This window comes from Muscardinus avellanarius, assembly GCF_963383645.1.
Source record: "Muscardinus avellanarius genome assembly, chromosome: 1".
Lineage (NCBI taxonomy): Eukaryota > Metazoa > Chordata > Mammalia > Rodentia > Gliridae > Muscardinus > Muscardinus avellanarius.
The window spans coordinates 60,013,634-60,074,581 of NC_137786.1; the positions used below are offsets into that span (position 1 = coordinate 60,013,634).

Sequence of the window (60,948 nt, forward strand, 5' to 3'; positions counted from 1 at the left end):
TTTTTACTGTTATTCTTAGTGGCAAAAAAGTAGAAGGAAGCTACTAGGCATGGTGGCTCACCCTTGTAATCCCAGCATTCAGGAAGCTGAGACAGGAGGATTGCTGTTTGCAGCCAATCTCAGCTACTTAGTGAAGCCCTTTGCAACTCAATAAAACCCTGTTTCAAAAATAAAGAATAAAAAATAGGGCTGGGGGTGTAGCTCAGAGGTAGAATGACCCTGGGTTCCATTCTTAGTACCTAAAAAAATATAGTAGAAGCAGACTAGAAGCCATAAAAAAAAGTGGACAAATTATGCTCTATTAAAAGGCAAGTTAAATCATATCTTGGCCTGAAATAATGGTCATGCAATATGTGTAAAATAAAAGTTGTTTCATTAATATTAGTGTGGTATGGAGGATGATTTCAAAAAGACTATAGTATTAATAGAGAATAGAGGGCATAGGATTCACATCAAACACCTAGAACTTTCATAGAAGTAAACTTGGCATGAGTATGAAATTAATTTTCCTTATACAACCATGCTGTTTTATTATAAAATTTTAATTCTAGCCGGGCGTGGTGGTTCATGCTTGTAATCCCTGTGCTTGGGAGGCTGAGACAGGAGGATCACACAGGTTTGAAGCCAGCCTCAGCTACTGAGTGAGGCTCTCAGCAACTTAGTGAGACCCTGTTTCCAAATAAAGTATAAAAATAATAGGTCTGGGAGTATAGCTCGGAGGTAGAAAAGCTCCTGGGTTCCACCCCCAGTAACACACACACACACACACACACACATACACACACAGAGTAATTCTAATTTTTAAAGGCTTTTTAAATTAAAAGTGATAGAAGAGGAGATCTAGTGATATAAATTCTCCTAGGAGCCGGGCATAGTGGCACACACTTGTAATCCCATTACTTGGGAGGCTGAGACAGGAGGATCTGGGTTTGTGGGCAGCCTCAGCTACTTAGTGATGCCTTCTGCAAATTAGTGAGACCCTGTTTCAAAATAAAGAATAAAAAATTGGGCTAAGGGTATAGCTCAAAGGTAGAATGCCCTTGGGTTCAATCCCCAGCACCACCAAAAAGAAAAAAATTTTCTCCTAGGGCTTACTTGGGGGTGTGTTGGTGACAGAATGGGCACAGAGACCTCTTACCATTGGTTAAAGATCTTGAGCTCTGGGTGCTGAGCACACAGGTACATTCACTTTGTAAAAATCTATCTCATTCTATGCTTATAATTTGTACACATTTGTATCTATTATTTATAGACACAAATGTAGAAATAACTAATACAATGAAATAATTGTGTTTATTGAGATATTTTTATTATATTAAAGTCAAGTAAGAAATGCAACCCATTATTTTAAGGTGTGCATAAAAACATGGAGGCTAGAATAAAAGCACACTACAGTATCAATAGATACTATGTATAGATGAGGCTTACATTTATTTGTTTTGGTTTTTGTTTTTGTGTAAGAATAGTTTATTTGGTTGGGTTGTTTAGGAAGTCAATAGATGGAGGTAAGCCAAGTCAGATTATATAATATTTAGCAGAAAATAAAAAGTGAAGAAAAGAGGAAAAGGGGTTTACAAAAAAACTATGTAAGGTCAGGGATTTTTTAACCTCTCTTTAGAAGGACTTTTACTAACGAGCTATGAAACAAGCCATCATGTAGTAGTAGAATCAGATTAAAATCCTGTCTTTTATCAAGTTCAGTTTGGCTTTTGAAAATCCATTCTTGCCAGGGGTGGTGGTGCACGCTTGTAACGGAGGCTGAGACAAGAGAATTACAGGTTAAAGGACAGCCTCTGCAAGTAATGGAACTTTCATCAACCTAGGGAGACACTATTTCAAAAAAAAAAAAAAAAAATAGGGCTAGGGGTATAGCTCAGAGTAGAGTTCAATCCCCAGTACCAAAATAGTAATAATAATCTATGCTTGGAACTTGTTTATTGTGTTTGAGCATTTGGTTTTAATGAAGCTGTCAATATAATAGTTTCGATTGGCTGTGGCAGGTGGAATTTGCAGTTGCTTAAGAAACCCATATTCTAGTTCCAGTCTTCACTGAGTATTTGTAGTAATTTGTTCAGACCTTTACTCTGCCTTAGTTGTCATATGAGGCAAAAATAATAGTACGTTGTAGTGAGAGTCAAATGAGAAAATATGTGTGTGTAGGTCCTGTCTGAAAACAGACTCAAACAGTAGTCAATTTTAAAATTATTTTTTCTGTTTTTCCTTTAGCTCAAAGTCCTTAGTTGTGGAATGTAGTTATTTCCTAGTTGAATTTATTTCACTGAGTTCAAAAGTTGAAGTTTATGATAGATTGCCATTTTTTATTTTTATTTTTTATTTTTTATTTTTTTTGGTGGTGCTGGGGGTGGACCCAGGGGCTTTTCTACCTCCGCGCTATACTCCCAGCCCTATTTTATACCTTATTTGGAAACAGGGTCTCACTAAGTTGCTGAAAGCCTCATTAGGAAGCTGAAGCTGGCTTCGAACCTGTGTGATCCTCCTGTCTCAGCCTCCCAAGCGCTGGGATTACCAACGTGCCACCACACCCGGCAGAATGCAATTTTTAAACCAAGTTCTGCAAAGATTGTATTTGATGTTTGTGGGTTGTGACTGCAATGCATCATTAGCTTGCATTGTTATTACTATTTTATATAAGAAAAATGAAAACACTTTTATTCTCACCAATTAATTGGGTTGTCAGGGGAATTATCAGGCTCCCCCCCCCATTCCAATAGTAACCCAAGTCAGATTTCTTGAGGTGTTTCGAAGGGGCTCTGATAAAGACTTGGCTTTTAATGACCCTTAAGTCAGTAGTAATCTTGTGGCCTAAAGGAGTCGGGTTGGCGAGAACTGCGGGCACTAGGACCCAGGGGGCTCCCGGGAGCGGATCTTGGGGCCAGATTGCAAATTCGCGGTGACTCAGTCTGGTCGGCTTCTTGCGCTCGGCGGCCGCGGCGGCAGCAGCAGACGTCGGCGTCCGGGCTGCTGCGAGCAGTTCCGCCGGGCTTCACCGTCGGAGACGAACTTGGGGGCGCGCGGGCAGGTGCGGGGCGCCCGGGGGGCGCCGGTGGCGGCGGCGGGGAGCAGGGCAGCTCGGCGCGGGAAGCCCGCGGGCCTGTGCACGGGAGTAACATTCGCTCCGTCTCTTCCTGTGTCTGGCTTTATTTGCAGCAAACCAAGATGGAGTATGAGTGGAAACCTGACGAGCAAGGGCTTCAGCAAATCCTGCAGCTGCTGAAGGAGTCCCAGTCCCCAGACACCACCATCCAGAGGACCGTGCAACAAGTATCCTTTCCGAGGCCTGGCCCCGCCGCCCGCCCGGCCCGCGCACGCGGCCCTCCGCCCGCCGCCGCCGCCGCCGCCGCGTGGGGCTCGCCGCCTTCCGGGCCGCCGCCCGAGACCGCGACATGTGCGCGGCCGCCAGGTCCCCGCCGCCGCGGTGGGGGGCGCCGCGCGGGCCCACACAATGCCCGCCGGCGGGGGCGGGGGCGGGGGCGGCGGGCCCGGGCCGAGGGCGCCTGCGAGCCGGGCCGCCGGGCTCCGCGGCCGCGGGCCTGGGTGGAGCTGCGCGGGGTTGGAGCCGCCGCGGCGCGGGCGGGGGCAGGGCTGCACACCCACAGGTGGGAAAGGGGTCTCCGTGGGGCTCACCTGGGCTGCGGGTGTTGGCACCTGTTGCAAACTCCTCTGCTCTCAGATGAGATGTTCTTTTTAAAGCTTCGGCCCAACCTGACCGCGCGTGGTTACCGAGTGTGCTCGTGTAGCTGTCCTATTCCTAGTTTCAGAGTCAAAAAAGGTAGAGAAGCAGGACATCTGCCGGGTCTGCGTTCTGTAGTGCCCCAAACTGCACTCCAGACAGAGAGCTCTTATTGTATCCAGTAGAGGAAACAGATTGACCCACCAGAGCATAAGTAACCCAACCCATGTTCTGTTAGGCCCAAAGAAGTTAATACTTAAAAATACTTGTGTGCTGGTTTCTGCAGAAAAGCCCCTTAATTTTTATTGCCAATAAACAGCAAAGATTATTAATTTGGAATTTGGTAAAGATGATCTTCTGATGTTGCTTATTCTGAAGGTTTGAAGGAGAACTGCGTTGCTGTAATCTTAAAACCTTCAATAGATGACTGAATAAGTACTCAGCTCCTTAGTTAATATTAATACTGCCCGTCTAAAAATGGAAGGGATAATGACTTAGATCTGCTTGGATTGTTTTTAAAGCCATGTTGTTCGAATACTACTAGACCCGAGGAAAGAACAGCAGTTGGGTGTGCATTGGGGCTCTTATTTCAAACTCTGCTGTGGCTCAGTCTTACTTTGTGTTGTCATAACTCTACTAATGATAGTAGTTGACGTAGGTATTGTGTGACACAGTTACTAGATTTTTTAATTAGCTAAGCTCAGACAGACTTCCGTTGTACTTTTTCCTTGGGCTAATCTCTAGTATAACTGATTTCCAGTTTATTCTGCATACCCAAAGCAAGAACAAGTATTTGTATGTCCTTTGAGTAGAACAAGTTAAATTGCTGTTACTAAAAGGAAAACACTTTTAATTAAAAATACTCACTGCTTTTTACTTGGATAGTGCTAATAATGACCTTGTTTTTTGGTGTCTCTTAAGGATGGTGTTTAATTATTGTTTTGTATGGAATCAGGAACTTTTTGAAGGACTGTTAGAATAATATATAGTTCAAGTTATAATAAAGTAAGCCTTATCAGGAAATAGAAAATTTTATTTGCATATCAATGCACTATTCTTGACCACTCACTAAAGCAAGTAACCCTGGCCTGGGTTTTCCTTGGAGAAATTAGTTACACTTTGGAATTTGACTTTAGAGAGTATGTTTTACTAGAATTTATATCCTGACCTGTGAAAATTTTGAGAGTATGTGGATATGGAATACGTAGCTAATACAGTGTTTCTAGCATTTGTGTCACAGATTTAATTAGGTCTGTTGAATAAAAAATACTTTAATATTTTTGTGTAGGAAACAGTGAACATATTAGGGATTGAGGGTCACGGCTTGAAGAAAGCATTGTGTCACCATTATCTGCTAAACTCAATGAAAGACCTACATGTTTGTATTAACTTGTTAGATTTTTGAAGGGAATTATAGAACTGTCATATATATTACTGACTATATTGTAGATTTGGCTTGTAGTCTTGGGCAAAATGGTATTTTATCTTACTTTTTTTGGATTCTAAAGAACAAATGAGTTAGCTAGGCATGGTGGAAGCATGCTTTTAATCCCAGCATTTGGGAGACTGAGACAGGAGGATCACCATTCATTCACTGTCTCAGCTACTTAGTGAGGCCCTTTGTAACTCAGTAAGACCCTATTTCAAAATAAAGAATAAAAAAATAGGGCTAGGGGTGTAGCTCAGAGGTAGAATGCCCCAGGATTCCATCCCCAGTACCTCAAAAAGAACAAATGAGTTAATAAAAACTTTCTCTGTTAAAAAGACATTTTTATTAATTTTTCTAATGCCCTTCACTTCTAAAAACTTTTATTTCTTTGAAATGCTTTTCATTTTTCTCATACTGAAATACATTTTTGGGTTTAGATATGTTAAACTTGATAAGTTTCACATTTCTTGAAAAATATTTTTGCTATGTTGAGCATGCTGAAGCTGGAACTTGGTTGTGTCATATTGAATATAATTGATCTATTTCAGACATAAAGCACCTCAGGTTTAACAAGCACTAGTGTATTTTTAGAATAACATGTCAATAGTTAGATTTAATAAGATAACTTTATTCTTAGTAAAACAAGTATCACAGGCTTAAAATGCTTAATTTCTTCCTTAGATTATGCAGAGAAATTTCCTTAACTACTGTTTGTTCTAGAAACTGGAACAACTCAATCAGTACCCAGATTTTAACAACTACTTGATTTTTGTTCTAACAAAATTAAAATCTGAAGGTAAGTAGAGTCTGTGTTACTGTTTGTTTTTAAGCAATAGTAAGATATACTGGGAATTAAAGGATTTCATTCTGAAGTAAACACATGCTTAATGTATGTGGGATGTACATTCTTAGAGTTATTACCAGTCTAAGCATTTAAATGCTTAATAAAAAAGTTGTTTGTTAATAGAGTGTTTATATTCCCCCATTCTTTGCAAGTGATAAATGTGTTACGAAGTCTTTTGGTGTTTTGCTTCATTGCTTATGTATGAATATAATAAAGATTATTTTAATACACAAATTGAATGCAGGATTTAATGATTAACTGAGTATGTATATTCATTATACAAAACAATTGAAAAGTTTTATCGCCAAAATGAAAGATGATTTATCACCCAGAGATGATTATTGGTGATCTTTTGAATTATATATTTCTCTACTATATTAGATGATTATATACTGTTTTTAAATTATTTAACATTTGTAATCCCAGCTACTTGGGAGGCTGAGATAGGAGTATCACAAGTTCCAGGCCATTTGGGCCAGTCTAGGCAACTTATCAAGACCCTATCTCAAAAGTAAAAAAGGGGCTAGGTGTGGTGGCACACACCTATAATCCTAGTACTTGTGAGGCTAAGACAGGAGGATCACAGGTTTAAGACTTGCCTCAGCAGCTTAGACTTTGAGCAACCTAGCAAGACCCTGTTTGAAAAATAAAAAGGTCTAGGGATTGTAGCTTGAGGTAGAATATCACTGGACTCAATCCCCAGTACCACAAAGCAATATAGATTTTAAAAAAGGATGTACATGGAGGCCGTAGCTCAATGGTAGAGAACTTGCCTGGCATCCTCAAGAACCTGGGTTCAATCACTAGTACTGCCAAAAAAATAAAATCTTGGGTTTTTTTTATATGTAAACCTTTGTGTCTTTTTAAAAACCTTAACAGCATATATGGAGCTTCATCAACTCTTACAGTTTTAAATGTACTTTTATGACAATTTAAAGTCTGTCTCCTATGATTTTTTTAAATGATACGATCATTTGATTGTTTCTAATATGTCCACTTGACTTTATTTCACACATATTTATTGAGCATCTCTGAGGGGCAGTTTGCAGAATCATGGAAAATAAATGAACTAATCTCTGTTCTCAAGGAACTTATAGTGAGAAGTGTTCATCATGATACTGAGTATTTAATATGTTATTTAGAATATTGTCAGATGCTGTCTTAGTTAACATTCTTACTGCTATATTCCAAAAGACCTGGCCAAATAATTTAGAGAAAGGAAGATTTATTTGCTCACAGGCTTTTTTAGCGATTCTGGATTCAGTCCATGTGAAGCCAGTGTCTGTGCATCCTGGCATGGCAGTGGGAAGGAGAGAGGAGAGAGCATGTAGAGTTCCACTCTCACATCTTGTAGGCCAGAAGCAGAAAGACCCAACAAGGGGATTGGAGACCATATGCAATCCCCAGGGACCCACCTCCAGTCACGTCCTACCTGCCTAGGTTACCACCCAGTTGATCCATTACAGTGGCTTTATTACTGATGAGATTACAGTCCTCGTGGCTTAGCTGTATCAACACTGAGCTCTTCTGTGAACATTCTGTATCTGACCATAACAGAAACATAGAAGACACCCAATATTTATTGAAATCAAAGAAATCAATATAATGTGTATGAATTATCAAAATCTAAATACAAGATTTGCAGGATTTTACTAAACACTTAGGGCCATTAACCTGCTAGAGGTTGGACCTGAAATCTTATGGATGGTCTGGTTGTTTAACATAGAGGAAAAAAGCAAGGAGTTAAATGACAAAATTTATTTCATAACTCCAAGTGCAGATTTTTTACCATAGGTTCTAAAACACTAGTCACCAAATGGTCTTTTCTTTCATTTAGAGGCCAGTTACTTGCCAATAAATATTGGGTGTCTTCTATGTTTCTGAGGCTGTGCGCAAACCCTGATCCTCCATTCTCAGCCTCCAGAATAATGCTGGGATTACAAGTGTGCACCACCACGCCCGGCTATTACTTTTTATTTATTTATTTTTAATTTAATTTAATTTTATTTTTTGGTGGTACTGGAGTTCCTGGGAGCCCTTCTACCTCCGGGCTACACTCCCACACCTATTTTATACTTTTTTAAAATTTGGAAATACGGGGTCTCTTAAGCCAGCACAGCTAGCTTCGAACCTGCGCAATCCTCCTGTCTCCGCCTCCCAAGTGTGGGGATTACAAGCGTGCACCCCACCACGCCCGGCTATTCCATTAATTTTTAAAGAGGAAAGCTAGATATGGCAGATGTATGTCCCAGTCTTCTGGAGAAAATAAATGGGTCGTGTTTTACAACTAACTGGCAGTTGAAAACTCTATCTTGTGACTTTTTAATGAAAACAACGTAGTCTTTCTTGTAAACAAATATGCATGTCACTTAATTACATAGCAAAGTTATTTGAACTATTTTAGTAGCACAAATTTATTGCTTGAGGAAGTTGAATATTATTTCACAGCAGTTTTAAACTTAGGAGAATTTAGAAGTGTTTTGTGTTTCCTCATAAGTTTCTCATTGAAATAAGTTGTAATTGAAAATGGAAAGAAGGTTTTTAGAGGATGACATAAAAACTCCTCTTAGGTTATGTTGCTGTGATGACTTGAATAGGGCTTTCTTTGCAGAGGAACATTGTTCTTTTTTGACTCTGCAAGTGCTTTACCCTTAAAGATTCAGAATTTGGGAGCATTGTAATAATAGAACAAGATCAAGGTATTTACTTTTTTAAACAATGAGTAAAAGTCTGTTCACATTTTATTTATTTATTTATATTTGTGGTACTGGGGTTCCTGGAAACCCTTCTACCTCCAGATCTATTTTATATATTTTATTTTATTTGGAAACAGGGATTCTTAAGCCAGCACAGCCAGCTTTGAACCTGCACGATCCTCCTGTCTCTGCCTCCCAAGCGCGGGGATTACAAGTGTGTGCCACCACGCCCTGCTGTTCAACACATTTTATACTAGCTCTTAGAGCCCTTTGAGAGGAGGGTAGTACTATAGAGTGGTATAAAATGTATACTCAGAAGCTTGACTCCTGAGGTTGATAATTTTCTTCACCTTGTGTGACTTTTGCACAAGTCTCAGTTTCTTTGTTTGTGAGTGGGGTTAATAAGTCCTGACTTATGAGGTTGTAAGAATTAAATGCAGTAATAATTGGAAAGCTCTTGGGAGTTTTCAGTATATAAGAAGCATTTAGAAGATGTGAAATATCAGTGGGTTAAACTTTTTTTTGTTTTGTTTTTTGTTTGGGGTGGTACTGGGGATAGAACCCAGGAGCATTCTACCTGAGTTATACCCCCAGCCCTATTTTTTAATCATTATTTTGAAGCAGGGTCTCATGGAGTTGCAAAGGGCTTCATTAAGTAAAAGTAAATTATATTTAAAATGTTTCTGGGGGGTGGTAGAGGGTTTTTTTGCCTTTTTTTTTTTTCTTAAACTCTTAGACTAAGTTAAAAGCATAATATAAATGATTGGCAGTTATCTTTGTTATATGAAAATGATCCTGTATCTTCTGTTCTTTATCTTATTTTAATTGGATATTTTTAGTAAGTAATATTTATATAAGATAACAATAAGGCTTTAGTATAATTGCCAAATAGCAGTTAAATTAGTGCTTCTCAACAAGGAGGAAACACTCCTAATCCCTAACATGTGACATTAACTGGAAATATTTTTGGTGGTCAGAACTTGGGAAGATGGGTAGTATTGTCATTTATGCCTAGTGATGCCACTGAACATCTTAATAGATCAAGCAGTACTCTACAACAAAGAATTGTCCTTAAAAATGTGAGTAGTGCCATCAAACTTTGACCTAAAATTGTAGAGCTAATTTTTAAAAATCATTTATGTTTTGAGTTATAGTAGAATAAATTGGAATGTTGGAATCAGCCTTTGAATATAAATATTTTTAAGGTAACTGCTCTTGGCACATTTTGAAATGAAAACTACTTTAAAACTCAACACTGTTGTTACTTGATTACAGATGAACCCACAAGATCATTGAGTGGCCTCATTTTGAAGAATAACGTGAAAGCACATTTTCAGAACTTCCCAAATGGTGTAACAGACTTTATTAAAAGTGAATGTTTAAATAATATTGGTGATTCCTCTCCTCTTATCAGAGCCACCGTAGGTAAGTTATATCACAAAAAAGTTATTATTTTATTTGTAATTAAGATTGTTTTTAAAGATGGCAAATCACTTTAATAGGAATTTTGGTTATCCATTTCATGGTAAGTTGTGATGGGAACATTTTCGTTGATACTTAAATGCTTTTGAAACAATGTTAGCGAATACAATAAATGTTCTCTTACCCATTGAAAATAGCCACTGCTCGTTGCTTAATCAAATTTGGTTCAAGTGGAACATCCTAGAACCGCTGCTTTTCTTTTTTTCTTCAGAAAAAGAATAGTTTTTTGCCGGGCGTGGTGGCACATGCTTGTAATCCCCGCGCTTGGGAGGCAGAGACAGGAGGATCACGCAGGTTCGAAGCCAGCCGCGCTGGCATAAGAGACCCTGTTTAAAAAAAAAAAAAATAGGTCTGGGAGTGTAGCCCGGAGGTAGAAGGGCTTCCAGGAACCCCAGTACCACCCCCCCAAAAAAAAAGAAGAAGAAAGAAAAAGAATAGTTTTTTGTCCATTTTTTACTGCTAAATTAAATGTCTTATTTACAGTAACTGGTATGAACTGGTTTGGGAGCACATGCAGCTGGCTCTTGGTAAGCATCCATATCAGTAGGTAGCAGCAAAAATGGGAAAAACTCCAAAGTAGTCATCTTTGGGCAGTGTTGAGTATGCCAGGGGCTTATACAGCTATATTTTATAAGGATCTAGAAAGCTTCTATAATATCTTTAGCAGTTTGGTTAACTGGAAGTCAGTAGTTTTATATATTTGATTTTTTAGGCTTAAAAAATACAATTGTCTTTTATAAAGGAGAGGCTCTGTGATTTCTTTACATTCTCTCTTTTTTTTTTTCCTAATTTTATTTTGTGATGCCGGGGATTGAACCCAGCAGCATTCTACCTTTGAGCTACACCCCTAGTCCTATTTTATTCTTTATTTTGAAGCAGGGTTCTCACTTAAGTAGCTGAGGCTGATCACTAACCTGTGATCCTTCTGTCTCAGCCTCCCAAGTACTGGGATTATAAGTGTGCACCACCAGGCCTCCCTGACATTCTCATATTAAAGAGTGCTGTTAGAAGCTGGGCATGGTGGTACACACGTGTATACTGTTTCAAAATAAAGAATTAAAAAGGGCAAAGGGTGCAGGTGTGGTGGTGCACGCTTGTAATCCCCACGCTTGGGAGGCAGAGACAGGAAAATTGCACAGGTTCGAAGCCAGCCTCGCTGGTGTAAGAGACCTGTTTCCAAATAAAAATAGGTCTGGGAGTGTAGCCCGGAGGTAGAAGGGTTTCCAGGAACCCCAGTACCACCCCCCCCCAAAAAAAGGCAAAGGGTATAGCTTGGAGGTTGAATGCCTCAGGTTCCATCCCCAGGCTTGCAAAAAAAAAAACAAAAAAAACAAAAAAAAAAAAAACGGTGGAGGGGAGTGCTGTTAGTAACACTGATTTCAAATCGATGGCTAGAGGTGATTTGCAGTTTATAAAAAAGGGAATCCCATGGTTATTCTCATATATTCTCATGTGTCCTCTTAAAGTTTTATCAACTCTTGCCCCTTGTAAAAATAATGGTGAGAGCCAGGTGTGGTGCACACTTGTAATCTCAGGTGGTGGTGCACACTTGTAATCTCGGCATTTGGGAGGCTGAGACAGGAAGATGGTAGTTTGCAAACAGCCTACTATTTAGTGGGGCCCTTGCAACACAGACCCTGTTTCAAAGTAAAAAATAAAAGTCGGGCAGGGGTGTAGCTCGGAGGTAGAATGCCCTTAGGTTCCATCCCTAGTGCCACCTAAATAAATAAACAAACACATACAAACAAACAAATAAAATCTAGGAGAAAAATCCCCAGAGATATAGTCGACGGGATTTTGAAAGAAGTAAGTTTATTGTGGCCAGGCTTGGAATCCCAGTATTTGGGAAGCTGAGATAAGAGGATCGCGGTTTCTTGGCCAACCTCGATAACTTAGTGAGGCCCTTCGCCACTTACTGAGACCCTGTTTCAAAATAAAGAGTAAAATAGGGCTAAGAGTATAGCTAGGAGGTAGAATGCTGCTGCTCTTGGGTTCAATCCCTAGTACCACCAAGAAAAGAAAAAAAATACGCATCCTCAGATAGAAGGCAATTCAGCTGAGGGGAAAGGAGAGGTTATGATGCAGATTAAATATGAGATTGTTTTCTCTCTAAACTGTATTTCATTATAAACCTATCTCTACGTACCATCCAAACTGTTCAGTACTTTGTGTCTTAAATAGGAAAGGGTTAGAAGTAATAATGCTGAGAGAAAAATTGGTTTTATTTTCCAGTGAGTGTTAGACTTCTTTTACTTTCAGTGAAGATTTTTTAATATGGTTGGAACTGGGTTTATCTTGGGAATTTTTTTCTTTTTCTTTTTACTTGGGATCAGATGGTCTTATTCACACTGCCACTGATCTACATCACCAGACCAGATTTAAGCACTTAAAAGTATCTTCTAGCATTTTGTTTGTTTGTTTGTTTGTTTATTTATTTATTTATTTATTTATTTATTTATTTATTTTGGTGGTACTGGGGTTCCTGGAAGCCCTTCTACCTCCGGGCTACACTCCCAACCTATTTTTTATATTTTTTTATTTTATTTGGAAACGGGGTCTCTTAAGCCAACGAGGCTGGCTCCGAACCAGCGCGATCCTCCTGTCTCTGCCTCCCAAGCACGGGGATTACAAGTGTGCGCCACCACGCCCGGCTTGGCATCTTATTTTAAATAACAGAAACAAAATTCACATGCATAAGTATAATTTTATTTTTTGGTACTCATAGAAAGATCCTTATGTTTTAGTTCTAGCTTAAGTTATTTTTATATCCTAATGGTGAGAGGCCACTGAAGTTTTGAATATAGAAACCAATTAGATGGTTTTGTTTTTGTTTTTGTTTTGGTGGTGCTGGGGTTCCTGGAAACCCTTCTACCTCTGGGCTACACTCCCAGACCTATTTTGTTATACTTTTTATTTGGAAACAGGGTCTCTTAAGCCAGCAAGGCTGGCTTCGAACCTGCACAATCCTCCTGTTTCTGTCTCCCAAGCGCGGGGATTACAAACATTCGCCACCATGCCCGGCCTTAGAGTTTTTATTTAGGTACTTGCTTTATTCTCTTTCACTAAAAATAAGTGAAGAGGAAGCCAGGCATGGTGATGCACACTTGTAATCCCAACATTTAGGACGCTGAGACCAGAGGATCACGGTTCGTGGACAACCTCAGCTACTTCGTGAGGCCCTTCGCAACTCAGTGAGACCTTGTTTCAAAAATAAAAAAAGACCAAAAAATAGGGCTGGGAGTGTAGCTCAGAGGTCCAATTTCCCCCCTGGGTTCCATCCCCAGTACCAAAAAACAAATAAAAATAAATGAAGAGATTTCAGGCATAAATATGATTTCCAAATCATGTGTTTCAAATAATCAGGAGTGTGAAGGTGGGGATAGGTAGAAGTATAGATGAAACAACCATTGAACATGTATAAATGGTTATTGTTAAAGCTGGGTAATGAATATATTTAGCTCATTATATTTTTGAAGTTTATATACAGATTTGAGTATTCCTTATCCTAAATGCTTGGGACCAGAAATTTTAGCAGATTTGAGAGGTGTTTTTTAGTTTCAGAATATTTACATATACTTTACAGGGGAACGTCTGTTTTCTGAAGTTTGAACAGCTACAAAATCTGAATCTTTTTGAGCATTCATGAAGTTTTTATTTTTATTTTTAATTTTCATATTAGGGAAGTTCAACTTATAGGCTGAAATTTTCCATTAAAAAAATTCTGTAATAATAGCTGGGTATGGGAGGCTGAGACAGGAGGATCACACAGCCTCAGCAATTTAGTGAGACACTGTTTCCAAATAAAGTATAAAATAGGTCTGGGAGTACCACCAAAAAAAAAAAAAAAAAAAAAAATCTGTAATATTAACTAGATAAAACAAACCTATCAGCTTGAAATAAATCTCTTGGCCAGTTATCTGCTTTGTTCTTCAGTTTTGATGCAGATTAGAGAGGGTGATGGGAAAGTAGGATTGACCTATAGAAAGTCTTCCCAAAGAGGGGAGAAGTTACTTAGGGGTCATAGCCTTGAGGTTCTAAAGTTGGTTGTGTGTGTGTATGTGTGTATGTTTTACTGGGAATTGAACCCAGGGGTATTCTGAGCCAAGCCTCCCAAGTTACTGGGGTTACAAGCATGCACCACCACACCCGGCTTATTATTGCTTTCTACCCACTGGATTCCACTAGCAACCATACCCCCTGTTGTGCTAACCAAAAATGCCTCCAAGGCAGTGCCAAATCATGTAGGGATAGGGACGTGCCTGGCTGAGTTTCCTTAAGGATAAGGACCATGTGTGATTAATTTATTTTTTATTTTTACCATTGAATACAATGCTTGTACCATATTAAAAACTTGGTAAATATTTTTAAAGATTTCTGATTTTAGAAGTAAATTTGCAACTTTGGCTTTTTAATTTTTATATTTCTTTGAGGCAAGATCTTGCTATGTTGTCTAGTTTAGCCTCTAACTTAAGGGCTCAAGTGATCCTCCTGCCTCAGTCTCCTGAGTAGCTGAGATGAGTACACCATTCCTGGCTTTAAAATTTTTGTTTAGTGCTAGAGGATTAAACCCAGAGGATTGAACCTTCTTCAGTCCTCTAGCACTAAACAAACAAAAATTTTATACAAAAGGTATAATTCTTTGTCCTTTTATAAAATAAATTTTTATTTTGGGTCAGGGTCTTGCTCGCTAAGTTTCTTAGGCTGGCCTCAAACCTGTGAGCCTTCTATGTACTGGGATTACAGGTGTGCACCACTACCCAGCTTCAGTTTTGTTTTGTTTTTTAATCTTTGCTAATACATATTGAGAACCTTGTTAAGAAACTGTATTTAGAAGAGACTGTGTTTTAATGAAAATGTGGCAGTCTCTTGGATGAAGATACAGTTGTTTCTCTCATTAAAGATTATGTGTATCCAGGTGTAGTGGTGCATGCTTGTAATCCCAGTATTTGGGAGGCTGAGACAGGAGGATTGCACGGACTGTTTCAGTAAAAAATCCTTTTGTGTGTGCTTATACAGTATTGGAGAAGTTTCCATAGGATTAATTTGTAGAACTGGCATTATTGAGTCAAAGTCTTGTTTAAGCATTTAAGATTTGGATAGGTAATGCCAAGCTGACTTTCATTCCCATATTTGTTCTGAGCACTTGAGACTTACCTATCATTTTTTATGTTTTGCAGTTATGCTAGGTATTAGAAGATTTTTCATGAGTAGAGATATTGGGGTCAGATATGTTTAGAATTTGACAGTCTATCAACATTGTTTAATGCTTTACTGGCAGAAATAATGACTCTCAGCAATATTTTTGTACCAAATTGTGATTGTGTCTATTTTTATTATTTTTTGTTTACAGCCATATTTAATACATGCTTGGTTTCTTCTAAGGCAGATCCATATCTTTTCCCCTTTTGTATGTTTTAAAGTGCTATCAATACATCAGTTCTTAACCATTTAATGTATAAACAACAGCTTCTTTTTTTTTTTTTTTTTTTTTTTTTTGGTGGTGGTGGTGCTGAGGATGGAACCGAGGGGCCCTTCTACCTCTGGGTTACACTCTCAAACCTATTTTATGTTTTATTTGGAAACAGGGTCTCACTAAGTTGCTGAGAGCCTCACTAAGTAGCTAAGGCTGGCTTCGAACCTGTGTAATCTTCCTATCTCAGCCTCCCAAGTACTGGGATTACAAGCATGCCCTACCACGCCTGGCTAAGCAACAGCTTTATTTATACTTTCTTAGTTCTTAATACCCTTTGGAACAACCTTCTCAAAAACTAAAGGCAGAACATTAAAAAAAAACGTATCCACATTGTGGAATTTGCTGTTCATTAATAATATTGAATATTTACTAGATACCAGGTGCTTATGTGTATCCCACTGAATTTTCAAGGTAGTCCTATTAAGAGAATTTTTTCTCCATTTTAACAAATTAGTATGCTTTTCATTTTAAAATATATACAATTTTAATAAGTTAATAAGATATACAATTTTAACAAGTTAATAAGATCCGTAATCACCAAACATATTATATTACTAATGATATATTTACTAAGGCAGAGAAAAATGTTGACAATTTTGTGTTACATTTTGTTTGCATAATTCATTATCACAACACAGCTGTACAACACAGTTGAAATAATCCAGTCAGTCAAAATTACATCAGTTAGTTAGCATGTGCCACCCAAGATCCAAGATTGCCTTTCTGGTGATTCGTTCTTGAGCCAGGAACTGTTAAAAGCGTATGCCCTGTCTACATGGGAGGGTGGTGTTGTAAATTGTGTGAAGAATTGTTCTCAAGTGATGATCATCTACTTTATTTTACCCTATTGTGGTCCTTGGTTGTTGTTTCAGATTAGATCAGAGAGCTATTCTTAGCTTCTTTGGGTATCTTTAATTTGAATCTTACTGACTTAGAAGCTCATCCCCAAGTGTTAAGTGGTACTAATATTTTGGAAAAATTTTTTCTTATTTTTTTATCTCATTTTTATGAAATTGGAGGTAATGTTCATTAGTGAAGCTATCTTTGGTATTATTTGGGGAAGAAAAAAAAAAGCAAGTTTTAGCCGAGCATGGTGGTGCACACTTTTAATCCCAGCATTGGGGAAGCTGAGAGTGGAGGATCACAGTTTCTCGGAAAGCCTCAGCTACTTAATGAGGCCCTTCACAACTCAGTGAGACCCTGTTTCAAAATAAAGATTAAAAAATAGGTCTGGGGGTGTATCTCAGAGGTACAATGCCCTTGGGTTCCATCCCCAGTACTACCAAAAGAAAAAAGGAAAACAAGTTTTAATCCTTTGTATAGACACTTGGTAAATTAAAAAAAAAAAAAACAGGTAAGTATTGGGAACAGATTAGGAATAGATCTGATTTATGCAGTAGCTTTTTCACATATAGGCTGTGGTGATATGTGGGTTGATTGATGTCATTTTTTTATGTTTTGGAAACTTAGGATGATGTGGGACATTTGAAAGTAGTTCAGATGACAGTATTTAACACAGTCCAATCAACTTTCTTTAAAAAATATGTGTTTTTTTTCAAGGTATTTTGATTACAACCATAGCCTCCAAGGGAGAATTGCAGAACTGGCCTGACCTCTTACCAAAACTGTGTAGCCTGTTGGATTCTGAAGATTATAATACCTGTGAAGTAAGAGTATTTGCTTTTTATATTTTTTTCTGTTTTTTTTTTATCTTATTTTATATTTACAATCTTTGGGGAAATATTTTCTCTGAAATGTACATCTTCAGAACTTTAAAGCAGGCTGGGTGTGGTGGAACACACTTGTAATCCCAGTACTTGGGAGGCTGAGACAGGTGTATCACAGGTTCATGGCCAGCCTCAGCTATTTAGGCCCTCCACAATTTAATGTCTGAGACCCTGTTTCAAAATAAAGAATGAAAAATAGGCCTGGGGATATAGCTCAGAAGTAAAATGTCCTTGGGTTCAGTCACCCGTACTGCAAAAACAAAACAACTTTAAAGCCTTAGGTTCTTTTTGCTTTTTATTTGTAATGTATAAGAATACATTATAAAACCTCTGGCTCATGGTGGCACATGCTTGTAATCTTAGCACTGAGACTGAGACAGAAGGATTACTGGTTCATGGCCAGCCTTACAGGTTTATGGCCAGCCTCAGCAACTGAGACTATTTCAAAATAAAAAATTAAATAGGGCTGAAGGTGTAACTCAAAGGTAGAATGCCTTTGGGTTTAAGCCCCAGTACCACAAAAAAGAAACAACCAAAAAAATCTTCACTGTATATTTTATAACGAAATATCTTGTTTTCTATTCTAAAATTATTCTTCAGTATTAGCCTTAAGTAATAAATTTCTGGACATTAATGCTTTTTTAGCTTCTCTAAGCTTTTTATGCTTGTTGCATGATGTGTCCATCTTGTCAAGTTTGAATCATATCTTAAGGCTGATCTCTTTTTGCCACTGATCAATATAGTAGCAACCTTTTTTCTTGGTGAGTTAGAGAAGAAATCTGTATAGATTTTTTTCTCTTACCATTCTCACTGTTAATAAGTACTTTCTAAGTATCTCTTTCATTAGTGGGCTTCAAGTTTGGGCAGAAATCAATTTTAAGTAGTGTTCAGATTCTCTAAAGCAGTGACCCCTCTTTCTTTCAAACAGCAGTGGGGCTTAGAGGCAGAGGATGCACAAAAACAACCTCAAAAGGAATCATGTTTTTATGACTTGGTTATCAGAAAAGGTTGGGAGAGGGAGAGTTTGCAAAGTATATAAGAAATATATAAATTACTCTTCTCCCTCTCAAAAAAAGCCCTCTTAACTGGACCCTGTAGAGCATACCTATAATTCCAGTTCTTGAGGCTTAGACAAAAGATTGCGGGTTCCAGGATAGCCTCGGTGTTTAATGTTAAAACAGTCCATTTGTGGTATATAGGTCAGGTAGAATGCCCCAGAGTTCAATCCCCAGTACCAAAAAATAATAATCTTCGTATATGTGTCTGTATTTTTCATGTACGTGTGTATGTATATATATGAGTATACATATGTATGCATTCATATATATATATATATATATATATATATATTACATATATACACAAAATGTCTTAGAAATACACCGATGAAATTATAGAAAAACTAATACTTATTCATCAGGGAACAGTTGACTCTATGTAAATAGTATTGTGGTATAATGGTAAACATAAAAGATGAAAATAATAAGTACTTTACACAAATAGAAATTTATTTACTTATTTATTTATTTATTTATTTATTTATTTATTTATTTATTTATACTGAGGATTGAATGTTGGAACACTCTATCTTCAAGCTGTACTCCGGCCCTGTATTTTTTATTTTTGAAGCAGGACCTCACTAATTTGCTAAGGCTATCCTCAAACCTGCAGTCTTCCTATCTCAATCTACCAAGTACTGAGATGTAGACTTGCAGGGGCACTTTGAGCCCCAGCCCCCTTTTATTTTGAAACAGGATCTTGCTAAATTGGTGAGTGCAGTTGGCCTTGAAACTGAAATCTTCCTGTCTCAGCATCTCAAGTCCTGGGGCTATAGGTATGTGCTACCATGCCGGGCTAAAAATAAAAACCTTAACATGCACTAATTATGAAATTGTAAAACTGCTACACAGCAGTTGAACTAAAGATGCTTTCCAGATGTTGGTATAGAGTGATTGCTAAATACTTGTTCTTAATTGAAATTTTTTCTTGAGTTTTGTCACCCAGCAAGGTCACCTCTTTTTTTACTTTAAAGGATTTTAGAACTAAAATATCTTTTTTAAAAAACTTAATAGAGCGGAGCAAGGTAGCGCACACTTGTAATCCTTGTAATCCCAGCATTTGGGAGGCTGAGACAGGAGTATCACAGTTCGAAGACAGCTTCAGCTACTTAGTGAGACCCTGTTTCAAAATAAAGAATAAAAAATAGGGCTGGTGGCTGGGCGTGTTGGCGAATGCTTGTAATCCCCGCGCTTGGGAGGCGGAGGTTTGGATTGCGCAGGTTTGAAGCCAGCCGTGCTAGTTTAAGAGACTCTGTTTTCAAATAAAAAAGTATAAAAAAAAGGTCTGGGAGTGTAGCCCAGAGGTAGAAGGGTTTCCAGGAATCCCAGTACCACCAAAAAAAAAAAAAAAAAAATAGGGCAAAGGGTGTGGCTCAGATGTAGAATGTCCCTGAATTTCAACTCCAATACTCGGGGGAGACGGGGGGACCCTTAATAGAGCCAGGTGTGGTGGTGCACCCCAGTACCAGGAAAAAAGAAAGAATAAAAAATTGGAGCTGGGCATGGTGACACTTGTAATCCCAGTGTTTGAGAGGCTGAGATAGGAGAATCAAGGTTTGCAGTTTGCAGCAGCCTCAACTACTTAGTGATGCCCTCTGCAATTTACTGAAACACTGTTTCAAAATAAAGAATAAAAATAGAGCTTGGAGTTCAGGTAGCTCAGAGGAAGAATATCCCTGGGATCCATCCCCAGCCCCCCCCCCCAAAAAAAAAGAATTAAAAATCAGACTGAGAGTGCAGTTTGGAGTTAGAACACCCCTGGGTTCAATCCCCAACACTACAAAAAGAGAAAGATACTTTCTGATGCATACAAACTCCAAAAAGATATTAGGTAATTACCTTAAAAGACCATCCCTTCTATATCAGGTTTCTACTGATGAAATTACAAGCAGTAAAGTAGGTGGTTGAGGTAACTAGTAGATTATATATTGTGTCAGGAATAAAATGGTCATGGGAAATAGTTGCCAGTTTGAATTGTGTGCTCTTTTTATAGATTTCACCATTTAACCATTTGTATGCAAGTAATTTTTAAATGATATTAATGACTTCGTTATGCTTTAAAACAAGTAATGTTATAATGGTTAAGTACATACAAAAGTGTAGTTTTACATTCACTTTAGCATTTAATGTGAAAATTAAAATTGGCAATATTTCAGGGGAGTTAAATTTTTAGAATAGGTGATGTTTATTATGTTCCTGCCAACAAAATAGTTGTGGGGGGGGGCACTGGGGTTCCTGGAAACCCTTCTACCTCAGGGCTACGCTCCCAGACCTATTTTATAATTTTTTTTTTTTTTTTTTTTTTTTTTTTTTTTTTTTTAATTTGGAAACAGGGTCTCTTAAGCCAGAGCGGCTGGCTTCGAACCTGCGCGATCCTCCTGTCTCCGCCTCCCAAGTGCGGGGATTACAAGCGTGTGCCACCACGCCCAGCTAATAGTTTTCAATTCTAAGTAACTTAACACTAAAATTAAAATGTGCCATAAAGCAGGTGTAGAGGCACGCTCCTGTAATCCTAGTACTTGCGAGGTTGGGACATGAGGATCGCCGGTTCCAGGCCAGTTCGTGATAACTTCTAGAGACCTAGTTTCAAGAATTAAAAAAAGAGATGAGAGTGTAGCTCAGTGGTAGAGCAACCCTGGGCTCGTGCACACAAAATGTACTCATTGGTAATTGATTTTAAAATTAAATAACTCATGGGCTTTAGAAAAGGCAGTGTTTATGTGACTGAGAACATTAATGCATAAAATTAATCAGTGGTTTTCAGTTTTCTTTTAAATGTCTTTGATTTATAAATTCTAATAATTTAAATGTTTCTTTTATAGGGAGCATTTGGTGCCCTTCAGAAGATATGTGAAGATTCTGCTGAGATTTTAGATAGTGATGTTTTAGATCGTCCTCTCAACATCATGATTCCCAAATTTTTACAGTTTTTCAAACACAGTAGCCCAAAAATAAGGTATTTATATAGCCAATACTAATTTATAAACTCTGATATAATCCTGACCACTGCCTTATTTTGCATTACCTAATATTTTGTGATTAGCAAAAGTTATTGGAATTGCCACAAAGGGGAACTTATAATTGAAGTTTACTGCTTTATAACATTTCATAAAATGTTAGCTCTTCCTGATGAAATTTCTGTTAATGATGTCGTTCTCTACCTTCTGCACAGTTAATTATATTCGTAATAGGTAATAATCATGAGCTTGTTCTATTGTTGAAGGCAAGATTAGTTGAAGAGGGTTTTTTTGTGTGTGTGGTATGGGGGACTGAATCCAGGGGCATTCTACCCCCAGTACTATTTTACTTTTTATTGCAAAGCAGGGTTTTACTAAGTTGTGGAGAGCTTCCTGTTGTAGAAGCTGGCAATCCCCTTTCTGAGCCTCCCAAGTACTGGGATTACAAGTATGCACCACCACACTTGGCTTTCTTTGAGCTTATAAATATATGCTATGTATGCTTTCTCTTCTACCCCCATTTTCAGGTTCAGTGCTGGCCTCTTCTTTGCTTTTCTTCATCCTTTAATGATTAAACTGAATTTTAATGTTTTCTACCTTGAGAATTTTACATCTCATTATTGGGAGATGGGATTTTGTGCACAAAGGTAGCAGGATTTTTAGTATATCCTGAAGATAACCTTGTCTCCTTTGTTCACCTCTTTATCTGTAGCTCCTAGAAGAGTGTGTGACATATAGTTGTCAAAATATTATATTTAAAATATTAAATTAACTCTTGTTTATTGTCATCAGCTGTCCTATCCAGCTAAAATTATAATATCTTCATTTTGTTGAAGTACATGAGACTATAACTTTACCAAATGATCCCCAGGCTGCTGTACTTGTTGACATTTTTGTTTTTATATTTGTTTTTTGTTTTTGGTATGGCTACATAATTTTTTCTAAGTTGTTTCTGTTTTTTTGTGGGTTTTTGTTTTGTTTTTCTTTGTGGTACTGGGGTTGCTGGAAGCTCTTCTACCTCCAGGCTATGCTCCCAGACATATATATATATATATATATATATATATATATATATATATATTTTTTTTTTTTTTTTTTTTTTTTTTTTTTTTTTGAAACAGGGTCTCTTAAGCCAGCACTGCTGGCTTCGAACCTGCGTGATCCTCCTGTCTCTGCCTCCCAAGCACAGGGATTACAAACATGTGCCACCACGCCCGGCTTCTGGGACACTTTCTTTGTGACCAATTCTCATCAGTTAAAACACTGCCTGTAATCCTGGTACTTGGGAAGGTGAGACAGGAGGCTTGCAAATTCAAAGCCAGCCTCAGCAATTTAGTCCCTATTTCAAAACAAAAAAGAAAAACTGAAAATTCTTTTAAAAACATTTCTGATCATTAAAATACTGTTGCTAGATATCAGGTATTAATAAGTGTTATGTGATCATCTTAATTTTGTAGATGGTCAATACTAGATATTAAATACTAGCATATTAAATACAATATGAGTTCAGCATTGCAGGTAATGTTTCTATTCTGTGAGTGCTCATTTTTACTCAAGATTCTGTTTTATATACTGTTACCATTTTTCTTTTTAATATATATTCGGTTATGCATCTTGCTATGTGTTTTAGCTGTGCACTAAACATAATCATCTTTATGTAAATGTTTTCCACTCTGTTATTATTTTAACATTTTAATGTAGTTTAATTGGTATTTCTTGCATATTTCCTTTTTCACCATGTTTTTGTTTTGTTTTGTTTTTTATGCATGTGGTATTGGGAACTGTGATACTCTGTATATGGTACATGCTATCCTTCTGTCTCAGTCTTCCAAGTACTGGAATTACAGGTGTATGCCACCATGCTTGGCTCTTTGTACTATTGAAAATGTTTCTCCTTCTCCAAATAATTGTTGGAGACATAGAGAATATAGAATGAAGCAATGGCTTCTGTGCTTTTGCTCCTATTAATAATGCACCAATACAAAACTCAAAGAGGCTCTACTAATTCATACTCTTTAAGAAGGTGGATATCTGTGTTCAGCACTAGATATTATCCACATATTTTAAATATTGCTATTCAAATAGATATAATATTTCATTATTGTATTGCTAGTGTACTTTTCTATCACTAAGGATATCAAGTATTGTACTGTATATTATTGGTTATAAAGCATTTTACTGTTGTCCTTTTTTGTATAGTGTTATTCGTGTACCATTGATTTACAGGAATTCTCAACTTGGAGCTTTTTGATTATTAATAGTTTAATATACCTGGTATCTATAGATGTTTGGTGTAAGATGGGGATAACTTTTTTTTTTTTTTTTTTTGAGACAGATTCCTGCTGTCTTGCCTGCCCAGGCTAGGCTCAAATATCCTCTGGCCTTAGTTTCGCATGTACTTGCACCTACATAGGTGTTTGCACTACCTTGCCTGGTCAAGAGATAGGGATAATTTCAGGTTTTTTTTTTTTCCATTTAAATAATTTCTTCCTAGCATATTCATTAAAATAATCTGTCCCCCTGTTTATTTAAAAATCTTATTTGTCATATGTATGTAAAATGCCATATATGTATAGGTATGATTATGGGCCCTTTATGCCATTTGGTATTTCATGATCATAGTTAACTTAATTTTGACATGTTTGGGGGCAAAAGTTTGAGCTTCTAGCAAATTGTGATTATTTTAACAGAGTTTATATAACAAATATTAGTATGAATTGCTACACAGAAAGGGAAGAGTTGACAGGTTAAACAATGATAGCTTGATTTTCATATTTTAAAAGATTATATTTAAAGCCGGGCGTGGTGGCACAGGCTTGTAATCCCAGCATTTGGGAGGCTGAGACTGTAGGATCGCGATTCGCGGAAAGCCTCAGCTACTTAGTGAGGCCCTCTGCAACTTAGATGCTGTTTCAAAATAAAGAATACAAAATAGGGCAGGGGGTGTAGCTCGGAGGTCGAATGCCTCTGGGTTCCATCCCCAGACCGGCAAAAAATTAAATAAATAAATATATTTAAGAGGACAAAATGAACGTACAGTAGAGGGCTAAATGAGATCCATGAAGCTTAAAGAAAGTATTTACCATTTGGCCTTTTTGAAGGAAAGGTTTTATTGGAGCAATCCAAACAAGGTATAAAGTTATCTTATTGTGCCAGGCGTAGTGGCACACGCTTGTAATCCCCGTGCTTGGGAGGCGGAAACAGGAGGATCGCACAGGTTCAAAGCCAGCTACGCTGGCTTAGGAGACCCTGTTTCCAAATTAAAAGTATAAAATAGGTCTGGGAGTGTAGCCCGGAGGTAGAAGGGCTTCCAGGAACCCCAGTACCACCAAAAAAAAAAAAAAAAAAAAAGCAATCTTACTGTGTCTAACAGGTTGTAGTGAGTTTGACACACTAGAATTGAGGAAACCAGTTAAGGACTATTGCAGTAACCTTGCTAAGAGATCATGGCTTGGACTAGGGAAGAAGTTCAAGAGAAATACATTACCTATTATTTAAAAATGTGTAGTGTGTGAAATAAATTGTGCTTATGAAATAGCACTACTCTTTAGAGCTATCTACTATTAAAAATTTACGTATTCTTTAAGATGTTTTTTCATTTACTTTGAAACACTACAACAGCTCTGCATTTTTAATTTTTTTACCTAATATGTTACATTCTTTGTTGATAGAGATTTGGCTCATTCTTTTTAATGGAGATATATATATATATATTATGTGATATTCTTAATGTTAGAATATTTGAGATTGCCAGTCTTTCAACAGAAAAAATCAGCAGTGAGCATATGTTAAACTTTAAACTTTGTTTCCAGGTCTCATGCAGTTGCATGTGTCAATCAGTTTATCATCAGTAGGACTCAAGCTCTGATGTTGCACATTGATTCTTTTATTGAGGTAAGATTTGTTACCACCCTCGTGTTTTTAAAAAGGTTAAATAATACTCTGCATTATAATTTTTTCCTCAATATAATGTTTAGATTGTATGTGTAAATTGAATCTCCCAACTCATGTGTTTTGAGACATGGAAAATTGGTGAGGTTTGATAAAGTTGACTCAGTAAAGAGTCTGAAGATACAGACTAAAAGGGGACAGAACAGCTGGGCATGGTGGCACACGCTTAAAATCCCAGTACTTGAAAGGCTGAGACAGGAGTATTGCAGGTTCAAGACCAGCCTCAGCTATTTAGTGAGACCCTGTTTCAAAATAAAGAATAAAAATTAGGGTTAGGGTTGTAGCTTGGAGGTAGAATGCCTCTGGGTTCCATCCCCAATACCACAGAGGAGGGGGGGGGGGGCAGAACAAATGTGTGCCAACTAATGACCTTTTCAATTGACTGTAGACTCTGTTTATGGTTGTGGTCCCATAAAGCCTCAAAATATGTACGAGGCTATACTATTGATGTTTGTGTGAGTGTACCCTATATTGTTTGCACAGTGATAAAATTGCCTAAGGATGCAGTTCTCAGAGGTATCCTCTGTGTTAAACAGTGCATCACTATATTTGTTTTTTTTTCAATTGTTTTCATTATAAAATTAGAGGTGTCAAGAAAAAAATTCTTAAGCCTTAGCAAGCAAGCATTCCTAAAGACATTTTGAGCTTTTTGATAAAGGCAGAATGACAGGAGTATCATTTTTGGCCACAAACCATCAGCAGTACAGTTTCTTTTCAAAACCTCTCCTGCTTGGTAACATTTGAAGGGATTAAAGTTCTTAAGTATCTTCACTTATTTTCATCAGAAGTTTAATAGTCCATTTCTTTTCAGCTGTTCTTTCTTAAATTATTTTTTAAATAATACAGTTGGGAAATGACAAGAGCAATAATGGGTTTTTTTGTGTCCCCTGCCACCTTCTCACTTAATTGACTGGCTTCTGGGTTTTATTTTTTGTTTCTGTTTTGGCTTTGTGGTTTCATTGTGTTGCTCAGGCTGCTCTCGATCTCCTGGGCTCAAGTGACCCTTCTGTCTCAGTCTCCTGAATAGCTAGGATACTGCCACATATTGCCAAACCCAGCTCTTTCTGAGACTTTTTTTTTTTTAATGTGCCAGAGGAGTAGCCATAAGAAGTTTTAACTATTTATCATTTAAAACCAGAATGTATCTTAAATTAGTTTTACTGAGTACAAACTTGCTTGATGCACGGTGTTTTCAGTCTCCTTTGGAGTAGAGGTGATACAGTGTACCTGGATGGTATTGGAGGCCGTGGAGAAGACTGCCTGGGTTCCAGTGCCTCAGTTTAGTAGCCGTATAACCCTGGGCATTTTATATAAGTTATTTAACTTATATTTTCTGTTTTAGCTTCTATAAGATGAGACTAATAATTGACCTATCCTGTTGTGTTATTATAAAGCTAGTTGCTATAAATAAATTGGAACAGTTCCTGCCACAGAGTAAGCTCCTTATATTATCTAGTATATTTAGAAGTAATAGTGGTTTCTGTTGTGATTATATTGGTGTCCCCTCTTAATATTCTTCTTTCACAGTTTAAGAACAATGATAGACATGCCAGCATCTTGTATACTATATACATACATACATGTGTGTGTGTGTGTGTGTGTGTAATTCTATGGAGATAAAAATTCCTCAGAACTCAATGATTAGGTTCAGTCTGCAACAGATAGGTTACATATGCAGAGCTTAGGGCATGGCAGTGGGAAGCAGAGGGGATAACACTGGCCATATAAAATATCTCTAGTTAAAGAGATAGTGAGAAGTCAGGCCTGGTAGTGCATACCTGTGATCTCAGGAGTGGGAGGCTGAGACAGAACAGTTGCAGGTTCCAGGACAGTCTCAACAACGCAGTGAGGCTCTCAACAATCTAGTAAGACCCTATTTCAAAATAAATGAGGCTGGAGGTGTGGCTCAGAGGTAAGAATGCCCCTAGGTTCAATCCCTAGTACAGATAGATAGAATCGCATTTAGAAAAACCTACATAGTTTTGAGAGTGTCGGACTTAAGGGCAAAACTTGGGGGAATCAGAGTTTAAAAGTATTACAGAAGTACTTCACATTTTATCACTTTTTTTTTTTTTTTTTTTTTTTTTTTTTTTTTTTTTTTTTTTTTTTTTTTGCGTACTGGGAGTGGAATCCAGGGGCATCCTACCTCCGAGGTACACCCCAGCCCCCTTTTTTTTTTTTAAATTCTTTATTTTGAAACAGGGTCTCACTGAGTTGCAAAGGGCCTCACTAAGTAGTAGCTGAGACTGTCCATGAACTGCAATCCTGCTGTCTCAGCCTCCCAAATGCTGGTATTACAAGTGTGTGCCACCATGCCCAGCTCATTTTGTCACTTTTTCGTTGTTGTTGTTTTGTTTTTTTGGTGGTACTGGGGGTAGAACCCAGGGGCTTTCTACCTCTGGGGTATACTCCCAGACCTATTTTATATTTTATTTGGAAAGAGGGTCTCATTAAGTTGCTGAGAGCCTCGCTAAGTAGCTGAGGCTGGCTTCGAACCTGTGCGATCCTCCTGTCTCAGCCTCCCAAGCACTGGGATTACAAGCGTGCGCCACCACGCCCGGCTGTCAAGTTTAAATTTTGAAATCCTTTTGTCTTTTCTGCAATAAGATGTCAGGGTTTTTAAAGACATTTCTATGATTTCCTGAAAAATACATTGGGACACATTGGATTTTACAATTAAAGTAAAACTTGTTGAATGGGGTGAGGAAAGCTTCATTGTTTTTTCTTTTCGCATCCCCACTGCATCCTTTATAAGAAAGGTTTATTTTAGCTGGGCATATTGGCGCACACTTGTAATCCCAGTACTTGAGAGGCTGAGACAGGAGGAATCGCGGGTTTGGGGCCAACCTCAACTTAATGAAGCCCTCCATAACTTAGACCCTGTTTCAAAATAAAGAATAAAAAAATAGGGCTGGATGTATAGCTTGGAGGTAGAGTGCCCCTGGCTTCCATCACCCATTCTTCAAAAAAAAAGTTACTTTTGCTTTTATTGGTTCATGGAAGTAAGAGGGGACTTAAGGTTCCATGGAAGCCAAATTCAGGTCCCCTACTGGCTAGGCTACTTAAGGGCATTTCCTTCAGAGGATCACTGCCTCTTGTAGTACTATCAAGTAGCAAAGAAATCTTAATGTTCTCACCATTTTAACAAAATATTTTAAATTGTTGGGAAATATTCTTGTCCTGCTAAATATAATCCTGGGGAATTTTTTATTTCCAGAGAGAACTTAATTTCTTTTATTCTAAACTATGTTTCTTATCATATGCTGGTATGGCTCTCACTGTTTCCTCCTTCAACTTCTTCTATCTCCTTATCTGTAAAATTAAATCTTAGAATTGTGGAGATTGAGTGAAATAATTTATTTTCCATTCAGATACTCTTTTTTACCTTAAAGAAAAATTAGTAAGGAACAGCACAAGTTTGATTACTGTACCTACTTTATTTTATAATTCTTTTTCTACTAGTTTCCTTGGGAAGTAGCAGCAGTTTAGGGTCTGTTGTCCTCTGCTGCTTTGTGAGCTGTATGCTTGTCCCTGTGTCATTCTAATCATAGGGCTTTGCTTTTTACAAACTAAAATTTAACTCAAAACACAGCTGAGTATATTTTATCAGAATGCTTTTTTGTCACTTATCAAAATCAAAATCTTTGGCATTTATCATTCGACAATTATTTTATAATCTAATTCTATAGACCAATTGATTTCAGTTTTTTTATACTATATCTTCTTAGGGTTTTTTTTTTTTTTTTAAAGACCTTACATTGGAATTTTTAAACTAGGGGAAAAAAATGTGTTTCTTGTACAACAGAATCTCTTTGCATTGGCTGGTGACGAAGAACCAGAGGTACGGAAAAATGTGTGCCGTGCTCTTGTGATGCTGCTGGAAGTTCGGATGGATCGCCTGCTTCCTCACATGCATAATATAGTTGAGGTAACAGGCCGTTTAAAGGTCCTTTCCTCCTTGTTCTCCTAAGAAAAATGTTGGGCACAAAATGTATAACCTGAGACTGTTTTTCTGATTTATATAATATATTCTGGGGGCTGTGAAAATGTTATCTTGAAATTGTAAATTATCTTTATAGCCGGGCGTGGTGGCGCACACTTGTAATCCCCACACTTGGGAGGCAGAGACAGGAGGATGGCGCAGGTTTGAAGCATTCTCTCTGGCCTAAGAGACCCTGTTTCCAAATAAAAATATAAAATAGGTCTGGGAGTGTAGCCCAGAGGTAGAAGAGTTCCATCCCCAGTACCACCAAAAAATAAAATAAATAAAAAATAAATTATCTTTATGATTTTTATGAGATTTGAAGTATTATGAGAAGTTATTTAAAGGGGGTAAAGAGCTTTGATTCAGGTTAACTAGGAAATATTTGTGTTTATTAAACATGTCTTAGGTTAAATTATCAATTAAACTCTGGAAGATTAAGTGGGATATTCTTGAGTTTTTATTTAGAATTGTAGAGTTTGCTATGCTATCTACCCAATACTGATGGAATTCATCTAATCAATTTGTGACTTATGAAAACGATGAGATTTCCAAATAGACATTGATCATTTTTGTTTTGGCAGAGCACTTACATTTTTAAAGGTTCCTTTTAATCCCTATGCAATTAAAATTACTAGGAAATTCTAATTATATCAGTCACAGCTTAACCATTTTTATACGAAAGAGTTATATAATAAAGTTATTAAAAATATTGTTACTTCTAGAGTCAAACTATACTATTTTTATATTGCTGAATATTTGTGCATGAGTATTTTATGGCCTCACAGGTGCTCTAAGTAATGTTACCTCCAGCCTCCTTTTCAGTCCATAGGATCCTTAAGAATTAGTTTAAGATGTGTTAGAAGAAGGCTAGCATCCATGGTGTGCAGCATCTTCTGTTCTCAAATATTAGGAAGGATGATTGTAGAATGAAGGTTATATAGCATCATGATGGTGATAAATGGATGTTTTTCTCTGTGTGAAGAGTCAGGTGGCATTGATTGAAAGTTTAATGAGAGTTTGGAGCTAATCAGAAGAAAATTTTTATCACTTGCTAGGTAACAGCTGTGAGTTTAATTTATAAAGATACAGTTTTTATTCAGTAATGACATGGCATGGCATATGGTAGAGTAAGCTTTTAACCACTGTTTTGTTTCCATATTTTGTTGTGAGGTGTTTGAATCTAGAAAACTGATAGGCACAGGAATTCATCAGTTGATCCCACTTTCATCCCTAAGTACAGGAATTCACATGAGTGAATTTTATGTGCAGAGTACATGCTAAAACTGTTTTGTTGAAAACTGTAGATGGTAGTCATGATAAGAAACAAGACAAATTAGCCAGGTGTGGTGGCACACTCTTGCAATCCTAGTACTTGGAGACTGAAACAGGAGGATTGCAGGTCTAAAGATGGCCTCAACAAGTAGTGAGACTCTCATCAGACCTGTTTCAAAATAAAATAAAGAATAGGACTAGGGTGTACCTCAGAGTAGAATGCCCTAGGACTCAGTCCCAGTACCACCAAAAAAAATTAAGTATAATTTCAGTATATAAATAGCACTTTAAATATATAAAAGTCACTGAGTGTGGTGACATCCTTCGTAATCCTAATACTTGGGAGGCTAATACAGAGTCACAGGTTTAAGGCCAGCCTCAGCAATTTAATGTGAGATCCTGTCTGAAAATAAAAAAGCCAGGCATGGTGGCACACGCTTGTAATTCCAGCACTCAGGAGGGTGAGACAGGAGGATCATGGTTTGCGGACAGCCTCAGCTCTTAGTGAGGCCCTTTGCAACTCAGTGAGACCCTGTTTCAAAATAAAGAATAAAAAAAAAATAGGGCTGGGGGTGCTGCTCGGAGGCATCTGGGTTTCATCCCTAGTACCGGAAAAAAAAAAAAAATAAATAAATAAATAAATAAATAAATAAATAAATAAATATTTTAAAAAATAGGGCTATGGTATAGCTTAAAGGTAGAATGCCCTTGTGTTCAATCCCCGGTACCGAAAGAAAAGAAAGGAGGAATAGAATATGTATGAAAGTCTATCTACATAGCAAGAAAGAACTTCAGTAGTTATGTTATTAAAATTCTGCATTTTCAGAACAGTATAATGGAGTCCTTTATTTATTTTTTGCTTCTGAGAAGCCTTAATATTTTAATAACATTCACATTTCAAAAATAGTGGTTTCATAAAATATATCTGCACAGAAACAGATAAACAGTATGTACAATGAACACTTTTTTCATTGGACAACATTCTAAAACAGTGGTTCTCAAATTTAGTTGCATTTTAGAGTCACCTAAGAAATTTAAAAGTTCACAAGCCTAGTGTGGAAAACTATCATGATAAAGTGCAAAGCCATAGCAGAAGCCTAATACAGGACTGACTTTATATTAATTATATTATTTTAACTGATTAATCTTAAAAATTCTATTTACAGTACATGCTCCAGAGAACCCAAGACCAAGATGAAAATGTGGCTTTAGAAGCCTGTGAATTTTGGCTCACTTTGGCTGAGCAGCCAATATGCAAAGATGTTCTCGTAAGGCATCTTCCTAAGTAAGTGTTTTTACTTATCAATACTACATTGTTCTTTAATTTCTTAACAGTGATTCCTCATATTCTTATTTTTATATAATTCATTCTTCTGTCATCAGGGAATAAGTTTCTGAAGAAGTCAGATTTAATTTTATTACAGTTATAATGAAAGAGATTTTTCAAGAAAATGATTCCTTTTTTTCTTTTGCAGTACTGGAGATTGAACTCAGGGGCATTCTACCTCCAAGCTATACCTCTAACCCCATTTTGTATTCTTTTATTTGAAACAGGGTCTCACTGAGTTGCAGAGGGCCTCAGAAGTAGCTGAGGCTGGCTACAAACCTGCAGTCCCCCCAATTCAGCCTCCCAAGTACTGGGATTATAAGTGTGCACTACCATGCCTTGCACGATTTCCCTTTTTAAAAGCTTTTAAGATTTTTTACTCTTTTTTGGTATTGGGGATTGAGCTCAGGGGCATTCTAACCTCTGAGCTACACTCCCCCCCAGCCCCCGTCCTTTTTATTATTCAAACATGGTCTCGTTAATTTGGTGTGACTAACCTCAAAACTAATCCCCTATCTTAGTCCACCGTGTGCGTCACTGTGCTTGGCTCTAATATTTATTCTAAATTGTATTCACAGTTAATTTTTGATAATTCTTCACAATTAATATTTTTGTTTTTCAGTATTATAATTTGGACAGACTGCAGAATGGGATTTTGTTTTTTTCCCAAAATCAATTATCAAGTTTATTTTTACCCCCACCTCAAATTAGCTGTTTAATCAGTTACTTTTAAAAGTAATCCTTGAGCTGGACGTGGTAGCACATGCTTGAAATCCAGCACTACAAGCTGAGACTGGAGGATCGCGGTTTGCGGACAGCCTCAGCTACTTAGTGAGGCCCTCTGCAATTTAGTGAGACCCTGTTTCAAAATAAAGACTAAAAATAAGGCAGGGAGTGTAGCTCAGAGGTCGAATGCCTCTGGGTTCCATCCCCAGATCCACACACATAAAAAAAAGTAATCCTTACTTTTTCTGAAAACAAAGTAATATGGGCTCAGCAGAAAATTGTAAGAAATTTCAAATATCCTATGTTTTCACCACCGTAAGTAATCACTGTTAGTACTTTAGATATGTTGTCTTTTTATTCTTTATTTTTTGTTTAAATACTGCATATCAAATACCATATAATCACATTGGGGAAGAATTTGATTTGATAATGTGTAATATACTATCGTGGTGTGTACACTGTATATATTTTTCTCCTGTTGAATATTTAGATTGGGCCTTTTTTAATCATAAATAATTCTGGAGTAAGCATCTTTATTTGCAAACGGTTGTGTTTTTTAGGGTTTTTTTGTGAAATTTCTTGTCATAATTTTTACCAGATATATCAGCATTTTATTTATTTATTTATTTTTGGTGGTACTGGGTGTGGAACCCAGAGGCTTTCTACCTTCGAGCTATACTCCCAAACCTATTTTATATTTTATTTTGAAACAGGGTCTCACTAAGTTGCTGAGAGCCTCACTAAGTAGCTGAGGCTGGCTTTGAACTTGCGCGATCCTCCTATCTCAGCCTCCCAAGCGTGGGGATTACAAGCATGCGCCACCATGCCTGGCTGATATATGAGCATTTTAAAGGTTAGTTTTAAACCAGGCATGGTGGCACACACTTTGTAATCTCAGTACTTGGGAGGCAGACTGAGACAGGATAGGATTGCGGGTTCAAGGCCAGCCTTGGCAACTTACTGAGGCCCTCCACAACTTAGCAAGACCCTGTTTCAAAATAAATAAAATAGGGCTGGGGTTGGGGGTGTGAAGTATTCCAAACTGTTCTCTAGAAAATCTCATCTTGAATTTTGTCAATAGGTCCTTTTTCCTTTTAAAAATGTATTTTCCCATCAAGAAAGCAGCTCTTCTACCTGTATATTTTTTTCTTTTTTTTTTTTTTCTTTTTTCTTTTTTTCTTGGTGGTACTGGGGTTCTTGGAAACCCTTCTACCTCCGGGCTACACTCCCAGAACTCTTTTATACTTTTTTATTTGGAAACAGGGTCTCTTCAGCCAGCATGGCTGGCTTCGAACCTGCACGATCCTCCTGTCTCTGCCTCCCAAGCACAGGGATTACAAGCATGCGTCACCACGCCCGACCTACCTATATTTTTCTTATACTCAATCTGAAACTTACTTGGAGGCTAATGCAAGGTGGTATCCCTAAATGGATTTTTAAAATTTAGGAAAATCATTGTATTATTTTTTTCACCTGTAACTTGTGATACCATTTCCATGATATGTTGGATTTTGCTAAAGGGATCATAATTCTGAAAGTCTTTGCATCTTTTGCTTCTATAGCCAGGCCATTGAGTACTGTTGAAGAAAATGTCACTGGGGACTGTTGGCTATTGAAACACACCCTTGTACCATCTGCCTGTTCATATTTCAAATGAGTTTTTGTCATCCATTCAGTTTGAGCACTTTTGCTTTATAAAAAAGCAGATGGCCCTTCATCTTGCCCCAAAACTTTTTTTTTTTTTTTTTTTTGGTGGTGCTGGGAATGGAACCCAGGCAGGGGCCTTTTACCTCTGGGCTACACTCCCAGACCTATTTTATATTTTATTTGTAAACAGGGTCTCTTAAGCCAGCCGAGGCTGGTTTCGAACCTGTACGATCCTCCTGCTTTAGCCTCCCATGTTCTGGGATTACAAGCGTGTGCCACCACGCCCAGCTGCCCCAAAGCTTTTATTGATAGATTTTTATTTGAGTTGTCTTCTTCCTAATCATTTTTTCTAATTAGTCTGTATATCAGAATGTTTTTTTTTTTCCCTTATTCCCAGGAATCTTATTTCATGAGATAAATCCCATTCTTTCAGCTTTTCTCTGTTGCCTTTATTTCCCCATGCCTTTTTTGTTTCTTTATTTCTTTACAGGTTGATTCCTGTGTTAGTGAATGGCATGAAGTACTCAGATATAGATATTATCCTGCTTAAGGTAAGAAAATTGGTTTCTGATAAATTAAGGAAGATGATTTTTATAATGACTCAAAATTTTTTAATTTGGGCAATGAACCATTTATTTAGAATAGGCCCTATGTAAATAGGTTCCCTGTTAACTGTGAATTTAGACAGTAATAAATAATTGCAGCTTAATCGGTCCTAGTTATATTAGTAAGGTTGCTATTAATTTGCCTTTGATTTAAAATTTAAACTATTTGGAGTTTATTTAAAATTATTTCTTAAATATGCTAATCTTAATTTTATTCAGTTACACTTAAAATGTATAAGCTAATGGAAGGCAATATAGTACAGCTTGAAAGGACCTGATAACCTAATAGGTGTTACATCTTAGTCCCAGGGGAATAGTTAGTTGTTAATCAGGAAGTATATTTCAGAATCTTGTGCTTGCTGGGCCCCATAGTACATGTGTTATAATCCCAGCTACTCAGGAGGCTCACATGTTCTGGACCAATCTGAGCAATATAGCAGACCATATCTCAAATGAAATTTTAAAATGTGACTAACTGGTAGAGTATATCCCTAACGTGTGAGTTAGGCCAATCGCCAGTACTGAAAAAAAAAAAAAAAGAAGAAAAGAAAGAAATTCTGTGCATGATTCCATCTCGAGATGTTTTGATTCTTTTATTCATATACATACTTTTAGCTTAAAATGAATGTTACCAAAATTTCCCCTTAAAAACAAAAACAGGGTGATGTTGAAGAAGATGAAACAATTCCTGATAGTGAACAAGATATAAGGCCACGTTTTCATCGATCAAGGACAGTTGCTCAGCAGCATGATGAAGATGGAATTGAAGAAGAAGATGACGACGATGATGAAATTGATGATGATGATACAATTTCTGACTGGAATCTAAGTAAGTAGAGGAGAAGGCACAGGTGCTTCCTTTAGCTACAATTCACTCACTAAAGTATATAATTTAATGATGTATATTCACAGAGATGTAAGCATATATCACTATAGTCGATTTTAGGACATTTTCTATCACCCAGAAAAGAAATCTCATCCCCATTAGCAGTCACTCCTCAACCCTCCTGTCCATATTCTCTACGAATCTTCCTTTCACACATTTCATATAAATTGAATGGTCTTTTGTGACTGTCCTTCACTTAGCATAATGTTTTCAAGGTTCATTCATGTTGTAATGTATATCAAGTAATTATTTCTTTTTATTGTGAAATAATACTCCATTGGATTAACATACCACATATTATTCCCATTGTTCAGATGACGGACATTTGTGCTATTTCCCCTTTTTTGTCTGTTGTGTATAATTATGCTGTGAACATTCATGTACAAGTTTTTGTGCGAGCATGCAAATTTTTCTTGAATGTATGTATGTCTGTATGTATTCCCAGGAGTGAGGTTTCTGGGTCATTAGTAACTCTAACACTTTGAGGAACTACCATAGGATGCTTTCCAAAGAAGTTGCACTGTTTTACTTTCCCACCAGCCATGTCTTAGGGTTTCAGGTTTTTTTTTTTTTGTTTTGTTTTTTTTTTTTTTTTTTTTTTTTTGTGTGTGTGTGTGTGTGTGTGTGTGTGTGTGTGTGTGTGTGTGTGGTTTTTTTGGTGGTACTGGAGTTCCTGGAAGCCCTTCTTCCTTTGGACTACACTCCCAGACCTATTTTTACATTTTTTATTTGGAAACAGGGTCTCCTAAGCCATCGCGCACGGCTGGCTTCGAACCTGCACGATCCTCCTGTCTCTGCCTCCCAAGCGCGGGGATTACAAGCGTGCGCCACCAGGCCCGGCGGGTTTCGGGGCTTTTGCTTGCTAATATTTGTTATTATATCACTTTTTACTCTAGCTATTCTAGTGAATGAAAGTGTCATTGTGGTTTTTGTTTTCAGTCCCTGAGGAACTGCTCTTACATAACATTTTTTTTGCGCGCACATGTCTGTATGTGTGTGTGCATGTGCGTGTGCACATACTGGGAATTGAACCCAGGGCTGTTCTACCTCTGGTACACCCCAAGTTCTATTTTTTTATTTGGAAACAATCTTGCTAAGTTGCTGGGAGCAAGTCTTGTGAAATGTGCTTTTTAAAATCTGTTCATTTTCACCGAACATGGTGGCACACATAATCCTAGTACTTGGGAGGCTGAGACGAGAGGAAGGATCAGAGGTTCAGGGATAGCATCAGCAAGTAGTGAGACACTCATCAACCTAGCAAGAACTTTCAAAATAAAAATAGGGTTGGAAGTAAAGCTCAGAGGTCGAATACCACCTGGATTCTACCCCCAGTACCATAAAAACAAAAATAAGATCTATTAGTTTTCAACCTTACTTAGATTCCTATCATCTGTGCAGCTGGCATTCTGAACCTATACTCTAACTGTGAAAGAGCCTATACACCTTTGTTTTGCTTTTGGTTGCTTGCTTCTTTTTGTTTTGTGTTGTTTTGCAGTACTGGTGTTGGAACCCTGGGGGCATTCTACCTCTGAGCTACACCCCCAGCCAGCCCTATTTTTTATTCTTTGTTTTGAAACAGGATCTCCCTGAGTTGTAAAGGACCTCACTAAGTAGACAGGCTGTCTGTGAACTGTGATCCTCCAGTCTCAGCCTCCCAAGTGCTGGTATTGCTAGCATGTGCCACCACACCCAGCTTTGCTTGCTAGTTTTTAAACCTCTACTGCCATAGTTCAAGTTTCTCAACTGGCATTTGGGGGCACATTATTCAGTCTTGTGGGGCTCATTTTATATTGTAGAATGTTAAGTAGCATCCCTGACTTCTAGCAAAGAGATACTAGCAGTACACACATAATTACAGCAACCAAAAATGTCTCTGAATATAACCAAAAGTCTCCTAGGAAACAAAATCTCCCCCTGTAAAACATCACTTTGTTAGCTCAGCTTTGGGATTTTTAATAACTATAATAAAGTATTTGGAGACATCAGCCTAGAGTGAGTAATTTATTGGTTAAATTACTCTTATCATCTATTTTTTTGTTATTTTATTTTATTTTTTATTGGTGCAATGTATTCATACATCATAATGGTATAAAGAAAATACTTTTGTAGACATACATGCACACATCGCCCAGTTAGACCCTACCTGATCCCCACCCCGTTCCCTCCCCATCCCTCCTTCCCATGCTTGGCTTAGTGGTTGACATCTAGTTTTATAGCAATTTATCCAATATTAACAATGATAATTTTATAAAACAGTTTCATTTGTCTGATACCAAGCTTTTGATGACTAAAAGATAACAGTTCAATATTTCTTTTTGTTTCCTTTCTTACCAGAGAATATTTTTTTCTTTTCTTTTTTTTTTTTTTTTTTAGGTGAAGCTATCATACATTTATTTATTTATTTTTCAGAAAAAAATCTATCCTGATATGGAATATGGACTCTAGATACCCAAAACAATCTCAAAGAAGAACAAAGCTAGAAGATGTATATTTTCTGATTTCAAACCATATAATGCTACAATAATTGAAACAGTGTAGTACTGTTCCAGAGGCAGATATATAAACCATTGGAGTTAAATAAAAGCCTAGAGATAAATTATTCCATATATTGTCAAGTTATTTTTGACAAGGTTTCCACGAACATGTGGTGGAGGAAAGAGTAATCTTTAAATATTGTTGAAAAATAATAATTACATGAAAAATAATAAAATTGGACCCTTTTGAGTTAATTAACTCAAAATAGATAAAAGACCTAAGTATAAATCTTAACACTATAAACTTTTAGAAGAAAATCTGGGTCATAAAACCTCACAACATTGAAATTGGCAGTGATTTCTTGGATATGATTTCAATGGCGCAGGCAACAAAAGGGTAAATAAACTCCCTAAAAAATAAAAAAAAAATATTGTATATCCCAAGACAATGTAAACAGAGTTAAAAGTTACTGATAGAATGGGATAAAATATTTCCAAATGCTATATCTGAAGGTATATTAATATTCCAACTAGAAATCCTAAAAATTAGCAACAATAACAGCAAACAATACAATTTAGAGATAGGTAGAAGACTAACAAAAATAATGAATCTCCACAGATAACCAATCTTAGTTGTCTGTTGGATGGAAAATCTTGTTTCTCTGGTTCTGGTGTGTGTTACCTATTTCTTCTTTGTAGTTAATCTCTTTGAGTATTGTCTCTAGCGCTGGTTTTGAAGACATAAATTCCTTCAGCTTCTGTTTGTCATGGAAGCTTCTTATTTCCCCATCTAATTTGATAGAAAGTTTTGCTGGGTAGGAAATTTTTGGCTGGAAGTTGTTTTCTTTCAGAGTTTGGAATATGTTACTCCAAGCCCTTCTGGCTCACATGACCTGGTTTGGGAAGTCTGGAGTGATTCTAATTGGTTTGCCTCTGAATGTCACTTGGCCCTTTGTTTTTGTTGCCTTTAAGATTTTCTGCTTGGCTTCTACAGTGGTCATTTTGACAATTATGTGGCGTGGGGATCCTCTTCTCTGATCCTCTCTAACGGGAGTTCTGTAAGTTTCCTGGACCTGTGTATCGACCTCTTGCTCTGTGTTTGGAAATTTTTCTGCTATTATTTCCTTGAAAAGATTGTTAATCCCTTTGGTTTCACCTTCTTTTCTCTCCTCTATTCCAATTATTCTTAGGTTAGCTCTCTTAAAATGGGCCCATATTTCTTCAATGTCAGATTCCTGCTGTCGGATTTTTTTTTCTAAATTAGAAACTATGCATTCATTTTTTGAATGATCATCTTCTAGGAGCGAGATTTTATTCTCCATGTGGTCTAATCGGTTGTTTGTACTTTGAATTGAGGCCTTTACTTCATTAATTGCATCCTTTATCTCTCTTTGGCTCTCTCTGAATTCTTTTCGAAACACCTCTATTATTTCTACAGTTATTTTCCTGATTTGATCTTCTATAAATCTCTGCATTTCTGTTTTATCAGGTTCTGATGTGGGATTGTGGGCATTCATTGCTCCATTGTTATTCCTCTTTCCCATGATTTCGGAAGTTTGTGCCTTCTCTGGGTTCTTCCCTGGGTCACTACGATTTCACTTAAGGTGCTGTGGATCTCGAGTCTATGGTATCTCAGTTCTCACTACTCCTCTACTGGGTTGTATCGCAGAATCTCAGACCCTGGGAGTCAATCGAGGCTGCTTTAGACCTTGGGGGGTGCCAGGTTGGGCGTTCTATGGTGTGATATCTCTGCCACCACCACTCCCCCACTGGGTCAAGTCCCTGGGAGTACAGTACTGGGATTTCTCCTCTAGGGGCCCCAATTTTACTCACTGTTGAGTGCGCAGATGGAGCTGTCGTGGACTCGGTGAATTCACTGCTGCTGCCGCCAGCAGCAATATGGCGCTGCTGCTGCGCCCTCGGCCGTGAGGCTGGTGTACTTCTTTTCTGTTTTTGAACTCCACTCTGGGTCCCTGCAGGGTGCGCTGAGCCCAGCCCCTGGGAGCTTTAGATTCTCTGCGCGGAGAAATCTGCCGAATCCCGCCCGGATGTTCCGCAGCGGTTCACCTCGGCTTGCTGTCCGCAGCTCCTCTCTGGAGCTTGGTAGGCTGTTGAGTGTGTTGGTCTGGTGCCGTCCGGTGAACTCGCCGCTGCCGCCAGCAGTAAGGCGCTGCTGCCGAGTTCGGCCAGTGTATCTCCTCTCTGGTTTCTGAGCTCCGTTATGAGTTCCCTTCCTCTCTGGAGCCGGTGCTGCAAGGCAAAATGGCGCCCGCCGCTTCACGCCGCGGCTCCGGCTGCAGCACTGCGGTCTGGTTTCTGGTGTCTCGTTTTTCCAGCCCTCTTTCTCTCTGTCCCTTAAAATTTCATTTTTTGTTTCTCTGCTGATGGTGTTTTCTGGCTATGAAAGGCGCTGATTTTGTGGTAATAGAGATTGGTTGTTAGCGGGGCTCGAAAGCCCCGTTTTGCTCCGTCGCCATCTTCCCGGAAGTGATCTATTTAGATTCCTATAACATTTGAGAGTGCCTAGTGTGCCTGACATTAGACCAAGGGCTTTGCATACATTATCATATTTAGTATTTCCAACAACCTTAAGTAGGTAAAGAGATTGCAGAAAGAGCTTTGCAAGGTTAGCACAGCAGTACTAATACCACAACCAGTATTGGAACCCAAGTATCATTTAACAGGATAATCCAAGATCCTTACAACTATCTTTACATCTATCACAAGTTAACTCCTTTCACGTTAAGGGGACAGGATAGATCAAGATAATACTGTTAGCTCTACAAAAGCAATAATGTATTATGAAGAGGGAGAGGAAGCAATTCCTCTTTACACTCTTCACCCATTATTTTATTCCTACTCATCATAGTCTTCCTGGAGCTTTCTTTTTTTTTTTTTTTTTCATATACAGAAAAACATATATGTCTTTATTGTTAGAGCTGAAGCCAAATTTCCAGAAATGAAACCAATCAGGTTGTATGTGTTTTGCTGCTGCTTTTCTATATATTATACACCTCATTCCATGTCAGTGCACACAGATCTTTTTCTTCTGTTGCCTATCATACTGTGCAGTTGCATGGATCTATCATATAACTAAAACCATTACTGATAGGTATTCTGGCCAACATAATGGCTTTTTTGTTGTTTTTTAAGAATTTTACCATTACTAGTAGTTTTTGTTTAGCCATTACACTGTTCATATTGGAAGTTTTTGTTACTTTAAGTTATATTTGTTATTTTTATTCTCTTCTAAATTACAATGATTAAATCTGAGTTGATTTCTAGTCTCATAGCTAATTCATTGTAAAGAATGTTATCTGGCATGTTTTATGTTTTATTCGGTGGTAACTTCCATTCTAATGTATGTGCCTAAACTCTAGCTAAGTAGTTACATATTTGATTCTAAATCTACTACTAAAAACATTAAGTAGAATTAATAAATGTATATATTTTTCCACAAGATTATAACAGTAGGCATTATATTCTGGAAGCACTTAATTGAGTAGTAGAATAGTATTAATTTTTCTGTGTAAACAAAAGACTTCTAGTTTGGCACTCAGGTATAGGATAGAATGTCTTTATAATTAATTCTTTATAATTAATTTGCTTATCCTTTGTTATAAAACCATTCTTTTAGAATTGTTTTATGTGACAACCTCCTGTTAACTGAATTCTTTTTTTTTTTTTTTTTTTTTTTTTTTTTTGGTACTGGGGTTCCTGGAAACCCTTTGACCTCCGGGCTACACTCCCAGACCTATTTTTTATACTTTTTTATTTGGAAACGGTCTCTTAAGCCAGCAAGGCTGGTTTGAACCTGCATGATCCTCCTGTCTCCGCCTCCCAAGGGGGGGTGGGAATTACAAGCGTGCACCACCACGCCAGGCTGTTAACTGAATTCTTACTTTGAAACTGTAAAGGTAGGGACGAAGCATTACACATATATGATATATAGTTAAATAACAGATTAATGTAATATTTTTAATTAAATATTTCCTCAGGAAAATGTTCTGCTGCTGCCCTAGATGTTCTTGCAAATGTATATCGCGATGAGCTACTGCCACATATTTTGCCCCTTTTGAAAGAATTGCTTTTCCATCATGAATGGGTTGTTAAGGAATCAGGCATCTTGGTTTTAGGCGCAATTGCAGAAGGTAAGTCCAACTTGAATTGTGAAGACCTTAGTACATGCTAAGACTAGGAGGATATTTTAAGACTTTTTTACATGCTCCATTGCTCTCTTGTAAGGCTGTTGTGGGGTAGATGAGACTGTGATCCATATATATATATATATATATATATATTTTTTTTTTTTTCCCCAGTACTGGGGGTGGGTAGAACCCAGGTGGTTTCTACCTCCAAGCTGCACCCCTAGTCCTATTTATTCTTTATTTTGAAACAGGGTCTCACTGAATTGCAAAGGGCTTCACTAAGTAGCTGAGGCTGTCTGCAAGCCTCAATCCTCCTGTCTCAGCCTACCAAATGCTGGGATTACAAGAGTGTGCCACCACACCTGGCTCATAGCTCTACTTCTTATTCCAACCAGATATTTTGCAAATGTTTTTGTTAAATGGGAGCAGAATAAGAGGACTTATGTCTAATGCATCCCCATTGGTAGAAAAGTAGCTTTATTCCCTTGGCAAATTTAGGAAACCTGGTGAAGCAAGAGTGTCATCATCCTCTCTACAGGGTTATTATTGATCCTCTTGTACCTGTAAAACTCATCTACAAGAAATTAAAACATCTTACAGACATTTTTGAATGCTATATTTGTAGCAGAGGTAAAATGAAGTTCTAACCCTACTATAAGATACTTAGGAGCAGTTGGCTCTAATTTCCATAATTTTGGTACAGATCATTATAGTGTATTTATCACAGTGTAAATACATTAAATATGGGTGATTTGTTCAAAACACCCCCCATGCCACTCCTGTATGGCATGGGGCTGTAACTGTCTTCTGTATCTCTATCTTTTTAATAAACTCATTTAAATCTTCAAAAAAATAAATACGTTAAATATTTTTCAAGGCTATGTGTATCACATCTATATTCATCTAAAATAATTTTTGTTTCAACCAAATTTAGCACTTTTTGAAGTGCTAAAGATTTCCCTTTTTTCTTTTCTAGGTTGCATGCAGGGCATGATTCCATATCTGCCTGAGCTCATCCCTCACCTTATTCAGTGCCTCTCTGATAAAAAGGCTCTTGTGCGTTCCATAACATGCTGGACACTCAGTCGCTATGCACACTGGGTGGTCAGCCAGCCACCAGACACGTACCTGAAGCCATTGATGACAGAATTGCTGAAGCGCATCCTGGATAGCAACAAGAGAGTACAAGAAGCTGCCTGCAGGTGGGGCAGATTCATAATACTATCTTCATTTTGGTAGTTGGTAATTCAGTGAGACTAATTTTTAATCTTGTGATGGAATGTAGATAGCAAACCATTAGTGGAGTATTTCATAGCAGCCTCCACTTATGATAGAGAGTTTTGGGTATTTTGCTTTTTTTGAACTTTTTAATAAGATTAGTCTATTGCTTTGTGGTTTGCACATTAGCAAATTTTATACGTATTTGTTTGTAAATTTTTACTTATAGTTTTTGCCCAATGGTTTTGTGAATCTGATTGTAACTAGATAGTAAGTCTTTGCTTAAATTCTTCAATTCATTTTTATAGTCAGTGACTGATAACAATAGGATTATCTTTTACCCTCATTCAGTTCTTAGACAACCAAAGTGGGGATAGCATTGCTCCTACTCTGTGTGTGCGCGCACGCGTGCACACACACACTGAAGATTGAATCCCCCAGAGGCATTCTACTTCCGAGCTCTACTTCTCTCCCTTTTTATTCTTTATTTTGAAACATCTAACTAAGTTGAGAAGACTATCCTCAAAACTGTCATCCTCTTGTGTTGGCCTCCCAAGTACTAGGATTACAAGCATGTGCCACTGCACCCAGCTGGCAGTGCACCTACTCTTAAAGGAATAACAGAAGTTTGAGTAAATTCACATCCTTGATGTACACACCAATTACCATAATTTTGTCACTGTTCATCTGTGACTCTTAGGTGCTTAATGGATCTTTGCCAGTAGCTGTTCTGTCAATTGGGTTTGGGGCTCTTTTATATCAGACCTGCAGTTGCTTTTATTAATATTGTGTTCTAAAAGGGCCTTCCACTATATATATGTACACACACACGTGTGTGTGTGTATGTGTGTGTGTGTTGTATGTGGCTCCCTCCTTTTCAAGTAGAATCCCTTTTGTGTGTGGTACCAGAAATAGAAACCAGGGGCCTTCTACCTCTAGTTTACACCCCCAGACCTTTTTTATTTGACCAGTAGGTCTAAGTTGCTGACGTTCCCTTCAAACCTGCATTCCTCCTGTCTAGCAGTTCAAGTACTGGGTACAAGCATGTGCCACTGTGTCTGGCTAGAATTTCTTTTCCATTGGCTTTTTTCATAAAAAGAAATAACCATTAAATAAGCTAAATGTGGTCATTCCAGCACTTGAGAGGCTGAGACAGGAGGATCACAGGTTCATGGCCAGCCTCAGCAGCTTAGACCCTGTTTCCAAATAAAAAAATAAAATAGAACTGGGGGATATAGCTTGGAGGTTAGAATGCCCCTGGATACTACAAAAAGAAAAGAAAGAACTGTTGAAATAAGGAAGATAAATTTTAATTGGACCTTAGTAGGTATGAATAATACTATCTGGAAGAGTTCTTTAAAGTTGGGAGAAGCTGGGCTTGGTGGCGCACGCTTGTAATCCCAGTGCTTGGGAGGCTGAGACAGGAGGATTGCACAGGTTTGAAGCCAGCCTCATCTAGTTAGGCTCTCAGCAACTTAATGAGACCCTGTTTCCAAATAAATTATAAAGTAGGGCTGGGGTATATCCTGGAGGTAGAAAGCCCCTGAGTTACACACACACACACACACACACACACACACACACACACACACACACACCCCAGTACCACCAAAGGGGGGGTGGGTGGGAGAAGAACTCCTGTAGTTTAATCATTCAGTACATTTTTTTTTTCTTTTCCTTTTTTTCTTGTAAGCTACAAATTATTTAGCATATCCTAAATTCTGGACATTCAGCCCCTGCCATCTTGAAATTTACAGGCAACTTAGCAAACACCAAATAATAGTATGATTGTAATGTATGGCAGGTACTGTGGAGAAAATGTATAAATATTTCAGTATGTTAATAAGATTTTCACTTAAATACAACGTAAATCTGTCATTTTAGGAAATTCCAAATTGGGTAAATGTTTTAGAAATTAGGAACTAGGTAGACCTCAAGGAAGACAATATTGAGGAATTACATTGAGATTCTGGAAAGGTTTTTTTGTGGGTTTTGTGTGTGTGTGTGTGTTTGTGTTTTTGTGGTGGTGGTACTGGGGTTCCTGGAAGCCCTTCTATCTCCGGGCTATACTCCCAGACATCTTTTATGCTTTTTTATTTTTGGAAACAGGGTCTCTTAAGCCAGCACGGCTGGCTTCGAACCTGCGCGATCCTCCTGTCTCCTCCTCCCAAGTGCGGGGATTACAAGTGTGCGCCACCACGCCCAGCTGGAGGGTTTATGTGTTTGTCCTAAATGCCATTATGTTTTCTGTGGGTCTGGGGATGGAACCCAGGGGCATTCAACCTCCAAGCTATGCTTCCTGCCCTATTTTTTTATTCTTTATTGTGAAACAGGGTCTCACTAAGTAGCTGCAGCTGTCCACAAACCGTGATCTTCTGGTCTCAGCCTCCTGCTAGTATTATAAGCGTGCGCCACCACACCCAGCCTATAACACCTGTTTTTAGTAGTGAACTGTACTTTCATGAAGGGCTCAAGAGAAGCATTTGAGGATTGATGCTGCTGCTCTGTTAAGTGTCTCAAACACACTATTCACCAAAACATTTCTATTATTTTGTAGTCCTTGATATATATGTGATATGTAGTGTGTAAAGAAGAATTTAATTGTTTTAGTTCTGATTTCATTAATCTAGAATATTCTTAAGCTTTCTGAGAATGGAGACATTGTTTTGTTCATTGCTATATTCCCAGCATTCAGTGACTCTATAAGTAGTGAGCACCAAGTAAACTTGTTGAATGAGTAAGTTTTAGATGTTGAAGCAGATACCCATGGGCAACCAGCTCTTAGGAAGAAGTGAGTCAGGCGTGGTGGTGCACACTTATAACCCCAGTACTTGGGAGGCTGAGACAGGAGGAGCACAGTTTTGCAGCCAGCCTCAGCTACTTAGTGAGGTCCTCTCCAACTTAGTGAGACTTTATTTCAAAATAAAGCATAAAAATTAGGGCTGGGGGTGTAGCTCAGAGGTAGAATGCCCCCGGGTTCAAATGCCCCAGTACCAAAAAGAAAAATCTTGACAGAAAGGAAGAAGTGATCAAAAAAATTTTTTGTTGTTGTTTTTTCTTTTTTTGCTGTTGTTTTTTGGAAAGAAGGCAGTCACAGTGGCTCACACCTGTAATCCCAGTACTTGAGAGGTTGAGACAGGATTGCAGGCTTGAGGCTCAGCAACCTACTGAAATTGTTTTAGAATGAAAAATAATAAAAGGCTGATGGTATAGCTTGGAGGTAGAATGCCCCTGGTTCAACCCCCAGTGCCAAGAAAAGGTAGGGGGGAAGACATAATAAAACTCAGCATTTGGTGCAATGAAGCCAGAAGATTGGCATGTAAAGTTCAAATAGACTTCTATAAGTACTAGGCTTAGTTTCCTGTCTCTGTTGTAAGCTTTTCCTTTTGTACAACAATAAATATTTGTTCTTTTTAAAAATTTTTAGTGCCTTTGCTACCCTAGAAGAGGAGGCTTGTACAGAACTTGTTCCTTACCTTGCTTATATACTTGATACCCTCGTCTTCGCATTTAGTAAATACCAGCATAAGAACCTGCTCATTCTTTATGATGCCATAGGAACATTAGCAGATTCAGTAGGACATCATTTAAACAAACCAGTAAGTATCAATGATTAACAGACATTGTGGAAAAAACATACATGTAGCATAAGCTATAATCAGTAGGTTCGCATGTCTTTGGAAATAAAAAGACTTTGGAAGATTGAAGTTAGTTTTTTGCTACTACAGTTCTTAGGCAACAAATGTATCCTTTCAAATAGTATTTTAAAAATAAGTATCTATGCTTAGCTGTCTATGGTAGCACCACCTGTCGTCCTAGTACTTGGAAGGCTGAGGCAGGAGGGTCAAAGGTTTAGTCTAGCCTCTGCAATTTAGTGAGATCTTATTTCAAAATAAAATAGGGCTGGTTGTGTAGCTCAAAGGTAGAATGCCCTTGGAGGTTCAATTCCCTAGTACCACAAAATAATAATAATATAACAATGATAAGAATAGTAATAGTAGTAGTATATGCTTGGTGTGGGAAATAACAGTATTTTATACGAATGCGGCAATACTTTTTAAAGAGAGAGACTAAAGGAGATAGGAAAAAAAGGTTTTTATACCCTGGATTTCTGCTTTTACTTCAGGTGTTTCTGGTATCTACCACTTCCTAAACACTAGCTTTAGAATACCACATTTAAAGACACTTTTCTTTCTCTTCAAGGTATACAGGTGTGATTGGCATGCTTTGTGAAACAATTAGGAAGTGGGACAGTAGGTTAAAAATGCTAAATAGTGATGCAGAAGAAGTACCTTGTCTGTAGAGTATAGCATAAAGTGGAGAACAGATTTGTTTGAAGAGGATTTAAATGATAGTAAAATTTTTATTCAGTATATCACCGTGTCAGAAGTCTAAAATTTTATTTGTGTTTACTTGTGTTTAAAATTGTTGCAGGTTTATAGGTTTACTTTGTAGGTTTGCTTTGGTGAATGGAGGGTGGGTTGCATTTTCTGAATGTCTTTAGAATCTGTATTTTTTTGTTAACATGATCACTATGACTACTTTGTTCTGTGAGTTATTCTTGAGTTTAAATAAATACACTTGTGTTTATGAATCTTATTCCTCTAAATTTACCTGCTAATTTGTAATATACGATAAAACAACAGTCATTTTGTATGTTATAGACCCCAAACTATATAGACTAAAAAAAGAAATGCTGCCCCTGGAGAATAAAGCTTACATAGATCTTACTTGTTCTTGATTTTAAAAGTAGTACATTTTGCTGTACTGGTATATTTATTGATAGACATTTATTTTAAAGGGGGCTTAAGATGACTTGTTAAAAACAAGGTCAGGTAATTAAAAGGTAGGCAGAAGAAAGGGAAAATTTAAAAAAGGACTTTGAAAAAAGCAGAGATGTCTTCTGTAATGAAGGCAATTGCTCTAACTGGATTTTAATTTTCATAGACTCAAAATGGCTATCTTTGTATTTCATATGTTTTTTTCTTTCTTTGTAAATAGGAATATATTCAGATGCTAATGCCTCCACTGATCCAGAAATGGAACATGTTAAAAGATGAAGATAAAGATCTCTTTCCTTTACTTGAGGTATGCTGAGCTGGCAATAGTTAGCTAACCTAACAATTTATTTCATCAAAAACACGTCTTAATTCAAATGGGTATATTAATAGAAAATAGTTTTGATAAATTGATACATAGAACCATTTCTGTTTAAATGATGGATATATATGTAACTTCTTAGTACTTATGATTTATATGTACTAAAAAATACTATTAAATAGAAAAAGCATAATAAACATACCATTTTTTTAAAAAAGTAGACAAAGGGTTCTATTACACATCTCTAATATGCTCTACTTTAAGTATTTTTAAGTAATCATATTACATGTTAACTTTACCTATTTACACATACTTCGTAGCATTGAGGCTGGGTGCCAGTATGGAGGGACTTCATTTTGTATGTTGAGGTTTTTTGTAATTTGAAATTTTTTCCACGTATGTTTACTACTTCTATTAACCAAAAAGAAACTTTATAGGATTTTCAGTATAAAATCTGATAAGTTAAACCTACTTAAATGGCATTGATATAACCAGTTGAGATATTTTCATTCTATTCTTCTGTTATATCAAGGGTCACCACATTCTGCTATAGGTTTGTTCCTAGCTAGAAAAGAGAAAGCTTCTAAGAGCAGTGGCACATTTTGGACCAAATAAAACAAGAATCACTATGGCTCATTTTACATTTGTTTCTGTGGGGGATTGATTCCCTAACCTACCCTGTACCAAAATCTGTAGATGCTTAAGTTCCTTTGTAAAATAACATATAACTTCCTTCTGTATAAATCATCTCTAAATTACTTTTACTTAATGTAAATGCTGGTTAAATAACTCATGTGGTATTGTTTAGGGAATAATGCCCCCCCAAAAAAAAAATTAGTAAATGCATGTACAAAATACATTTTATTTCTCTGGATATTTTTCATTTGCAGTTAGTTGAATTCATTGATAGAGGGTCATTTATATGTATGTTTCTATTGAAGTAAGGATTCAATGTGTTCAGTAAAGTCCATCCCCATCATTTGAATAGGATGAGAGCGTAAATGACTGTATCACTTAAACTAGAGGAAATTAGGAATATATCATCATATCAAGGACATTGAAGGTTAAAATTGATTATAGAAGCTATTTATTTACATTCTCTCCTGAGCAAACCTCTCCTGATTGACTGGCAAGCTAACAACAGTAACATCCAAAGAAGAGGTTTAAAAAGATAAGCTGGCTGCTAAAGAGGAATAGGACAGATGAGGATTTTTGCTGCAGTTGTTTCAAGCATTCTGAAATATACCCAGAAAATTTAGCATGTGTTTTATATTTTTCTAGTGCCTGTCTTCAGTTGCCACAGCCCTGCAGTCTGGCTTTCTTCCATACTGTGAACCTGTGTATCAGCGCTGTGTAAACTTAGTACAGAAGACTCTTGCACAAGCCATGGTATCTTTTAAATATCTTTCCCTTTCCAGCATAATAAATATTTTTCTAAAGATAATCATAAAATGTAGAGACTTTTTCAGTAATAGATTTAAAGAAGAAACATTGTGTTAATTTCAGCTGAACAACGCTCAACCAGATCAGTATGAGGCTCCAGATAAAGATTTTATGATAGTGGCTCTTGATTTACTCAGTGGCTTGGCTGAAGGGCTTGGAGGCAACATTGAACAGCTAGTGGCCCGAAGTGATATCCTGACACTGATGTATCAGTGCATGCAGGTAAGACTTGCACCATTGAAATGAATTGAGACCTGGCTCTTTGTGTCACATTGCAGTTAATTTCTTCTTATTTCTTACAGGATAAAATGCCAGAAGTTCGACAGAGTTCTTTTGCCCTATTAGGTGACCTGACTAAAGCTTGCTTTCAGCATGTTAAACCTTGTATAGGTATGACTATTTTCTGCTATGGATATAGTTTTTTAAGTTATTTTTACATCAGATTTGTTTTTTACTATTAATAAAGATGCTGTGATTGAAGTAGGCAGGATGTGGGAACTCCTGTTGTTTATTTGAGCTCGCTTTCACCTTAGCCCTTTTGGTGCATGTGTGTGTTTACATCACACACACACCACCTTACCATCACCACCACCACCACCACCCTCCCCTGCTGTGGGAAGAGGGTGTTTAGCCCAGGGCCTCATGCATGATAAGCAAGTGCTCTACCACTGGACTCCATTCCCAGCCCTTCTTTTTTATTTTTGAAAAGGCCTCTGCTTAGTTGCCCAGGATATCCTCAAACTTGTAATTCCCATTCCTCAGCCTCTTAGTGGCTGGTATTAAAGATGTGCACGACTACAACCAGCCTCATCATCTGTAAAAGTTCTCGCCTTTTAATACTGTCACAGTGGCATTTAAATTTTAACCTGAGTTTTGGTGGGGATGTTCAAACCATGGCAATCCATTAATTTTTTACAGGTTACAAATGTTTGATACTTTAATTCTATATAGTAAGGATATTTGTAAAAAAGACACTTGAAATACTAATCACATGAGAGATAAATCATATAAAAGATGCAAAATAATTGATTCTTTCCCTTTATTTACCAGTTTTCAAACTAATGAGTTGATTCCCACATCCTTCAGAGAGGTACTTTCCGTGTTTCAAGTTAGGTTTTTGTTGTGTTTTTTTTTTTTTTTTTTCTTTAGTGTCATTATGAGTTCATGATGTTCAAGTTGTCATACTGCCAGCAATGCAGTTTTATCAAGTTGGTTCCTGATCCCTTTTTGTTATAACAAGATAGCCGAGCTCGTTGCATTTTGTTCTGATTTTGTGGAACTGGGGATTCAACTCAGGGGCATTCTACCTCCAAGATACACTCCCAGCCCCATTTTATTCTTTATTTTGAAACAGGGCCTTACAAATTGCTAAGGCTGGCCGCAGACTTGCATTCCTTTTGTCTCAGCCTCCCAAGTACTAGAATTATAAGTATGCGCTACCAAGCACAGCTTCCAGACTTGTATTATACACTTTCTTCCTTACTCTGTAATAAAGCATTGCTTTTAATTTGGATTTTTATTTTCTTAGTCTGTAATAACAAAAGATTACTCTGACCAACTCTTTGTAAAGACACCTTAAAAAATTTATTTATTTATTTTGGTAGCATTGGGAGTAAACCCAGGCGCATTCTACCTATGAGCATCCCTAGCCTGATTTTATTTCTTATTTTGAAACGGTCTCACTAAGTTTTGGAGGGCCTCGCTAAGATGCTGAGGTTGGTAGCCTTCCAGGTATTGGTATTACAAGGGTGGGATTACTACACCAGGCTAAAACATCTAAAATTTATCAGAACTGTTTTTTGGGTGGTTTTGTTTTGTCTACTTCATATGAAAATTCAGAGGCCAGATGTTGCCTCAGTCTGGGTTTTTTTTGTTGTTGTTGTTGTTGTTGTTTTTCTTTTCCCCAGTACTAGGGATTGAACCCAGGAGCATTCTACCTCCAAGCTACACTCCCAGCTCTATTTTTTATTCTTTACTTTGAAATAGGGTCTCACACTGAGTTGTGGAGGGCCTCATTAATTAGCTGAGGCTGTCTGTGAACTGTGCTTATTCTGTCTCAGCCTCCCAAATGCTGGGATTACAAGCATGCACCACAATGCCCAGCTCCTATTTTCCATGAGACATATTGCCCTTTAGAAAAGGTTTTTTTTTTTTTTTTTTTTTTTGGTGGGGTGGTACTCAGAGGCTTTCTACCTCTGATATACTCCCAGGTCTATTTTATATTTTATTTGGAAACAGTGTCTCACTAAGTTGCTGAGAGAGCCTCACTAAGTAGCTGAGGCTGGCTTCAAGCCTGTGTGATCCTCCTGTCTCAGCCTTCCAAGCATGGGGATTACAAGCATGTGCCACCACGTCTGGCTTAGAAAATATTTTTAAGACCATTGTCAGCAGTACAGTGAGATTTTTGACAATGTAGCAAGACTGTTTCAAAATCAAAATAAAGAAAAAAGGGTTGGGAGTGTCATTTAGAGGTAGAACTCGCCTGGGTTCAATCCCTGGTACCAAATAAATAAATAGGCTTTTAAAAAATATTTTAATATAGTCAGTATTTTTTATCAGTTTCATAATTGATGTTGCAATGTTTCCTTTATAATGGAACTTTTTATATCTTGACCAGATTTCAGGTTTTGCTCAGTAGATTGCTTTTGAGTTTATTAAATGTTTTATTTTTTTTTCCCCCTAGCTGAGTTCATGCCAATATTGGGAACCAACTTAAATCCAGAGTTTATTTCAGTCTGCAACAATGCTACATGGGCAATTGGAGAAATCTCCATTCAAATGGGTAAGGGTTGTTGTTTTTTTGTGTTTTTTATTTTCCTTTCCCTTAATAAAGCATACATTTTAGGTGCCTTGATATTTTTATAATTGCTGCCTTGTTTTTTTTTTTATTTCTGTGTGTGTGTGACACAATATGGGAAACAACATATTTTACACTGATGATTTTTTTCTTTCTTTCTCTTTTTGTGGGATGATCTAGGTGTAGAGATGCAGCCTTATATTCCCATGGTGTTGCACCAGCTTGTAGAAATCATTAACAGACCCAACACACCAAAGACGTTGTTAGAGAATACAGGTACCATATGACTGAGCTGTTATGGTGAAGAAAAAATTAGTTTTGCTCTTTTGTTTCAAATTATGATGCGTAGAGAAACCAAAGCTAGCTTTAAAAACCCAGCTTCTATTAATATCTGTTTTGGATTCTCACTAATATTTTAGTTACATTCCATAAGCAATTTTGAGGAACCGTTGTAAAAAGATTGTTCTCCCTATTCCCATATTTTAATACTCCCTGAATGCATTCTAGCTAATATAATTATTGAACCCTATGGATTTTGCTTTTTAAATTAATTTAGAGAATAACTGGGAGATGAGAAATGATTTTTTAAATCTATAAAAATTTAGCCAAAAATAGATTGCAATTCAGTGATTAACTGGTTAAGAGTCAATTAACTCACATAATGGCATATGTGTTTTGCATTTTATGATAAAATTTCCCTCAACTAGGAATTTAGTTTCTTATAGAATTTTTATTTTGGAGGCTTGTTTCTCTTTTGCATTTATAGACAGCATGTTTATATTAAAGGGTACCTTCCATACTATAGAACAAATTTAAGGGTGATTGAGTTCTTTTCTTTCCACCCTTTGTGATTGTTGCTGATAATGAAAGATTTAAGTTTTGTTTTCATTTCAGGCACATTCCTTTTATATTTTATATATTCTATAATTCTAGTAATTTATTCTTAGTGAGAGATGCTTTAATTTGATTTTTTGATTTTTTTTTTTTTTTTTTTTTTTTGGTGGTACTGGGGTTCCCAGAAGCCCTTCTACCTCTGGGCTACACTCCCAGACCTACTTTTTATATTTTTATTTGGAAACAGGGTCTCTTAAGCCAGCGTGGCTGGCTTCAAACCTGTGCGATCCTCCTGTCTCCACCGCCCAAGCACAGGGATTACAAGCGTGCACTACCACGTCCGGCCTAATTTGATATTTTTTAAATACAAAGATTTTTATTTTGTCCTAATATGATTAAAATTGATACTGTTTATTGGTATGGAAGGAAATCTTTTAATTATGAAACAGTTAATTGGCTGTTTGGTTGTATGTATGGGTACTGTTTACTTCACAAAGTGAATTTGATTTTCTTACTGAAAAATAATAAAAATGTATGTATAGGATGGTTATGAAATCTTGTCAGATTTTTATCTCCTTAGTATACAGTACCTATATATGACATTCAGATTTGAAACACTTGCCATTGTAAAATTATTGTTGAACCTAAGACAAACTTTTTTTACTTTTAAATGTGAATGCATAACTGCAAATAAATGTTGAGTGTAATGTATATTAAAGTTTCTTGTGGGATATCAGAAAGTTCCTTATAATTCCCTTAATGAATTGGCTTTGCTGTATACGATTATACTCAGCATGATGGTATCCTAAGTAAATAATAAAGTAGCTAATAATGCCCTAAAGTCAATAGATTTAATTAGATTGAGAAACAAACGTGGCATTTGTTAGATTATACTTTGGCCACAAGTGACTACATAAAATACTGTTTTATTTATTTCTTACCCATAGGATAAATTTTTTTATTATTGGAATCATTATCTGTATATTTTAGCAACCTATTATTATCTCAGTATATTATAAAGCCAATTCCTTAGTATGCCATTATTTACTTTTTTCCAATTAGTATATCCTACACTGAACTTTTTCAATGGACCATCATCTGCTTTATCGCATGTTTCATTGGGTTGTTCATACTTGCCTGTTTAATGAGAATGTTGCATAGTTTGTGTCTTTTGAACATAGGTTTTCTTTCTCTTGCTTCATATGAATCTGCTGAATTTTAGTATTATCTGTGTAGTTTGCTTTAAGTAATCCTTAAACATTTTTATTTACCCCACCTTCTCCCCCTTTTTATGAAAGGTTAAACCTGTAAGTTTTTGAGAGAACACCATTAAAGCACCTCATGGTTTGTTTTCTGTTTGTACTTTTCCCCGTTGTGTATAAATGTATTTATATGTATGTACCTTTGAATTGCAAAATGCAGTTCTGAGTTGTAGTTATTTTAGCTCTTGTTTCAGGACTTCTAAATTTTGATGGTGAATATAGTTTGCCCACTTCAAATTTCTTAAAAATAAAATATTCAAGCCAGAGGTGGTGGTACACACTTGTAATCCCAGCATTCGGGAGGCTGAGACTGGAGGATCACAGTTTGCGGACAGCCTCGGCTACTTAGTGAGGCCCTCTGCACCTCAGTGAGACCCTGTTTCAAAAATAAAAATGACTAAAAAATAGGGCTGGGGGTGTAGCTCAGCGGTAGAATGCCCTTGGGTTCCATCCCCAGTACCAGGGGGGGGATTTAAATGTAGCATGTAATCAGTATAATGTGTTATATATTTTTTGTCCTGCCTTTTATAGTAATGATAAAAGGTCCACAGATGGTCCACATACATCACATGTTATCACTGTGGTCTAACTTTTCTTTGTTAGACTGTTATTTCAGATATGGTTTGAAATTGGTGGACTGTTTTCAGAGGTTCATAGAGATGGGATGTGGCATAGCAAATTTCCAGTCTGTCATTGATGTTGAGACCAGACAGCAAATGTCCACTGGTTTGTTTTGGGAATGTTAAGATATATACTACAAATACTTGGATTGAGTTCCCTAGTTAATTTTCAGAGAATGAAATCACTTATAAAAAGAGGTGCAGGGAAGTCACAATTAAATTTTAAACTGTTTTGAGTACAGATATGTGTGTTTGTGAGTAGACAGTTTATAAATGTAATCAAATTTACTGATAATTCTTGGGAAAAAAAAGATTTCATTTTAAATTCTGAAAATTTGACTACTTTAAATGAAGACTCCAAATCCATTTATTTTAAAATCTCATCTTTTTATTGCCAGAATATTTGACACTTGATTGAGCAAGAAAAGCAATTCATCATGGTTTTTGGTGTTCTCTCAATCTTTAGAATTTTTTTAATTTTCTTTTTCTTTTTCCAAGAGTATGCCATATATATGTTGCTGCCCCTTATTTTAGGGGGTGGTAATAAACAGCACTGGTGAAATCTTATGTTTATTATCATACACAGATTCTGTTGGTTTCTGTTTCTGAGTTATTTGTTGTTTTTTCTTTATTTTTTCTCCTTCCCCCTCATTTGCTCATGTCTTGGTTGGCGTTTGGTGGTGTATAACCGTGATTGCGTTACCTTAGCAATAACAATTGGTCGTCTTGGTTACGTTTGTCCTCAAGAGGTGGCCCCCATGCTACAGCAGTTTATAAGACCCTGGTGTGTATTATTCAATCTTTTTTTTTAATTCATTTTTCTTCACTCTTTCTTTCTCTATCACTTTTAGATATATTTTCAGTTGGTTACAAAATTCACAATCCTTAATCATTGCCAACCATGTGACTAATCTTGTCCTATCAGGTTTGTGAGGTTTTTCAGTAGCATTGTCATGTATATATATTTATTTTATGTTGTGGCTAACGACTAATTGATGCATGGGATAAGATTGTCACATGCTTGCTGTGTTAAAAAGCTTGATTATACATAAAAAGCATTTAAATATCCACCAGAAAAAATTAAGATGCATGCAATTTCTATAAATTTAGGTTTTTGCATTACGTTTCTTTTTTAGAATTAATTTGAAAATTTGGATTGCATTAAATACATGTTTAAATTTGTCATGTATAAAATCTTATTTGCTCGTTAATGTAAAAATTAAACATTACACCATAAGTTGTATAAATAAGAGTTTATATTGTGGCAGTATATTCTGTGTTCTGCTTCTTTCAATTGGTAATCTTTCAAATCAAATAATTTTTAGTAGTGTTTAATGGAATACAAGTCATACTACAGTTTCAGAGTTAATCTGGTAATTCTTTTTGGCTCAAGATCATAACTTCAGTAAGTCAAATCAGTTCATTTTATAAATGCAGTTTGTTAAGAAAATGTAAATTTTAATGTCCACTATATTGAGATGAGATTGAGGAAATAGGAGAAAGTTAAAGTTAAGCTTTCTGAAATTCTTTCAGATACAACTCACCTAAAATGTGGTCCTATTCCATTAAATACTGTCTATTTGTATTGTAATTGAACCTACTTTTTACTTAAATATTAAACTTAGTTCTATACTCCAATAGGTGTACCTCTTTGAGAAACATAAGAGACAATGAAGAAAAGGATTCAGCATTCCGTGGGATTTGTACCATGATCAGTGTGAATCCTAGTGGCGTAATCCAAGTAAGATGTTCACAGGAATTTAACTTCTATTGTTTCAAAAAATAATTCTAAAGAATTGTTTTAAGGGTGTGTGTGTGTGTGTGTTGTGTTGGAGATTCTACCTCCAAGCTACATCCCCAGCGTGTTTTATTTTTTTATTTTGAAATAAGGTCTAGCTTGATTGCCTTACTAAGTTACTCAGGCTAGTTTTAAACCTGCAATCCTCCTTTCTCAGCTTCCCTAGTACTGGAATTACATATGTATGCCACCATACCCAACTATTTTAAGGCTTTAATTACAAAAATATTAAATATTTTCAAAGATATTAAAAGAAACTATACATTTTTAATTTTGTGGGGGTTTTTAGAATATTTTAAAATTTAAAGCACCAAGTTTTATTTTTTTAATCTTTTTTTTTACCCAGGCATGGTAGGCACATGCTTGTAATTCCATTTGGGGAGGCTGAGACAGGAGGATCAAGGTTTTCAGACAGCTGCAGCTACTTAGTGAGGCTCTCTGCAACTCAGTGAGACCCTGTTTCAAAATAAAGAATAAAAAATAGGGCTGGGGGTCTAGCTCAAAGGTAAAATGCCCTTGGGTTTCATCCCCAGTACCACAAAAGAAAAAAAACTTTTTTGTCACTAAGCAAATCAGTTCAGTAAATTGATGGCTGTTCATTGTTGAAAAATGTGTACAAAATAAATTACTGAGGTCTGAATTAGGATGAGAAAAACCCTGGCCTAATTCAAGACAAGAATATAAACCCTAAACTCCCAATTTACTATTACAAATAAATGGCTTGGAGGTTTGATTGTTTGACTAATTGATTGGTTTTGGGGGGTACTGTAGATGGAACTCAGGGGTGTTCTACCTCCAAGCTACACCCCCAGCCCTATTTTTTTATTCTTTATTTTGAAACAGGGCCTCACTACGTAGTTGAGGCTGTCTGTGAACTGCGGTCCTCTGTTTCAGCCTCCCAAATGCTGGGATTACAAGCGTGCTGTCACCATGCCCAGCTTATATGTTTAAATAATTTTACATGTACTTTAACATTAGTAAATTTTTGGACTTTTCTGGACTTGAAAAATTTGAAGTAGTTGATATGTCAAAACATCAATGTTAAATGTTGAGTTGTTAATGTTTTAGTTAGTATTGAAGATTGAGGAAATAGTTTTATGAAATTCTTAAAATATAAGTTACTCCCTCCCCCCGTATGCAAGCTCTGTACCACTGAGCTACCATCCCACTCCTTAATTTTTTTTTTTTTTTTTTTTTTTTTTTTTTTTTTTTTTTGGTCCTGGGGATCAAACCCAGAACAATACTCTTGCAAGGCACAAGTGCTTTTATGACTGAGCCACATCCCTGCAGTAAAATTTTATTATGAGAACAAAATATTCCTAAGTTTTCCAAGTTACCCTTATAATAGACAGTTGTGCTATCTTAGTCTCCCAAGTAAATAAGTAGGATTGCAGACATTTACCACTATTTCTGGCTTATCACCACACTTTTAAGTAGGCAGAATAACCTGGTTGTATTTTAAGACTAGTTTGGATGTTCATTTTGTTATTTAGGTTAGGCAATTTTTAAGTATATTTGGTTTTCTTCTAACTTTTAGTCGTTTCTTTGAAATTTCTACCTGAAGATGGGTCTTAAAATTTAGACCTATTTCTATATTTCAAATCAAACTCATTTCTTGTATATGTCTGTGTTTCTATACTTTTGTTTCTAGGTCACTCAGAATTCTGTTATTACTAAATTTATGTGATTCTTTAATTCATTAAATGAAGGAGTATTTTTATCAGTGGGGTTTTTTTTTGCTTTTAGTCTATTTCTGATGTTAAATATATAGACAAGGACTTGCTTTTGTTTTATGATATGAAATCTAATGAGGCATAAAATTCCAGTACAGTCTGAATGAATCTTTTGCTGAGTTTGATAAGTGTTATTTCCATCTTAGATGTGTTTCTTGTTTGTTACAGGATTTTATATTTTTCTGTGATGCTGTTGCATCATGGATTAACCCAAAAGATGATCTCAGAGACATGTTCTGTAAGGTAACTAATTTTATGTTGCATCTTGGGATCACTAAAGTCCTAGTTAAAAAGTTTGAATTATGTTTATATTTAATTTAAAAATAGGCTCTAGGTGGGCATGGTGGCATACCCGTGTAATCCCAGTACTTGGGAAACTGAGACTGGAGGATTGCAAATTCGAGGAGAGCCTCAGCAAGTAGTGAAATTCTTGTCAACCTAGTGAGACTGTTTAAAAATAAGAAATAAATTCAGGCTGGGGATTTAGCTTGGAGGTAGAAGGCCCTTGCGTTCTACCTCCAGTTTACAAAAAAATTTAAAAAACAAATTTTTTTTAAGTAGGCTCTTCAAGCCAATATTATTTTGTATCCCTTTGTGTTTTTAATAAAGAGCTTGCATTGGGCTTTTCTTAAGATGGATGGCTGAGGTTTAGAGTATTAGCTAAAATGGATGAGCAGAGTAAAATCTATGTGACTTTCATAGGATTAAGGCTATTTAGTTCTTGACTTGTACTCCTTTTGATTAATTTCAGTCAGTGCTCAGCTATAACAGTGAAAAATAAATGAAGCTTAATTTAAATTACCTAATAGTACTGAGCATGGTGGCACACCCTTGGGAGGCCGAGACAGGAGAATCGCACAGGTTCGAAGCCAGCCTCAGCTACATAGTGAGGCTCTCAGCAACTTAGTAGTGAGACCCTGTTACAAAATAAAATATAAAATAGGTCTTGAAGTATAGCCCAGAGGTAGAGGAGCCTCTGGGTTCCACCTTTAGTACCCCCCCAAAAAAAAAATTTACCTATTAGTGAAATTAGCTATATGCTATCATAAACCCCTTCTATATTTTCCAACTTAACATGCCATAAAAATTTTAACTCTTGGGTGAATTCTGTGCTTTTTTTGTTTGTTTTTCACTGGTATGATCAGAGATTACGTAGAATATATACCTAGTACTAGGACACTTAATGGGTTTAAACTTCTCAGCACATATGCCATGAGATTGCTTTCAGGCAAGTCACAGAATGTGATATGTTTCACCAAAATTTGAGGCTTACTACTTTGAAATGGATAAATGTTTTAAATAAAACTAAGAGTGTTTTATTTGAGAAGTTATATAGAGAACTGACTGAGTTTTTCTCTTTCACTATTGATAAATTAATGGATTTTTTTTTTTTTACTCTTTGCAGATCCTTCATGGATTTAAAAATCAAGTTGGGGATGAAAATTGGAGGCGTTTCTCAGACCAGTTTCCTCTTCCCTTAAAAGAGCGTCTTGCAGCTTTTTATGGTGTTTAATCTAATACACTTAGGCTGCAGTCCCAAAATTAGGGGTAAGTTATAAGAAGTTTAGAAATTTTCAGGATGCGGAAACTCAGGACTACAGTCTTAAACTGTTAAATAGAATGAAAGCTATTTGTTTTCTGTAGGGGTTATAGTCTCATATCATGCTATATTGAACTTTAAAAATTACCTAATTGAAGGCTAGAAAAAAATTTTTTAAAGAACCATCAAGCGAGATACAATAACTTCCCCTTTGAATTCTAAAAA

The 60,948-nt window shown here is 36.9% G+C and overlaps 1 protein-coding gene across 4 annotated transcripts; it reads left to right on the forward strand.

The window, feature by feature from the left end:
* Window positions 1-3,174: 3,174 nt before the first annotated feature.
* On the forward strand, window positions 3,175-60,696 carry TNPO1 (transportin 1; the record flags this gene model as incomplete). 4 transcript variants are annotated; one of them, XM_080713754.1, is made up of 23 exons in its annotated part: window positions 3,175-3,282; window positions 5,841-5,916; window positions 9,936-10,085; window positions 17,176-17,282; window positions 21,223-21,356; window positions 25,170-25,251; window positions 29,114-29,236; window positions 31,732-31,850; window positions 34,756-34,816; window positions 35,531-35,699; window positions 42,229-42,381; window positions 43,355-43,580; window positions 47,024-47,195; window positions 48,598-48,684; window positions 49,978-50,085; window positions 50,203-50,361; window positions 50,442-50,529; window positions 52,823-52,921; window positions 53,117-53,212; window positions 56,361-56,436; window positions 57,294-57,393; window positions 59,352-59,426; window positions 60,589-60,696. In XM_080713754.1, the coding sequence occupies 23 exons, from the start codon at window positions 3,178-3,180 to the stop codon at window positions 60,694-60,696; spliced, it is 2,673 nt and encodes an 890-aa protein (XP_080569880.1). The 4 variants fall into 4 exon arrangements, with proteins under 4 accessions (XP_080569880.1, XP_080569881.1, XP_080569882.1 ...); XM_080713755.1 differs by having other exon boundaries at window positions 53,123-53,212; XM_080713756.1 differs by lacking the exon at window positions 9,936-10,085.
* Between the last annotated feature and the right edge of the window lie 252 nt (window positions 60,697-60,948).